At 45.9% G+C, this 60,948-nt stretch overlaps 2 protein-coding genes and 1 long non-coding RNA gene across 4 annotated transcripts; 2 read left to right on the forward strand and 1 right to left on the reverse strand.

The window, feature by feature from the left end:
• The first annotated feature begins 30,417 nt into the window (after positions 1-30,417).
• Positions 30,418-43,329, forward strand: DHPS (deoxyhypusine synthase). 2 transcript variants are annotated; one of them, XM_061558166.1, is made up of 10 exons: positions 30,418-30,545; positions 34,447-34,673; positions 37,272-37,457; positions 37,688-37,809; positions 38,713-38,809; positions 39,004-39,090; positions 39,510-39,615; positions 39,899-40,002; positions 40,392-40,517; positions 41,055-43,329. In XM_061558166.1, the coding sequence occupies exons 1-10, from the start codon at positions 30,515-30,517 to the stop codon at positions 41,151-41,153; spliced, it is 1,185 nt and encodes a 394-aa protein (XP_061414150.1). In that variant the 5' UTR covers positions 30,418-30,514; the 3' UTR covers positions 41,154-43,329. The 2 variants fall into 2 exon arrangements, with proteins under 2 accessions (XP_061414150.1, XP_061414151.1); XM_061558167.1 differs by having other exon boundaries at positions 30,533-30,608.
• Positions 43,330-46,752: 3,423 nt separating this feature from the next.
• On the forward strand, positions 46,753-54,005 carry LOC133346340 (uncharacterized protein KIAA2026-like). Its single transcript, XM_061557835.1, has 7 exons — positions 46,753-47,663; positions 49,790-49,996; positions 50,925-51,205; positions 51,673-51,926; positions 52,395-52,559; positions 52,813-53,485; positions 53,716-54,005. Exons 1-7 carry the CDS (start codon positions 47,134-47,136, stop codon positions 54,003-54,005), a joined length of 2,400 nt encoding a protein of 799 aa, XP_061413819.1. The 5' UTR covers positions 46,753-47,133.
• A 183-nt stretch (positions 54,006-54,188) lies between these two features.
• Positions 54,189-58,687, reverse strand: LOC133346550 (uncharacterized). Its single transcript, XR_009755572.1, has 3 exons — positions 58,497-58,687; positions 56,010-56,123; positions 54,189-55,356 (listed from the first exon to the last, which is right to left on the reverse strand). It is a non-coding gene; the product is annotated as an uncharacterized LOC133346550 (long non-coding RNA).
• Between the last annotated feature and the right edge of the window lie 2,261 nt (positions 58,688-60,948).

The raw sequence follows: 60,948 nt of genomic DNA on the forward strand, positions 1-60,948 counted from the left end.
ACGTTGCTTAATGGTGTCTATGTACAGAGGTGGTCATTAACGCTCTTCGTTTGTCTCCTTGGGCCCCCAGGTGTACCACGTGACGGGTCCCGATGCCTCGCACGATATCAAGAATGCAGTGTCTCGTGTTCCAAGAGCCCTGGAGAAGTGGGGGGAGGGGGGCAATGAGGAGCCGCCCCCTCCTCCTCCTCCTCCCACATACACACCTAGAGTCAATCCTGGCAAAAAGCAAAGTGTACCCATGTGTCAAAATGAACAGTGTACCAAGTGTGGAAAAAATGCAATTGTACCTTCGTGTCAAAATTAAACGTGCATCAATGTGTCAAAAAGCAAAGTGTACCCATGTGTTTAAATTGCACCGATGTGCTTATTGTGGAAACAAAACAAGTGTCCCCTTTACGTGAAAATTTAACGTGTGGCTGTGTGTCAAATTTAAATTCTATTTCAAAAGGCAACGTGCATCTATGTGACAAGATTCAATGTGTACCACCTGTATTCTGTGACGTCGAAGTGAAGTATGTACACGCGTGTCATAAATAAAATGTACCATATTTAAATATCGCACCTATGAGATAAAAATAAAAAGTGTATCCTTTTTTGCAAATGCAAGTGCACATTGGGCATACATCAGTTTCATTTAAAAAAGTGTACTCATCTGTCTTGAGGCAAAGTGTGCCCTACGTGCCAAAAGTCAGTGTACAATTTGTCAAAATTCAATATTCTTCCGTTTTGAGAACAATGAAAAAAGTTATCTAAAAAATGACGCAATGCATCTTACGCCCAAGTGTCAATAGTTAAAGTGCGATCATTAATTTACTGCCCACATAAGTTATTTGCCTCAGTAAATTCGCGGATTATAGGCATAAACATTTTCTATGTTCCAAATACAGCTACATTTACATGTGGGTCTTTGTTCATTTTTTGCTTGATTACATTTAAATGTCTGCAATTTACCTAAGCGTGTCTCTGCAGCTCCGCTTGTCCTTTTGCATATTGCGTTTGTCCATCTACAGCATTCAAAACTGGGCTTGGGCAGGACACGCCGTGGCGATGATGGTCGGTGGTTGGGAATAACCGCGGAGTGGCAGCCAATGGAGGGATCGCCCCGAAGAACATCTCCACCAAGATGGAGCAATGAAATCAGCTCGTCCACCTGAGCCAGACCAGTGGTTCTTAATCTTGACTGAAGCCTTGCACTCCTTTGGTTCTCAATCGTAAAATATATATATTTCTCAAACCAATAAATACATGGGTTTGATTAAACAAAGTAGTTGCACTTACTTAATTTGTGTTTCGATTATTTACCTTCAAAAAAAATCTGGCATGTCTCGCACCGCCAAAAAGGGCATATCGCACCCCACAGAGGGTGCGTGCACCCCAGATGTAGAACCACTGAGTTAGACGGACTGGGTTACATCATCGGATCGGAAGGGGTGGCCGACGGCTGTCGGATCCTTCATGCAGCAGTGGATAGACCACGGCTGATGATGATGATGATGAATCGAGCATGCATTATTGACACTCATGAACGAGCTTTGATTGACGCGTCTCTTAGCAAAACACGCCATCAGCGCAGGTGAATTGGCAGGGTGGCTGCTCCGGTACCTGATACTGCACCGCTGTTTGAGTTGATTTGTCATTAGCTTAGTCTCCAGATTATAAGACGCACAAGCCAACACCCCCCCCCCCCCCCCCCTTCATTCTAGATTTGAAGCTTTCGTGACTGCATGGATTCATACTCTAGGTTTTTTCGGTAAAGTCACGTAGGTAAAAATAAGTAATAAAAATAAATAATAGAAAAATGTATAGAAATAAAATAAAAAATCACGACGTTTCGGAGGCAACACAAGCTTCCGTCTTCAGGTGAAACCGTCACAGCAAAATTGCTGTTTGATTTTGTCATTGCCGTATTCCCCAGATTATAAGACGCACAAGCCAACACCCACCCCCCTCCTTTATTTGAAAGCATAAGCTGGGTTGTGTCTTATAAACAGGCACGTGTTGTGTGTGACCAGATGTGGGGTGTGTCTTGGTGACCCACCCCGACTGGACATCTGTAAAAAAAGAGCTTTATAGCTCATCGGATTCCTCCTCCAGTCTCAATCAAGATTCTGATTCTGATCCTTTCAGGAGCGTCCCTATAATCTGGAGAACACGGCAGGGTTTGTTGGTACTCTATACGTTTATTTAGATTATTTTGCTGAGGCAAGTGCTGTTAGCCCCCGGTGGCGAGATGGTATCTGCCTCGCCTGGTATGCAGGAGGTCCTGAGTTCATTCGCGACCCTGACGCCTGTTGCTGTATATTTGGAGTTGGGGGTGTTTCTCTCCCCGTGGTCGCGTCGATTTTTCTTTTGGTCCTCCGGTTTTTACCTCCACATTTAGAAACGTACGTTTTGAGTATTTGGCTGCTATGAATTACCACATGATGCACTACTTTGTTGAGCTATAATTTGTGGCCAGGTCGTTTCTGAATATTACGTTAATACCACAGTGGGCTTTTTTTGACAAGGTAAAAAAACATCGTTAATTTGTATCTGTATATTTTCCTATACTTTGCCCTCATATCGTGTTTTTTACATTGTTTGTCGTTCTAAACCCGCCCCTTACTGGAGATCCGGGAAACTACTGAACATCTGTGAAAAAAGAGCTTCATGGCTCATCGAATTCCTCCAGCAAAATAAACATTCTCATTCTAAGAAAAAATACGTGATCCTAAAACCAGGTAACCTAAAAGCCAGGTGTTGTAAATGGAAGGACGAGGGTCAACTCCGTCACGAGGAGAAGACCTAAAGCCAGACGGTGGCGTTGGTTGTGGTGATGATGGCGAGACTGCAAGTGCGGACGCGTCGACTGCGTAAACAATGAAAAGAAGACCTAAAGCAGCCAGATAACACTGCGAGGGTGGTCATTGAAGGATGTTTCACCCGCTAAACGGCTGTGGGATCTCAGAATCAGAATATGTATGGACACTGGAGGAATCCGATCAGCTATAAAGCTCTTTTTCACAGATGTCCATTCGGCGGGTATGAATGTTACAATAACAAACAATAATAAGACATGATTGTAGTGCAAAGTACTGGATAAAAGCGAACCAACTGAAGTATTAACTTAATTTTCAGAAGCTCAAAAAATTGACCCATCATTTGGACATTTATAGCAGCACAATAATCGAAGTCATCTCAATGCATGTTTTGTAAACATCTGGCAGAGGAAGGAACGAAGGAAGCGATGAATTTCACACGTGTAATCTTCTGTTTCCCCCAGCGTTTTTCTCGAAGAAATCTATGCAGTTTGAAGACCGCAGCATTCATTTAGGAGATGTCAGCGACCAACTAGGGCTCAGCGAGCCTTCAGAATCACCTACAGGTAAGATGTCACGTTCGAACATTCTTGTCGCGGCCAACGCGGTTGTGACCACCACACCTCGTGCTTGCCTTGGGTGGTTCAGAATGGCTGCGTTAGAGGCGCAGAGTCAGCAAAGCGGAGCATCAAGCCTCAGGTCGGAGTGTCTATCTCAGCATTGTCGTCAGTAATTATCTATTCACTGCTGGATAGTCTTCCGTAAGCCATTGCCATTTATCATGATATTGCAATACAACAAAGATCCACCATATAGCCATTAACAGACTTAAAAGAGGTTGTTTGGGGTTAGATCGCGTAAATATGTAAAAGTGTCATTAAAACCCGCCACTACCCGAAACAGCCAACGAGTAAGGGTTGTCACGTGAACAGAACATGCCAATTCGTTACTTGTACAGCACACCGGTGTGTTTGAGAGCCAAGCCACAACATTTAAAAACTGAGTACGATGTTTCGGCAGTAATTACAACTAGCTTCATCAGGCGAAAGCCTACGTGTTAAACTCATTAACAGACTGTTGGGGAAAATTATGTTTGCGAGCACCTATGCAGGCCAGCACGGCATACACAGGGGTGGGTGGCCAGCACCACGCCCGGCCGCCTTTGCCTTCCCAGTGACGATGTTTACACATCACACCGGATAATCATATGAGACCGAGTCGACTTAGAACATATGTAGTGACATCGCGGATGTCACTGCGTGGTGCCGGCCCGAGAGAGGCACGGCGTGCGATGTACTTACATCGAGGATATCACGTATGTAGCGACATCGTGGATGTCACTGGGTAATGCCGGCTCTAGCGAGGCACGGCGTGCGATGTACTTACATCGCGGACACCCCGTACATGTGGGTGTAGTACCAGCCCTAGAGGGGCTCGATGAGCGCTGATTCATGGCGCTGAGTGGCACCACACGTGGCGTGCAGTGCCGACAACGACAGGATGGGCTGTGAGAGTGTCAGCCATGGAATGGGGTTACTACAGGCCATGGCACTCTGGTTGACCCTGGAAGGCACGTGACAGGTAAGATCTGCACAGGGACCCCAAGTGGGGGCTAGCGGTGGTCACGTGTTGGGGTGAGACGCTACGAGAGGATTCGAGAAGGTGGTCGTGGCCAAAGGCGGGGCCAGCCACGACCAGTGCTGATATTAACCGGGGTTCAGCGTTGCTGTTGTTATCCTGAAGATCTACGTTCTACGTTCTATGTCCGAGAAGAGTCACCAACACGTGGACTGGAACCCAAGCCGGTGTCCGGTCCGTTGTCGCTACTCCCAGTGTAATTAGTTTAGTTAGCCTGGTGGTCCACCACCAAAGGTTGTTATCTGGTAAAGTGGAAGTTACCCTTTGTGTTGGTATCAATAAATGTGTTGCCTGCAAAGAGTACGTCTGCAACTCAGTTGAATTCACAACATATGCATACAAAATAATTGTAGTGACCTCTCGGGCACGTACCCTCCTTTCGCTGCGATTCTGTTATTAATCTCGACCATCCGGGCATCGTCCCTTCTAGTGACATGGTCCTACGCAAAGTCCACGTACTTGTTCCCAACAGCTGATGTGACTTCTCCTCTTGCGTATGAATGTCCCACCCACCCGTGTGTTCCTCCGCCTGTATCCCGGGTGGAATTCCAATCGTGCCACACCTCTCCATGCTTCTTTGCGCAATGTTCACCCTTTTGTTCAAATTTTCATTGTCAATGTCCGTGTTTGTGATCCGTGCTTCAGAACATTGCATTATAATTATTATCGCATGCACACATTAATTCATTTATCACTAATTTGCAACGGGCACTAATTTAACTTGTAAAAAAAAGGTTCTTCGGGGGGCACGGGACGGGTAAATTAAAGAGACATTCTGACGAAAGGCCGAGACCGAGGCCGATGTGCGGCGCCGTCGATGCGAGAGAGAGAACCCAGCGGAGGGATTCCAGACGGCTTGAGCCGCGACGAAGCAAGAGATGAGTTTTACAGACGGCAGGAGGTCCACTGGAGGCAGACCGCACAGCAAGTCATACCACTGCATTGCGACGCGCTCGCTACGCTGCTTAACCTGATCTGGTGTCGGTTTTTTTGTTTTGACAATGAAAAGAACTAAAAAATAACAACATTAAATTTTATGACTTGTTATTCAGCCCTGTCGTTTTAGCCCTTCGGCTAGAGCACCCCCCCCCCCCCCCCCACATACAGGCTCCTCTTTTTTCTGACCGCTTTTGACGAAGATGCGAGGCGTTGTTTTGACCACCACAGACCCCCGCCTCACCATCCACTCCACCTCTTACCCGCCTCAAACCTCCCCCGATCCTACCACAGTCACAGTCATGGTTTTATTTAAGAGCCACTTTTTGTCAGTCCACGGCTATGGATAAAGCCCTGCTCACTCCGCTCCTCACTCGGTAAAAGACGCCGCTATTGATTTGTTGAAACGTGTCCACTGTCACTCTGCACACAAGCCGAGCATTAGAGGTGGCACTGGGGAGATCGATGCAGCACGACAAATCGGCGCGGAAATTGTCCTTTAGGAAGGCGTGATCTTACCTGGAGAGCGGCCAGAACCTTAACGGAGTGGTCGATGGTTTCTGATTGCTCGCTCGAAACACCTCCTTACAGATGACTGAGTTCCACTATTTTTCACGCCATTATATCAATATGGATGTACTTCCACTGAAAGATGTTTGGTTTGCCAATTATTGGGCTTTTAACCGGAGAACCAAGAGTATGAATGAGCGTAAGCGCAACGGCGCCGCTGAAACTTATTAACGGCCATGATCTATTTACTGCTCGATTGAAGGCTTCCCTAAGTCGTTTCCATCTCTCTCGGTCTTGTGACGCAGAAATCCATCTAGCCACTGCACACCAGCTGATTTCATTGCTCCATCTCTACAGCGAACACACAAGAAAGGCCTCGTTGAGTCCCAATACATTTTTTTAAAACACAGTCCTGCATTGGGATGTTTGGCAAATTACATTAATAACTGGCTTCACATGGGAGCAAACTGGGAAAAAAAATCTGCCACACAAACAAGCGGATGACACGCAAAGCTTCGCACACTTATAGTCAAAAATCCATAGCTGTGTAATGGGTTCCGGAGACACTTGTAGAGGTAACTCTTTATTACAATACAACACTCCAACAGTCCTGATACTCTGTTACAGCCTAGGGACACAGCCTAGGGACACAGCCTCCTCCTAGCGTACCTGACTTTAGTTACGCTCTGGGGTCCTCCGGCTAAAATTACCCTAAGGGAGGCTACCTGACCCGACCCAGCCAAAGGTGCGGGCCTAGACTCTGGCTTCCTCGGAACTCGCCCTTAAAAGGGCGTAGAGCCGAGAGTCCCAGAGTCCCACCACTGGCCCGCACAGCGTCCCGGCCCTTACAAGGACAAGCGGGACAAGGGGGTCCAGGGTCCTAAGCTGGCTGGTCTTGGGTCTTGAGCTGCAACTGGCCCCGATCGGCCAGGGAGCGGCCCTTTTATCCCTCTTGCCCATCGAGGGGTGGGGTTGTGTGGGCTCCCAGATACCCCGCAGCCCCTCGTTGGTGGCGCCAAGGGACTTAGCTGTCTGGGTTGTCTGGGATCCTAGAGCCCGGCGCCGAGGGCTTAGCTGCCTATAGGATCCTAGAGCTCCCAGCAGCCCCTCCCCTCTTGGGCTGGCAGAGTGGCCCCTCCCTTGGGGGTCCGAGGTACCTGCAGATGGGCCCTGTCCACCACTGCCGGTAAGTGTGGCACATCTATGGCACTACAGCTGTATCGGCATCTCCTGTTTAGGCTACAGATTTGACACATGCGTCTCAGTCACGACTGTTACTGCTAGGATGCCTTTAAAGTTATAGAAGTGACTAAGCACATTGAATTAATAAACACCGTGTCGCCCGACTTGAAAACATTCCCCTCCAGTGCTTGATTAGTATCGGCTAAGATGTTCGGGTGATGTCGAATGGTGTTCGCGGGACGTTTCAATACTGGTAGAGCTCATGTGGATGCTGGCCGTATGATATGATGTCGCAGGCCGGATTAGGTCCATGGCCCATAAGTTCTCCACCCCTTGTAATCTCATTTCCTCGACTAAAAGTCTCCGTGTCCAAACTTCCTGCGCTTCACACAGTTTGCCTCCTGGAGAAATGTTTGACGAACCTGGAGTTGTGCATTGGACTGAGGAACCAAGGTCTGCAACAACAGCATCAGCGTGAGTTTGTTTGATAATATTGTACATTTGCGGGTTTCATCTTGTACTCTTAGTTCTTTCGGTAAAGTCACGTAGGTAAAAAATGAAATCTTGACCAGAGCTCATCAGAAGTATACAGGTTCATCGCTATCCAACTGCTCATCATCAACAGCAGAAATACCACGGTCAATCGACCGTGCGCCACCCCAATGCTCGTTTGAGCAGAGCTCAATATAAATGTGCAATACATAATGGTGTTGAAGTGCGTTAAACTAAATAAAACAAGTATTGGAGAAGGCACAACTCGAAAACACAAGCATGGGTATAACTAGGGCAGTTGTGGAATGCGAGATTGAATCAAAACGATGAAAGGAAGAGGTACGTGAGAGCAGGTTGGCGTTCTTTTGAGAAGCCGACATTGGTACTGTAATTTAAACAATATCATCATGTATTATGTGCGTATATAGTTGTCCATCTAGCAATTTATAAGCATTGGTTCAAGCAAGTGTTATTGGATCTGTGGCCACGTCTGTGAAGATATCTGGGGGTTAGATACGGTACTTTGTGTGGGATTGGATGGGGCGAGCCGGTGTGTTGGGTGTGTTGGGTGTGTTGGGTGTGTTGGGTGTGTTGGGTGTGTTGTGTGTTGGGTGTGTGTGTTGGGTGTGTGTGTTGGGTGTGTGTGTGTTGGGTGTGTGTGTGTTGGGTGTGTGTGTGTTGGGTGTGTGTGTGTTGGGTGTGTGTGTGTGTTGGGTGTGTGTGTGTTGGGTGTGTGTGTGTTGGGTGTTTGTGTGTTGGGTGTGTGTGTGTGTTGGGTGTGTGTGTGTGTTGGGTGTGTGTGTGTTGGGTGTGTGTGTGTGTTGGGTGTGTGTGTGTGTTGGGTGTGTGTGTGTGTTGGGTGTGTGTGTGTGTTGGGTGTGTGTGTGTGTTGGGTGTGTGTGTGTGTTGGGTGTGTGTGTGTGTTGGGTGTGTGTGTGTGTTGGGTGTGTGTGTGTGTTGGGTGTGTGTGTGTGTTGGGTGTGTACGTGTGTTGGGTGTGTGTGTGTGTTGGGTGTGTGTGTGTGTTGGGTGTGTGTGTGTGTTGGGTGTGTACACGTGTTGGGTGTGTGTGTGTGTTGGGTGTGTGTGTGTGTTGGGTGTGTGTGTGTGTTGGGTGTGTGTGTGTGTTGGGTGTGTGTGTGTGTTGGGTGTGTGTGTGTGTTGGGTGTGTGTGTGTGTTGGGTGTGTGTGTGTGTTGGGTGTGTGTGTGTGTTGGGTGTGTGTGTGTGTTGGGTGTGTGTGTGTGTTGGGTGTGTGTGTGTGTTGGGTGTGTGTGTGTGTTGGGTGTGTGTGTGTGTTGGGTGTGTGTGTGTGTTGGGTGTGTGTGTGTGTTGGGTGTGTGTGTGTGTTGGGTGTGTGTGTGTGTTGGGTGTGTGTGTGTGTTGGGTGTGTGTGTGTGTTGGGTGTGTGTGTGTGTTGGGTGTGTGTGTGTGTTGGGTGTGTGTGTGTGTTGGGTGTGTGTGTGTGTTGGGTGTTGTGTGTTGGGTGCTGTGTGTGTTGGGTGTGTTGTGTGTTGGGTGTGTGTGTGTGTTGGGTGTGTGTGTGTGTTGGGTGTGTGTGTGTGTTGGGTGTGTGTGTGTGTTGGGTGTGTGTGTGTGTTGGGTGTGTTGGGTGTGTGTGTGTTGGGTGTGTGTGTGTGTTGGGTGTGTGTGTGTGTTGGGTGTGTGTGTGTGTGTGTTGGGTGTGTGTGTGTGTTTGGGTGTGTGTGTGTGTTGGGTGTGTGTGTGTGTTGGGTGTGTGTGTGTGTTGGGTGTGTGTGTGTGTTGGGTGTGTGTGTGTGTTGGGTGTGTGTGTGTGTGTTGGGTGTGTGTGTGTGTTGGGTGTGTGTGTGTGTTGGTGTGTGTGTGTGTTGGGTGTGTGTGTGTGTTGGGTGTGTGTGTGTGTTGGGTGTGTGTGTGTGTTGGGTGTGTGTGTGTGTTGGGTGTGTGTGTGTGTTGGGTGTGTGTGTGTGTTGGGTGTGTGTGTGTGTTGGGTGTGTGTGTGTGTTTGGGTGTGTGTGTGTGTTGGGTGTGTGTGTGTGTTGGGTGTGTGTGTGTGTTGGGTGTGTGTGTGTGTTGGGTGTGTGTGTGTGTTGGGTGTGTGTGTGTGTTGGGTGTGTGTGTGTGTTGGGTGTGTGTGTGTGTTGGGTGTGTGTGTGTGTTGGGTGTGTGTGTGTTGGGTGTGTGTGTGTTGGGTGTGTGTGTGTTGGGTGTGTGTGTTGGGTGTGTGTGTTGGGTGTGTGTGTTGGGTGTGTGTGTTGGGTGTGTGTGTTGGGTGTGTGTGTTGGGTGTGTGTGTTGGGTGTGTGTGTGGGTGTGTGTGTTGGGTGTGTGTGTTGGGTGTGTGTGTTGGGTGTGTGTGTTGGGTGTGTGTGTTGGGTGTGTGTGTGGGTGTGTGTTGGGTGTGTGTTGGGTGTGTGTTGGGTGTGTGTTGGGTGTGTGTTGGGTGTGTGTTGGGTGTGTGTTGGGTGTGTGTTGGGTGTGTGTTGGGTGTGTGTTGGGTGTGTGTTGGGTGTGTGTTGGGTGTGTGTTGGGTGTGTGTTGGGTGTGTGTTGGGTGTGTGTTGGGTGTGTGTTGGGTGTGTGTTGGGTGTGTGTTGGGTGTGTGTTGGGTGTGTGTTGGGTGTGTGTTGGGTGTGTGTTGGGTGTGTGTTGGGTGTGTGTTGGGTGTGTTGGGTGTGTTGGGTGTGTTGGGTGTGTTGGGTGTGTTGGGTGTGTTGGGGGTGTTGGGTGTGTTGGGTGTGTTGGGTGTGTTGGGTGTGTGTTGGGTGTGTTGGGTGTGTTGGGGGTGTTGGGTGTGTTGGGTGTGTTGGGTGTGTTGGGTGTGTTGGGTGTGGACACTCCCCCAGGGAAGGGGTCGGCATCCAAAAAATGAACAAGAGACATTTTTGTCGAATTCGGTACAAACCTAGGTTTTTTACCCTTTTTTCTGGCAACAAAGCTGACTCAATATTTCAAGAGCATCAATGCACGTGAACACATACATACGTAGCCGCATGCGGCTCCGGAGCCGAAGGTTGCTTGAACCCTGCCCCAGGGAATGAGGCAATTGGGGATTTAATAAAGAAATGCTTAGTTAAAGGAGAGATCTCCGCCTGTGGGATAAATGGGATTTGCTGAGCCAGCAATAAGAAGGATCTTGGGGGAGGGGTGAGCTGGTGTTTTGGGTGCGGCTGGGTAACTTTCTGCTATACTTTAAGCAGTTTTCAAAATAACTTTTACAATATTTTAAATAAAAAAAAACACCAAATCGATGCCGAGCCTGTTGTTGTGGCCGCTCCAATCAACTCTTGAGTCTCAACATCTGATGATGAGACACTGAATTTCAAAATAGGCATTCAACCTTTGCTTGTGTTGAACCAACGCTACTGGAATTATACACTACCAGAAGTCCGCGCGTGGCCGATGGGATGGGTTAAACATACTTTAGTTTTTACGTGGAGGAACCGATATGTGAAAGAGGCATTTTGTATGCATTTTTTACATTTTTAACACAACGGTAATACTGTATACCAATACGGTTTGCCTAAATGTGCCACATGCCAAACCTGGTCCAGACTACATCATCCATGGCTTTGTTTTGGGCAGATTTATAAACCACGTCGTCACAATCAATAGCTAATCAATGTTTAGAACGTGGAAGTGACATGTCGGTGTAGAGTAGTGAATCATCTCAGCGACCTATATCTAAATTTAGATTTAAAGCTTTCGTGACTGCAGGGATTCATATTCTTGGTTCTTTCGGAAAAGTCACGTAGAAGGGAAATAATAAAATAATATGAATGTATTATCCCTTCTACGTGCCTTTACCGAAAGAACCAAGAATATGACCTATATCTATTCATGTCTCGGGTGAGCCTATCCCTCAGGGGATCATAGATTTACGAGCAACTCAAACGCTGCATTCTCGAGTCCACATCTGTCCCGCGGGCTACAATTTGAAGAATTCCGAAACACGTTGCCTACGTGTGTCTATGTACAGAGGTGGTTATTAACGCTCTTCATTTGTCTCCTTGGGCCCCCAGGTGTACCACGTGACGGGCCCCGATGCCTCGCACGATATCAAGAATGCAGTGTCTCGTGTTCCAAGAGCCCTGGAGAAGTGGGGGGAGGGGGGCAATGAGGAGCCGCCCCCTCCTCCTCCTCCTCCCACATACACACCTAGAGTCAATCCTGGCAAAAAGCAAAGTGTACCCATGTGTCAAAATGAACAGTGTACCAAGTGTGGAAAAAATGCAATTGTACCTTCGTGTCAAAATTAAACGTGCATCAATGTGTCAAAAAACAAAGTGTACCCATGTGTTTAAATTGCACCGATGAACTTATTGTGGAAAAAAACAAGTGTCCCCTTTACGTGAAAATTAAACGTGTGGCTGTGTGTCAAAGTTAAACTCTATTTCAAAAGGCAACGTGCATCTATGTGACAAGAGTCAATGTGTACCAATTTGTTAAAATTAAATGTTTACTCACGTGTCAAAAGGCAGAGTCACCTGTATTCTGTGACCTCGACGTGTCGAAGTGAAGTATGTACACGCGTGTCATAAATAAAACGTACCATATTTAAATAGCGCATCTATGAGATAAAAAGCAAAAGTGTACCCATGTGTCCAAATGCAAGTGCACATTGAGGATACATCAGTTTCATTTACAAAAAAAGTGTTCTCATCTGTCTTTAGGCAAAGTGTGACCTACGTGCCCAAAGTCAGAGTGCAATTTGTCCAAATTTTTCCGTTTTGAGAACAATGAAAAAGTTATCTCAAATATGACGCAATGCATCTTACACCCAAGTGTCAATAGTGAAAGTGCGATCATGAATTTACCGCCCACAGAAGTTCTTTGCCTCAGTAAATTCGCGGATTATAGGCATAAACACTTTCTATGTTCCAAATACAGCTACATTTACATGTGGGTCTCTGTTCATTTTTTGCTTGATTACATTTAAATGTCTGCAATTTACCTAAGCGTGTCTCTGCAGCTCCGCTTGTCTTTTTGCATATTGCGTTTGTCCATCTACAGCATTCAAAACTGGGCTTGGGCAGGACACGCCGTGGCGATGATGGTCGGTGGTTGGGAATAACCGCGGAGTGGCAGCCAATGGAGGGATCGCCCCGAAGAACATCTCCACCAAGATGCAGCAATGAAATCAGCTCGTCCACCTGAGCTAGACCAGTGGTTCTTAATCTTGACTGAAGCCTTGCACTCCTTTGGTTCTCAATCGTAAAATATATATTTCTAAAACCAATAAATACATGGGTTTGACTAAACAAAGTAGTTGCACTTATTTAATTTGTGTTTCGATTATTTACCTTCCAAAAAAAATCTGGCATGTCTCGCACCGCCAGAAAGGACATCTCGCACCCCACAGAGGATGCGTGCACCCCAGATGTAGAACCACTGAGCTAGACGGACTGGGTTACATCATAGGATCGGAAGGGGTGGCCGACGGCTGTCGGATCCTTCATGTAGCAGTGGATAGTGTTGTATATGTTGGTTATCAAAATTTGTTATGTTGTATGCGTGCGTGGGTGAAATTATTATGTTGTATATGTGGGTTATGAATATTCAGTGAAAATAATAATAATTAAATGAAATTTGGCCAAATGTGTAATTATCCGGAAATATGTTAATTTATGTAATTATGCACATTTTAATTATGCCAATTCGAGAGGTAATCGTATTAATTATGCGAGTGGGTGTAATTATGATAATGCAAGTCGTTATGATAACCAGACCCCGCCTCGGTGACGAGGGTGGGTTATCGATCGGAATAAGGCAATTAATCGTATGCAGTTATGCAGGTGTGGTGTAATTATGCAAGATTAACTTAGATTAACTCGGCATCGTTGTCTAGGTTCGTCTCATTCTCGCTTTAACATTCCCAGAGTGTGTATTCGTGGTTATATTTTAGGTCGACGGTTCACCCCGTTATCGCTTTAACATTTACTGAGTATGTATTAGTGTGTTTATTAAGGTCACCAAGTTCAGATCTCGACGCAGAAGCAGATCTTATGCATAGATTTCAGGAAAGAATCACACAACCACTTCTGTATTGATCAATTTATTACTAATTCAACCTTAACTATGATATAGTATGCGAACTCTCAATCCCGGAACGTCAACACGGCATCAATACAGTATCATCAACGATTGTCTGATTTCACTTTGACAACGGCACATGGATCCCGCATAACGCGATGGTTGTTAGTGAGAGAGAGGGTCGTTAAAATATGCAAATACTATGCTAAGAAAACCTTAACGTTAATGAATGATTATACTCAATTTTGTTCACGCAGTACCGCACTCCTTATTGATCATACGCAACCCTTATCACGTTGTTAGCACCTTGGGTCACGGGACAGTTGAATATTCTGTAGAGGATGCGAATACGTGCGGCGATTATGACTGAAAGATACTTGAAAGATTATACGGCGATAAAAAAAAAACACAATCAAAAACAGTTATTATTCTTAAAGGCACCAATCTCAACAGATACATCGGCAGGTTATCTGACAACAGAACGGCTCGGAGTAAGGGCCTGCGACGGTGCTCCTTTTCCGAAGATCGTTATCTTATACCAAGTTTACTAATTGGGGACCAGATCACCTGATAAGGATCCGGTGGGCCACCACTCCCCACGTGAGCGTGGCTCGGCGGAAGGAGGTGCCAAGAATCAGTTCGTATTGATGGATCTGTTGGGAATTTATGCGATTAAGAGTACAGCCCACTAAATATTAAAGATAAAAATTACGAATACTTTATAAACGACGGATGGCCATCACTCGGTCTCGTTGTGATGCCTTCCCAGCCACAGATGGCTTATGGGTTCGAGTGTGTTTGAGTGGTAAGAGTTGTCTTGAATAGTCAGTGTTCGGAGTCGATTCTTTATGTCAAACAGACGCCTGGTGGTCGTGTGGTGAGGGGGCGGTGCGCGTCATACGTATCAGTCGCTCCCCTGTCACCGTGGTGAACTGGTTCGGATGCCCGTTGATACGCTGTCGCAGTTCGGAACCCGGTCGGTAGGTGGCGCCCACAACTCGCTCGCAGCGTGCAGTGTTGTCGTCGACCAGGGTGTGCACGGAGCCTCGTCGCCAAACCGCGACCCTCACCACTCCGGCGGCAGCAGAGACCTCCGACTCGGCAGAGGTTGACCCACGCAGGCCGAGTTGAGCTGTCAAGCGGGTCTTGCCCGCCTGCAGAGGAGATGGGGAGCCGCTTGAGTCGAGCCCCGAGAGCCGGCTTTGGTAAGCCGATCGAACTCGGCTGAGTCCCAGACGAGCTGAAGATGAGTCGAGCCGACCCGCTGGTCGCAGCTCGCTCCTGAGCCGACCCTCCCGGTCGAGCTCGCTCCTGAGTCGACCCGCTGGTCGCACTCGCTCCTGAGCCGACCCTCCCGTCGCACTCGCTCCTGAGCCGACCCGCTGGTCGCACTCGCTCCTGAGCCGACCCTCCCGGTCGAGCTCGCTCCTGAGCCGACCCGCTGGTCGCACTAGTTTCCAATGCTCAGGATCCTTTCCTTTATGCCGAAAAATCCCCCTGGATCCCGCCCACAAGGCGGGGCTTCTTTCGATTTTTGCTGTGTCAGGATCTGTCCGTAGGCAGGTGTGTCCATGTGTGTGTCCGTACGTCCGTATGTCCTTGTGTGCATCACTCACGGTATATTCCGTTGTCACACTCCCTCCATAAAACCCACGAGCAAACAATCAGATGTTACAAATTGCCTCGAAGTCGTCTCTCTGTCTGGGTGCAATATTATCTCTTGTCTGGCCTTCTTCATGAACCCAAAACACAGACGTTACAAATCGTCTCATAGGCGTCTTTGTTCGTGTTGCACAACCTGGAGGGAGGGGCAACACTCTCTCCGACCCGGCGCACAAAGAAATGGTTAAAAAGTTTTAAGTTAACATTTGTCCCTTACTATTTCACAGTTATGATTCTGTATGTAACCTAAGGTCTGTCGTTTCCCATCGTGGTGCTTGACTCAAGTGGAGGTGTTTCCCCGAGCGTATACACACTCCTATCCCGCGCTGCGGGGATACAAAGATGGCCGGGATCTCCCTTTCTCTCCGACCCTGGGTTTAACATCGTTTTTATTATGTATTTATATTCGACCTGGTGGTGATTCATCCCGTTATCCTGGCTTTTCCATAAGTTTTACTTTTGTCTTTTCATGCATATGCTTATTATTATTAATTTATTTCCGATATCTTAGGTTAAGGGTAAGTTTCTTGATCCTAGGAATTCGTATTCCTTGGTGTCTGCATGGTTATATAAGCGGAATATAGTTTACGGTGAATAGCGTTAACATTGATGTTATGTACGATATTATGTATTGTGATGTCTTTAACTTAACTTGTTTGTCAGGGCTTTACTGACACGAAGTTGCATTCCATAGCCCCGCAGTCTTTGCCCCACCCTATCTCTGCTCGCCGTTGTTATTGCCGTCCAGCTGACGCCGTTAACTCAAGGCCTCATTAATTTCCGTCACTCCTTGTAGGTGAGGGCGGTTGAACCTTGGAGTCAGTTCTGGTTTTTGTCTGCCTGCTTCTTCTTGTGTCCCCTGACCCCGGGAGTTATTATTTCTACTTTTATGGCCTGTCGAAGCCCGACTCGCTGTTGCTGGGCTGGTGTCGTTCCCGGCTTTTTGCTTACGTTTGCAGTTCGCCGTGCTCTTAATTTCCTTCCCTCTTCAACCTTATATCGACTATTCGCTCCTGTCTGGGTGCGATTCAATTTTGACTTAGGAAGGTTCTGATTGTCATATGCTTCGGGTCGAGTTGTATAGAAAGTATTAAAGTATGGAAATAACATTTCATATTGACTTAATGATGGTGATGGTTCAGTAGGCGTAACTTGTGGCCTGGTTTAATTGGAGTGGGTGTGAATATCAATAACTTTAGCCTACCCTGTTGTTAAATTCCGACTTTAACGTTACTTTAATAGCAATACAGAATAATTGAGCTTTTTGTCTTAACTAGGCGAACGCGAACTTCTGGTGACCCCCGCAGCCTTGTTGTTCAGCTGGGTCTGCCTCCTTGAGAGATATACACCACTCTTATTCTCGTCTCATTGTGGCCATCCAACCTTCTGCTCTGGGAGTGTTATTCTTAATTTCAGGTCAAAGGCCCCCTCACGTTCAGACGTGCAGGGTTGTTTAAATCAGCTCCCTCCCCTGTGCACGTGTTCCAACTAGCTCGGAATCCCTAAACACACAATCAGTGATGATTCCTGGCTTTCTGTGGTTGTGATTTAGACAAAGGCGCCTCTGCTTTCTTCCATTGCCTTTGAGTCGACACTGCCCTATTATTTGCCCATGTGCTGAGGTCATAGAATTCGTTTTGACTTCAGTAATATTAACATTCAGTATTGGATTAGCAAATGGGCAATGGTTCATTGATGTAGCTCGCAGCCTGGTCTCCAATTTGAGCGAGCGCGAGGATCGATACTTTAGCCTACTCTGTTGTTGAATTTCGAATTTTGACGTTACTTTAAAACCATGCAGGATGGTTGGGCTTTTTGCCTTAACTATGTCTGGCTGACACTCCCACTGTCTCTGCCGCCTGCACGGGTGACATGTGCCCGTTCATCAGGCCTTATCTTTCCTTGAAGCAAGGTTGCAAATTCTGCCATCCTAGCCCTCCTCCAGTTCATTACTTAACAACACCTGGTGTTTTGCAGTTTGCTGCGCTTTGGTGTGTTTCCTTCATTAAAAAAAACAAGTAAAAAGATAATATATAAAAATATCATCAAATATTATTAATCTCAATTTTGGAAGAAGGGTTAGTATACAACATTCCGCCCTTTTAAAAATGACCAGTGGTCAAATGGCCACGGGTTATTTTTTAAAAAATATGTATACCCTTCTTCCATCATGAACCATCGATTGTCCTCAAGTTTTGCTGCTATTCCTTACAACGCGCGCGTACGTGTCACAACTTAACATGGTTATGTGTGACAAGAGAGAGGAAAAAAGAAAAAGAAAAAAATTCTAAAGGAAGGTATAACGATAAGGGAGGGAAAAATTATTCTATTGACTACGTGTTATAGGAGATATCGTTAAAAATATAGTTTCTACGGTTATTCTTGGGTGGCATCATCAGGCCTTGGCTCTATGCCTGTTCCTGGGCTTGAATGGTAGGTGGCTTGTGCCTGCGATTAGTCTTTTAAGTTCGGCATTCATTTTGGCCACATGGTATGTTAAGGTTAGAATAGCCAGGACTAGTATGATCATCCCTGTTGCCCCTCTGATTCCCATCCCCATCTGTTGATTTCGCTGATATCCAGCCTCTTCGGTCGCCCAAGTAAGATCTGTTATGTTAATCTCTGATTCGCTGAGGGATAATTTCACCATATGGAATTCTTTACTGTTCAACAAGTTGGACAGAGTGCTGCTTATCTCAAACTTGTGGCCTCGGAATGTGTCTACTATTTCTACCTCCGCTTGGTGTAGGCTTTTGTCTAGGTTATATAATACCTTGTCCCCTATGCGTACGAATGTTCCTCTTGGTATTGTGACCAGTGCGACGTGGCTTGGAATCGGAACTTCCATGGTTATGGAGTGTTGATCGGTTGACAGGTCCTATCCAGTCGATTTGTAGGTTGGACCAAGGATAATCTGTTCCCCTCCTCTGTAGGGGTGCCCTATGCTGTGAGGTCGTTGGCTGGTACTTACAACACACGAGACAGTTGGACACATGTTTGTGTATGTCTTCCCCCATTTTTGGCCAGTAGGCCACCTGTCGCAGCATCTGTCCCGTATTCACCTCGCATCGGTGGCCGCTGCACGGTTCATTGTGGGCGTGTTGTAACATTATTTCTCGATATTGAGAGGGGACTACCCATCTAGGTCGACCGTCTTTTTCGTTTGTGTATACCAGTAGCCCTTTTCGCATTGAGAACCTTTTGATTTGGCTATGCATGATCTCGAGCTCTTTGTTGTCATTCAAGTTGTCAGTAGTGATTGGTTTTCCTGCTGAATCTTGGATATGATCGGCGAGTGTCTTTAGTGTTTCGTCCTCTTGTTGCATTCTGATCAGGTCTTCGGAAGGCTGGGCACTGTTCAATTGGGCTCTGGTTCCAGCTTCTGCCGGGTTCTTCCCACTTCTTGTGACCAGTCTTATCACGGCGATGTCTTGGTTCGTCGACTCTTGTTGTCCGTCTCTGTCGGTTTGGTCTTCTAGCTTCCACGGGGTGCCTTCCAGGCTTCCCACTTTTGCTATGGCATCTGCTTGGTCGTTCCCAGTTTTCTCTTGACCAGGTATCTTGGAGTGCCCTTTGACTTTCTTCCAAAATATCTTCATATCCTTGTTCTGAACCATCTTATCTATGGCCTCGAATAGTTCTCGATGGTGAATTGGTTTATCCCTATGGTTCTTCATCTCGTTTTTTTTCCATATGGGTAGGTGGTGCAGGAAGCTGTGCTGTACGTAGTTGGAATCAGTGCACACCACCATGGTCCGTATTTGGTTATCGGATGCCATTTGGACAGCGATGTGTACCCCGACCAACTCTGCATACTGGTTTGACTTTGGTCCCAGCTGAAATCCCTCTTGAATCCCTGTGAGTGGGCCAGTTTCCCAAATGACTCCTGACCCAGCGTGAAGCTTGTTCTCCTTCATCTTGGAGCATCCATCGATGTATACCACTGGTAGGTCGGCACATGTCTCCTTCCTGAAGGGCAGGTACCTGTTGTCCTCCGGAGGTATCTTTCCGTCCTCTGCTTCTATGCTGTCAAGGGTACAATCATGTAAATCGGCAAGACCTTGGGCCATTGGACTTTTCTTGTTTTTTGCGTATTTCACTGTGATTGGTAGGCCTTGGAGTGTCAGTGCCCAGCTGGCTATTCGGCTGCTGGTTACGCGGCCCTCTCGAATCTTCTTACTGTTGAGGTATGCCAAGGATTCATGATTCGTTTCCAGGATGATCCTCTCTCCGTTCAACAAGTTCCGAAAATGTTGTATGGCCCAGATGTTTCCAAATATCGCCTTCTCACACTCGGAGAACTTCATCTCCACTCCCCGGAGGGCTTTGCTGGCATAGGCAATAACTCGTTTCTCTGCTTCCTGTCTCTGGTACAGTACCGAGCTGATACTATGATCTGAGTATGCGGTCTCCAGGTAGTATTCTTTCCCTTTCTCTGGGTATGCTAGGCAGGATGCCTCTGTGATCTGTCGTTTTAATTCTTTTTCTGCGGCTTCCTGTTCCTGTCCCCACTCCCATGGTTCGTCTTTTTGCAGTAGTTTGACTAAGGGTCGAACGATTCCTGCGTAGTCGTCCACGAACTGTCGAAGGTAGTTGCAAATCCCTAAGAAGCTCCGAAGGGTCGTGACTGTGGTGGGCAATTTGAGTGCGAGGAGGGCTTCAAGTCTTTTGGTTTGGGGTAACATTCCCTCAGTGCCGACCTGGAGCCCGAGGTAGTCCACCCTTTTGCGTGCCCACTGTCCTTTTTGTATTGAAATCTTTGCGCCTGCTTCCTTTAACTGCTCGAGGGTATGCTGGAGGCTCTCGAGGTGTTCTTCCCATGAGGAGTCCTTGACCAGTATATCGTCGACATAGACGATGGTACCTCGCTCTTTTACGTCGTCCATTGCCTTGTGTAGGAATATGTTAAAGTCCGCAGGTGAATTTGAGTATCCAAATGGACATCGGTTCCAAGTATACTGTATTCCATTGAATGTAAATGCCAACTTGTATTGATCCGCTTCTTTCACGGGCATGGTCCAGAAGCCATTTGATAGATCCATGGTGGTGAGAATTTTTGCGCCTTTTATTTGGTTGAGATTCTGGTCGATTTCTGCCATTGGCCATCGAGATAGGGGAACCGTTTTGTTGAGTTGCCTATAGTCGATGGTGAGTCGCCACTTGCCTGTGGGTTTCAATACAGGCCAAATCGGTGAGTTGTAGGTTGAGTTGCATTCTCGAATTATATTCTTCTTGAGTAGGTTCTCCAAGGTTTCTTGGATTGATTCGTAGGCAGCCAGTGGAATCTTGTATTGTTTCACATATACCGCTGGCGCTCCTTCCAGTGTGGGAATAGATACCACGTGTAGGCCGGTTTTGCCGCAATCATAGGGGTCTTCTGAGAACAGGAAGTGGTATTTGTGGAGCAGTTGACGAAGCTCATTTCGTTGAGTGTCGTTCTCGAGGGCGTCTGCTGCTTCAATTTGTTGTTCGATTTGTTCTTCTATTATGGAGACTCCTTGTCCTGGGTCTGGGTCCAAGGCCTTCGTGGTTTCGGGCGGCTCGGTTGAAAGTTCCTTTTGCGTTACTATCGGTTGAGTTGCCTTGGCTTCATCCGAGGGTAATACGCTCTTGCCCTTGTGTTCTCCTTCATCAGTTTGCAGTTCGTCGGTTTGGCCTCCAGGGGGCGGTATATACTCCATGAGGGGACGGTCATTTGGTGATACTGACTCTAAGTCGGCTTCCTTTCGGTCTTCTCTCAGTCTGTTAGTCATTAGCTGAGTGATTCGAATTCCTGCTGGGAGCTCGTCTTCGTTCCTGATTGTCGTTGATAGGTCGTCGAGCTCTTGTGTTATCACTTGGATTCCCGTGGAGTCTCTCATAACGTCTTCATCTTCTGAGTCCCTTTGTTGCTCCGGCATTGACTGTGCCCAAATTTGTCGGGATTCAAGGTTCATAATGGGTTTCAGGCGATTCAGTAGTTCTATCCCAATGATCAGCTCTTTTCCGGGGTTCCGTACGACATATAGGGGATGGTTCATGTTGATTTTGTTGAACGTCAACTTCGTCATAACTTTGCCCAATGGTCGCATGTGGGTCCCTTCACATCCTGAGTAGGTAAGTTTACTTGGCATCATTTGTAGTGTTTCATTCTTCCTCTGGAGGGCAGTCTGGAGTTCGTCAAATAATTCTCTGGATATCATGGATATTTCTGCTCCAGTATCACAAAGGCCCTGGCTGGTCAGGGTGTCTTGCAGTATTACTTCCACGTGGACTCGTCCGACTGGTCCTACGGGAATCAATTCCCCCAGATGGTACCCTTTTCCCTCTGGTACCACTTCGGTGATTGCTTCGAGGCTTCTTGTCTTCCCTACGTTCACTTGGGCTACCTTTGCTCTGGGTGTGTCCTCCTCCTGTGTGGGTATAGTTGGTATTCTTCCCTTCGCTACTTGCATGGGAGTCTTCATACTCCCTAGGAGCTCTTTTTCCATCCTAATGTGGTGAGCATATCGATTCCTGTTAGCTAACGGTGGTCTATGCTCTATTGCTAGTGGAGGCGGCAGTGGGGGACGATATGGTAACTGGTTTGGTGGGCGTCGGCCTCCGCGGGGTAGGTATGGCCCGTCACTCGCTCTTCCTCCTCCATAATTCCAGCCTCCGCCCTCTTCTGCATTCCATGGTGGTGGCGGCTGTGGGTGCCAGGTTCCTCTGGCCTCGTTCCTCCCCCCACGTGGAACGTTATTCAGCGTGTTGTGGACGGGTGTTGATTCTATTGGGTTAGGCGCCCTCTCCTGGGGGAATTCATGTCCACCCCGTGTGGCGCTAATATTATTCCTTGGAGATTCGCTTCCCTCCAGATCGAGGCATTCTTTATCTCTGGTGACGATGTGGGTTTTGGCTATGCCAGTGGTTTTCCGTCCGTTCACCCAGGCCGTGTGGGCCTTGCTTTCAATCTGGCGTAGGGAGGCAGTCTCGGGGTCCAACATCATTCCTACTATTCTCACTATTTCAGGTCTCAATGATTGGAAGAACATCACTTTTAAGACTGTCTTATCTCCCTGGGCATTGTCCACGTCCCCTGCGTAATATGCTTTCTTAAGGCGTAGGAGATAATCTCGTGGGTCTTCGTCTACACGCTGGGTCATCAACTTTGCCGCGTTCAATCCTTCGGATAGTGTGGAGTATTCCCCAAATCTCTTAACTACTGCTCGGCTCAATTGTTTAAAGTCACTCTTCACCCTATTTGGCAGGGAGGCTACCCATGGTCTGGCGGGTTCATGTAGGCTCCTTGATAATAAACATGCCTTTTCTGCTGGTTTACCCAGACCCCGGATCTTAGCCTCCTGTTCTACTGTAGCTATGTGAGTGTGTATATCCCTGTTCTTGTTATGTGGATCGAAATAGGGAATTCTCACGAGTGCTTTGTCCATTAGTTTTAGTGTCTTACTGTTAAAAGTGTGTTGTTCGTCATCAGTGGTGTCGGTTCCTGAGGAGTGCTCCCTTGAGCTACCCTTGTCTCCACTATCACTGTTGTCATGTGTCCCGTGTCTGTGTCGTGATCTCCCCCTGTCCGAGGATTCGTATCTGTCCCGTTGCTTGTGTCTCTTGTTTTCCTTATGTGGGTCTTGTGATTCGTGCTTGTGGGTTGGTGTGCGTGATCTCCTTGAGCGGTGTCTATGTGGTGAGTGTTTTTGTCCTTGACCTTCATGCTGCCTACTACGTGTGTGGTGCCTGCTAGGTGAGGTGTTGTATTTATGTTTGTCTCGTGCTTCATGGTTATCGGGATTCCTGTCTCTGTCATCTGTGGTGCGGGTGGTTTTGCGTGGGTGATTTTTACATGTCATGCGTCCCTCTGGTGAGCTCTCTCTGTTACCCATGTCGTGTTGGTCATCGTCAGAGGAGTCAGTGTCAGATGAGCCGTCACCATCACGGTGGCTCTGCTTAACATAACTTTTGTAGTGCCTTTTGCACCTGTTACGTGGGTCAACTTGGCTCGGTGATTTCTGCTTATCCCATGGCTCATGCTTGTGTGATGTGCGTCTCTCTGGTGAGCTCCTGTTACCCGTGTCGTGTTGGTCGTGTTTGTGCGAGGTGCGTTTCTCTGGTGAGCTGTCTTTGTCATCTGCATCATGTCGGCCATACTTGCGTAGCGTGCGTCTGCCTGGTGTACTGTTTATGTCATGTTTCCCGTCTTGCACCAGCTCCGCCCTTTTCCGCTCTATCATTACAGTGTATCCTGATGACTTAGGGTTAATTATTTGTCTCTCTCTAACGTTGGGGTGGTCGGTCTCATGTTTTCCCGTTTGTATTATTATTTCCTCTTCTCTCTCCTCGATTTGCGAGGGTGTTACTTTATCAAAATTGCTTTGCATAGTAGCCATACTCATTGTGAGATCTGGCCGTGGGCTATGTCCACGTGGCTCGGAGTGTGGTAAATTGTTACTCCCGTATGTGTTCTGTGTATCAACGTCTGGGTGTTTCACTGGTGCATTTAGTGCGGATTCTTTCTCTCTCACGAGGGCGTGCAGACGCTCTACCTGCACCATTAAGGACAGTTTCTCTTGTCTCTCCCTTTCAAATTTTTCCTCATTCCATAATCTTTCTCTGTCTGTCTGTGCGAGGAGATACGAGTCTACCCTCGCTATTTCTGCAATTTTTACGTCACGTTTGGCTTTGCCACATTTCATCACGTCCTTAAGTAGTTTCCTTCTATGGGCCTTAACATCTTCTGTATGGCTCCCCTCCCATATATCTCTCTGCTCCGTCTGCTGGCTAGCAGTCCGTCCAGTACGTTTTAACACAAATTCCCGATATTGTTTTTCCATAGATTCTATCTCCTCCTCAGAGGTCCACTCTGTATCAGTGTTATGCGTTGGTGTGTCAAACTCAGAATGTTGTGGATCCTGTGCCATCTCTATTATGTAGTGTGGTTAATAGACTTAAGAGTGTATCTTAATTCTAACATCTCATGTGCGTCGTGAGTTACTCTAGAATTCCCCTTCAGAGCACATATAAACAATTGTATCACAGGATGCGTCAGTTCAACTCGAGCAAATAATCTCAGCCCAGCTGTCTTTGTTATACTCTGCTACTCTGGTATTTCCCTTCAGAGCGCGTTTTGTTTGTATACCCCCGTTTACAATCACAAGGCAACGTTAGTTCACAACACTTTGATTAACACAACAGTGATTCGTTCCTGAATTCATGCATAAACTGTCAAAGAGAGATCCCGGACGAGCCCCCATTATGTTGTATATGTTGGTTATCAAAATTTGTTATGTTGTATGCGTGCGTGGGTGAAATTATTATGTTGTATATGTGGGTTATGAATATTCAGTGAAAATAATAATAATTAAATGAAATTTGGCCAAATGTGTAATTATCCGGAAATATGTAAATTTATGTAATTATGCACATTTTAATTATGCCAATTCGAGAGGTAATCGTATTAATTATGCGAGTGGGTGTAATTATGATAATGCAAGTCGTTATGATAACCAGACCCCGCCTCAGTGACGAGGGTGGGTTATCGATCGGAATAAGGCAATTAATCGTATGCAGTTATGCAGGTGTGGTGTAATTATGCAAGATTAACTTAGATTAACTCGGCATCGTTGTCTAGGTTCGTCTCATTCTCGCTTTAACATTCCCAGAGTGTGTATTCGTGGTTATATTTTAGGTCCCCGGTTCACCCCGTTATCGCTTTAACATTTACTGAGTATGTATTAGTGTGTTTATTAAGGTCACCAAGTTCAGATCTCGACGCAGAAGCAGATCTTATGCATAGATTTCAGGAAAGAATCACACAACCACTTCTGTATTGATCAATTTATTACTAATTCAACCTTAACTATGATATAGTATGCGAACTCTCAATCCCGGAACGTCAACACGGCATCAATACAGTATCATCAACGATTGTCTGATTTCACTTTGACAACGGCACATGGATCCCGCATAACGCGATGGTTGTTAGTGAGAGAGAGGGTCGTTAAAATATGCAAATACTATGCTAAGAAAACCTTAACGTTAATGAATGATTATACTCAATTTTGTTCACGCAGTACCGCACTCCTTATTGATCATACGCAACCCTTATCACGTTGTTAGCACCTTGGGTCACGGGACAGTTGAATATTCTGTAGAGGATGCGAATACGTGCGGCGATTATGACTGAAAGATACTTGAAAGATTATACGGCGATAAAAAAAAAACACAATCAAAAACAGTTATTATTCTTAAAGGCACCAATCTCAACAGATACATCGGCAGGTTATCTGACAACAGAACGGCTCGGAGTAAGGGCCTGCGACGGTGCTCCTTTTCCGAAGATCGTTATCTTATACCAAGTTTACTAATTGGGGACTAGATCACCTGATAAGGATCCGGTGGGCCACCACTCCCCACGTGAGCGTGGCTCGGCGGAAGGAGGTGCCAAGAATCAGTTCGTATTGATGGATCTGTTGGGAATTTATGCGATTAAGAGTACAGCCCACTAAATATTAAAGATAAAAATTACGAATACTTTATAAACGACGGATGGCCATCACTCGGTCTCGTTGTGATGCCTTCCCAGCCACAGATGGCTTATGGGTTCGAGTGTGTTTGAGTGGTAAGAGTTGTCTTGAATAGTCAGTGTTCGGAGTCGATTCTTTATGTCAAACAGACGCCTGGTGGTCGTGTGGTGAGGGGGCGGTGCGCGTCATACGTATCAGTCGCTCCCCTGTCACCGTGGTGAACTGGTTCGGATGCCCGTTGATACGCTGTCGCAGTTCGGAACCCGGTCGGTAGGTGGCGCCCACAACTCGCTCGCAGCGTGCAGTGTTGTCGTCGACCAGGGTGTGCACGGAGCCTCGTCGCCAAACCGCGACCCTCACCACTCCGGCGGCAGCAGAGACCTCCGACTCGGCAGAGGTTGACCCACGCAGGCCGAGTTGAGCTGTCAAGCGGGTCTTGCCCGCCTGCAGAGGAGATGGGGAGCCGCTTGAGTCGAGCCCCGAGAGCCGGCTTTGGTAAGCCGATCGAACTCGGCTGAGTCCCAGACGAGCTGAAGATGAGTCGAGCCGACCCGCTGGTCGCAGCTCGCTCCTGAGCCGACCCTCCCGGTCGAGCTCGCTCCTGAGTCGACCCGCTGGTCGCACTCGCTCCTGAGCCGACCCTCCCGTCGCACTCGCTCCTGAGCCGACCCGCTGGTCGCACTCGCTCCTGAGCCGACCCTCCCGGTCGAGCTCGCTCCTGAGCCGACCCGCTGGTCGCACTAGTTTCCAATGCTCAGGATCCTTTCCTTTATGCCGAAAAATCCCCCTGGATCCCGCCCACAAGGCGGGGCTTCTTTCGATTTTTGCTGTGTCAGGATCTGTCCGTAGGCAGGTGTGTCCATGTGTGTGTCCGTACGTCCGTATGTCCTTGTGTGCATCACTCACGGTATATTCCGTTGTCACACTCCCTCCATAAAACCCACGAGCAAACAATCAGATGTTACAAATTGCCTCGAAGTCGTCTCTCTGTCTGGGTGCAATATTATCTCTTGTCTGGCCTTCTTCATGAACCCAAAACACAGACGTTACAAATCGTCTCATAGGCGTCTTTGTTCGTGTTGCACAACCTGGAGGGAGGGGCAACACTCTCTCCGACCCGGCGCACAAAGAAATGGTTAAAAAGTTTTAAGTTAACATTTGTCCCTTACTATTTCACAGTTATGATTCTGTATGTAACCTAAGGTCTGTCGTTTCCCATCGTGGTGCTTGACTCAAGTGGAGGTGTTTCCCCGAGCGTATACACACTCCTATCCCGCGCTGCGGGGATACAAAGACGGCCGGGATCTCCCTTTCTCTCCGACCCTGGGTTTAACATCGTTTTTTTTTTTATTATGTATTTATATTCGACCTGGTGGTGATTCATCCCGTTATCCTGGCTTTTCCATAAGTTTTACTTTTGTCTTTTCATGCATATGCTTATTATTATTAATTTATTTCCGATATCTTAGGTTAAGGGTAAGTTTCTTGATCCTAGGAATTCGTATTCCTTGGTGTCTGCATGGTTATATAAGCGGAATATAGTTTACGGTGAATAGCGTTAACATTGATGTTATGTACGATATTATGTATTGTGATGTCTTTAACTTAACTTGTTTGTCAGGGCTTTACTGACACGAAGTTGCATTCCATAGCCCCGCAGTCTTTGCCCCACCCTATCTCTGCTCGCCGTTGTTATTGCCGTCCAGCTGACGCCGTTAACTCAAGGCCTCATTAATTTCCGTCACTCCTTGTAGGTGAGGGCGGTTGAACCTTGGAGTCAGTTCTGGTTTTTGTCTGCCTGCTTCTTCTTGTGTCCCCTGACCCCGGGAGTTATTATTTCTACTTGTATGGCCTGTCGAAGCCCGACTCGCTGTTGCTGGGCTGGTGTCGTTCCCGGCTTTTTGCTTACGTTTGCAGTTCGCCGTGCTCTTAATTTCCTTCCCTCTTCAACCTTATATCGACTATTCGCTCCTGTCTGGGTGCGATTCAATTTTGACTTAGGAAGGTTCTGATTGTCATATGCTTCGGGTCGAGTTGTATAGAAAGTATTAAAGTATGGAAATAACATTTCATATTGACTTAATGATGGTGATGGTTCAGTAAGCGTAACTTGTGGCCTGGTTTAATTGGAGTGGGTGTGAATATCAATAACTTTAGCCTACCCTGTTGTTAAATTCCGACTTTAACGTTACTTTAATAGCAATACAGAATAATTGAGCTTTTTGTCTTAACTAGGCGAACGCGAACTTCTGGTGACCCCCGCAGCCTTGTTGTTCAGCTGGGTCTGCCTCCTTGAGAGATATACACCACTCTTATTCTCGTCTCATTGTGGCCATCCAACCTTCTGCTCTGGGAGTGTTATTCTTAATTTCAGGTCAAAGGCCCCCTCACGTTCAGACGTGCAGGGTTGTTTAAATCAGCTCCCTCCCCTGTGCACGTGTTCCAACTAGCTCGGAATCCCTAAACACACAATCAGTGATGATTCCTGGCTTTCTGTGGTTGTGATTTAGACAAAGGCGCCTCTGCTTTCTTCCATTGCCTTTGAGTCGACACTGCCCTATTATTTGCCCATGTGCTGAGGTCATAGAATTCGTTTTGACTTCAGTAATATTAACATTCAGTATTGGATTAGCAAATGGGCAATGGTTCATTGATGTAGCTCGCAGCCTGGTCTCCAATTTGAGCGAGCGCGAGGATCGATACTTTAGCCTACTCTGTTGTTGAATTTCGAATTTTGACGTTACTTTAAAACCATGCAGGATGGTTGGGCTTTTTGCCTTAACTATGTCTGGCTGACACTCCCACTGTCTCTGCCGCCTGCACAGGTGACATGTGCCCGTTCATCAGGCCTTATCTTTCCTTGAAGCAAGGTTGCAAATTCTGCCATCCTAGCCCTCCTCCAGTTCGTTACTTAACAACACCTGGTGTTTTGCAGTTTGCTGCGCTTTGGTGTGTTTCCTTCATTAAAAAAAACAAGTAAAAAGATAATATATAAAAATATCATCAAATATTATTAATCTCAATTTTGGAAGAAGGGTTAGTATATAACAATAGACCACGGCTGATGCTAATGATGATGAATCGAGCATGCATTATTGACACTCATGAACTAGCTTTGATTGACGCGTCTCTTAACAAAACACGCCATCAGCGCAGGTGAATTGGCAGGGTGGCTGCTCCGGTACCTGATACTGCACCGCTGTTTGAGTTGATTTGTCATTGCCGTATTCTCCAGATTATAAGACGCACAAGCCAACACCCCCCCCCCCCTCCTTTATTTTAAAGCATAAGCTGGGTTGTGTCTTATAAACAGGCACGTGTTGTGTGTGACCAGATGTTAAGAACTTCATTCCGGGCACAAATGTGGGGTGGGTCAGCAAGACCCAACTGGACATCTGTGAAAAAGAGCTTTATAGCTCATCGGATTCCTCCTCCAGTCTCAATCAAGATTCTGAATCTGATCCTTTCAGGAGCGTCCCTATAATCTGGAGAACACGGCAGGGTTTGTTGGTACTCTATACGTTTATTTAGATTATTTTGCCGAGGCAAGTGCTGTTAGCCCCCGGTGGCGAGATGTTATCTGCCTCGCCTGGTATGTAGGAGGTCGTGAGTTAATTCGCGACAATGACGCCTGTTGTTGTATATTTGGAGTTGGGGGTGTTTTTTTCCCCGTGGTCGCGTCGATTTTCTCGGGGTCCTCCGGTTTTTACCTCCATATTTAGAAATGTACGTTTTGAGTATTTGGCTGCTATGAATTACCACATGATAAACTACTTTGTTGAGCTATAATTTGCGGCCAGGTCGCTTCTGAATATTACGTTAATACCACAGTGGACTTTACCTGGTGAGATAAAAAAAACATAGTTAATTTGTATTTGTATATTTTCCTATACTTTACCCTCATATCGCGTATTTTTTTTACATTGTTTATTGTTGTAACGTTCTGACCCGCCCCTTACTGGAGATCCGTGAACAAAAAGCTTCATAGCTCGTCGGATTCCTCCAGCCATAAATAAACATACTGAAAATAGGGTTTTCCCCTTTTTTCTGGCAACAAAACAGGTGTTAAGATGTCAAAAAACACCAAACTGAAACCTTTTACAAGGAATCATGTCCGCATTAACCACAATGCTTGTGGTCAAAATGCAAACAAAAACAACTCTGATAATATATTGGCATTGTCCTTGAAATTGATTGGTCCACACCAGACAGCTTTCTTTTTTGGTTCTTTCGGTAAAGTCACGTAGATAGAAAAATAACAACAAAATAATAAAAATCACGACCTTTCGACCGCAACACAAGCAATCGTCTTCAGGTGAAAAATCATACAGCAGGCGAAACTGCTGAGTCAGGAGAAATAAATAAACAAATATCCCAATATTCTTGGTTCTTTCGGTAAAGTCACGTAGAAGGGAAATAATAAAATAATAAAAATATAAAACACTAAAATTTTCACGATATTTTTATTATTGTATTATTTCCCCTCTACGTGACTTCACCGAAAGAACCAAGAATACGAATCCCTGCAGTCACGAAAGCTTTCAATCAAATGATTCCCATCCCAAAAACGCAAGCGCTCGCGATTGCTTCGACGCCCGATTACGCCGTCGCATGACGTCACCCGTCATTGCAACCCCGCGAGCGCAGTCGTTTGACGTCATCGCGCACCAAACGCATCCGGGCACCGCGGCATTCCGCGTGACGTAGCAAAGAAAAAGAGCAACATTGTCAAGCCCCTTCGATGACGTCATCGCGCACGCATAAAGCTCTCGACGGCGGAGCGCGATGGACCTTTCGCGGCAGCTGCTCGTGGCGGGTGAGTGTCGAACACACTCGCCGTGGTCACGAGAGACTCGTTTATCGTGTTCGCTCTGATTCTGTGAGTAGTATGAGCTCTGTGATTTGTATTTGTAACAGTCGACTCGTGCATAGGCATTTCCCTCGTGGCGTTGGACTTGACTCCCATCAACCCATTCATTCCACGTGATGGTTGGTGGTTGTGGTTGTTGTTGCTGCAGGGTGTTTTAATCGCGGTTATTATTGGTATGAATGAGTGCTATGTTGAGGGCGTTTATCGCTCGCACACGCTGATCTTGTTACACACGTGCGCACTCACTTCAGACTGTTGGGGCAAGTGCTGTGAGCGAGCACACGTGGAGGCACATCACGGGCCACTGTGTGTGGGTGGTTGGGTGTGTGGTTAGGTGTGTGTGTGGTTGGGTGGGTGGTTGTGTGTGTGTGAGGGTGGTTGTGTGTGTGTGGGTGGTTGTGTGTGTGTGGGTGGTTGTGTGTGTGTGGGTGGTTGGGTGTGAGGGTGGTTGGGTGTGTGTGTGTGGGTGGTTGTGTGTGTGTGAGGGTGGTTGGGTGTGTGGTTAGGTGTGTGTGGTTGGGTGGGTGGTTGTGTGTGTGGGTGGGTGGTTGGGTGGGTGGTTGTGTGTGTGTGGGTGGTTGTGTGTGTGGGACCTCAGGGAGGCCCCAGGGGTTCAGATCATTGAGAGCGGGAATCGAACTCTGATCGCCGAACCGTTACACTCCCGCTCCCACACCACTACGTTCACACCCACACGACATTAACACGCCACACATTACACTATATACTGTACAGCACTTTGCACACTATACTGTGTTACACCACAGACTGAAATATGTATCTTCTGTGAGCTTTACACCACGCACTACACCGTACCCATCTACATCCCACTGTACATTACAGTAGTGTATAGGGTGGTCCAGATGTCTTGTGACCCCCCATTTCATTCTCGAGCCCTTAATATATAATAGGGTTTTCCCCTTTTTTCTGGCAACAAAACAGATGTTAAGATATTATTGGTTCTTTCGGTAAAGTCACGTAGAAGGGAAATAATAAAAATAAAACAATTAAATTCTCACGACGTTTCGATTGCAATACAAGCAGTCATCATCAGGTGTGTGAAAACCACAGCAAGAAAATTAAAAAAGATGTTTTCAAAAACTTTCTTGCTGTGGTTTTCACACCTGGTGACGATTGCTTGTATTGCAATGGAAACGTCGTGAGAAATTATTGTTTAAATTTTTATTATTTTATTATTTCCCTTCTACGTGACTTTACCGAAAGAACTAAGAATATGAATCCCTGCAGTCACGAAAGCTCTAAATCGAAATTTAGGTGTTAAGATGTTAAAACACCAAACTGAAACCTTTTTAAAGGAATCATGTCCCCAATTATATTCCTTAAATAATCATCAACTAGAGCAAGTCAAATTCTATAAGTATCTTGGAGTTATCATTGATTCAAAACTGATTTTTCAAGATCGCATTGATTATATTGGTAAATAGACAAAATTTTAATTTGGGTTTCTGTATCGATACAAGCACTGCTTCCCCCCTATGTCCCGCTTGTAATTGATAAAAGCTACCATACTGCCTCTAATTGATTACTGACATCGTATATAGATCAGCCCCCAATACTGTACTGAAGAAACTTGACTTATTAATCACTCGGCCTTAACATTTGCATTGAACTGCCCATATAGGGCCCACCACTGCGATCTCTAAATTGGGTCAAACTTAACTTATCTTAATGATCGACGGCTTGTGCATCAGATCTTATTTATTCACGATATACTTACAAAAAAATCCGCAGACTATCTGCTGGATCTCCTTACTGTTTCGAAGAACAAATGTGACCTAAGGTCTTTGCTCATTTACCAGCTTCACATTCCTTATTGACATACAAATACTGGAGGAAGGGCCTTTTCTATTGATGCCCCCAGGGTCTGGAATGCTATCGCCAATAAACTGCAACTTTGATCACTACCTGTGAGATCTTCACTTAAAACTGCTCTAGAGGAGTTGTACACCCCTAGCTGCCACTGCTATTCAGAATGGCCTGAAATCAAATGTATCATTCCTGATGACCACTGCAAAGTATGATCTCGAGTTTTGATTATAGTGTTCTGATCTTTAAAGGTGTATTGAAAAATGTTGATACTGCTACTGATACTCCTGCTGTTATGGAGTGACTCATGCAGCCAGCTATGCAGTCCCTCCAGAAAAACGCGGAGTTTTTTGGTGATTGTTGCGGGCAAAAATCGTTGATTATGCGGCACGTTTTCTTAAAAAATGCGATGGAATATGCGGGATATTTATGCAATTTTATGCGATTAAATTGCGGGAACTTGCAAAAACTTGCGGTTTGATGAAAAAGAGAAAAACAAAGTGATTCCCCCAACACCCTATTCACTAGGCTACTACTTTAATGTAAAGAGTCATTTCTTATTACTTCCTATGATAAGCAAGCATACTACATCACAGAAAGTGCTGGGAACATTTAAGTTCTCATCTTGTTTTATTTCAGACCTTAACAAACAGATGGCTCAAACTTACAAAACATTGAGTCGAACAAGTTCTGTAGCTTTACAAAATGAATATGATACAACTTCTGTAAAAATGAATAAATAAAATATTTAAAAATAAAATGTATGCTTCCTGTTTTACAGAGGTAGCTATACAAAACAGACATCTTCTGTTAAAATAAGTGTTTTCAGTGCACAGTAACGTAAGCAATACAGTAACAGTACAGTCTTACAGTAATGTAAATTTACATACTACTAACAAAAAAGTGCAATCTTACAACTGTAAAGTTGCATAAACTCCTGAATAAAACTAACTACGTAGCCTCTAACACTTCATAACGTTCCCATGGCAACAGGGGAAATGGCTGCGCTTGTGTGAAGTAAACGCAACATTTTTCAACTTTCTGCTAAGATATATGTGACTTTTTGCAACGAAAATGCGGGGATTATGAAATCATGCAAGCCCGCATATTTTGCGCGCGGAAATCTGCAATTTATGCTGCTAAAGTGCGGCGTATTTGAAAAAACGCGCCCCCCGCATAAATATGCGGACTTTGGCTGATTTTGCGTGGAATCTTGCGATCGCATAATCGCGTTTTTCTGGAGGGACTGGCTATGGCTGCAAAGTTTGGTCGTACATGTTATGTGTATCGTTTATTGTTAAATTTGAATCACAGTTCCTATGATCACTGTTACATTGTCTTTATAGATTTATTTTGGTGATTTTGAAAACTTTTGGTTTCGCCATGTTTGTTTGATGTAGTACAGAGTTAGCCTGATAACTTTAATCAAAATTGTCTTATGGTTATTGTTTGACTTGCATCCGACTGGGATTTTTGCACAGCGTCGAAATGCGGTGTTTTTTCTGTAAGACTTTGCTGTTTTTTCCTGGATTTTTCTGTTGCGTGTAGTCACTTGAAGATGTTTCTTGTTTGTTGTGGTTGCACCCGAGTCAAGAGCCGCATGGCTCACAGGGTTATATATATAAAAGGGAAATTTGTGAATGTGTCTGTTCAAAATGTTTAGCATACTTTCCGACATGCAACAATCTTGAAATTTGCTATGTGGGTACTTTCCAAACTCTACACCATGCAAAAATTATAAAAATAGACATTTGTATTTTGGGGGGGGGGGGCGCAATAATGCATATATTTTGCACGGCAAGTGAGCTGTGACGTCACATCTGTCATGTGACCCGTATGCAGAAGCGTAACGCAGTGTGCCTGCTCATGTCACGCATCCTCCCCACCAACCCTCCGCGGGTAAAGTGAAATACAAATGTGTTGCAGGTCTAGCCTGCCAAAATGAAATACACAGCTCAAGGGAACCTACTTGCATGTCTTTGGCTCGTGGCTGAGAACTCCCTGCGCTCTTCCCTCTCAGGTGACGAGACCTTCCCCGAGGACGACGACATAATGGCCACCACCATTCCTCACATGGCCCATGAGGCGCTGTTTGTGCGCAGCACGGATCTTCCCACGCACACCCCCCGCGTGCGAGGATACGATTTCAGCGGCGGCGTTGATCACCACGCACTGCTCGGCAGCCTCCTGACCACGGGCTTCCAGGCCACCGCGTTTGGGCAGGCGGTGCTGGAAGTCAACCGCATGGTTTGATAATAGGCGATGCACACTTAACCACCACACCTAACCACAGCTCGTGTTGTGCAGAATTTCATAACCATCTGACTGGATGAAACTGCACTCAAAATGCAGTTTACCAATTACCAACCGCATGGTTGATGACAAGTCACTCATGGGCAATACATACTCAACCACCAAACTTAACTACAACTCATGTTGAACAGAATAATGCAGCATTTGTAGCTCTCGTGCTTTTTTGGGGTTGTACCTTGTTGTTTGGCATGATGTCTGACGTTTCGCTTCAGGAACTGAAAATGCTGCCAGCATGTGGAGGGAAATCTCGGACATCATGCCAAACAACCCGAAAAAAGCACATCTAAGAGCTGTGCACCGCCACTGAAATAAATCACACTCCATTTTAAACTAACCACTGTTATCAAGAACTTAACAGCGTTGAGCATGATTAGCTTAATCACCCCGAATGAGCCTGATGTCATTGGATCTCAGAAGCTGAGGAGGTTGAGGCTGGATAGTGCTTTGACGGCTGACCGCAACTAGATCATCGTAGGCTGCTATGGGGCTATATGGCGGGCAAATAAACCCCTCGACCCACATAGTGTGTGTGGGGAGATTAATCTAGTGGTTGATTGGCAAAAGGGACACGTAAATGTACGTATAACCATGATAAAGTACAGTTGACTATCACGAAATACATTTGACCACAAATGAACCCACACACCAGTTTTTATTTGCTCATATAAATCTTGGCACCAACTTTGAATCCATCTTTATTAAGTTATATCCTCGTCATTAATTCCTAATGGTTATAATGAGTTAAATATGGCAGTAACCTCAATACTGTATATGAAAAGAAATCTCAGGGTATGTCTGTAAAATCGATTTTTACGCTCGTGATAGGTGTGTAGAGGTGATAGCTACTCGTCCGTGATTCAAGACATGACAGGTGCATAAAATCATGAATGCGAGAATGGATTCCACTATGTAACACAATTTTTGTTCCTGGGTAGTAAGTGTTATTTCCTAAGTGCTTATGCCTAAAAAGTATAGAAAACGGCTATTATTCCCCCACAAACTTTGCTTTTGTGACCAGGACGGTGATATTTCGAAATGTACCTATTTTCAATGAGAAAAGGGGCAAATTTGTGTCTTTTCGTTGACATAAAGTCAGAAAAAAACTACATATGAATCAAAATTAACATGTATTTATGCTAAAGTAATAAAAAAATACTACAAAATATTTAGAAGTGAGTAGTTTTTATAGATTTACGATTATACTGTAAATCATTTTCACGAATCAGCCCCCAAATGTCTCCCATCATGTCCATGGTAGCGGCGTTCAACGTCCAGTATATCCTGGTGGAAGCGCTCGCCTTGCTCCTCCGAGTACGCTCCCATGTTCTCCTTGAATTGATCAAGATGAGCATCAAGGATATGGACTTTGAGGGTAGCCTAGTTCTTCACCAGTGTCTCAACCAGCTCCACATAGTTTTCGACCTTGTGATTGCCCAGGAAGCCACGAACCACTGCAACAAAGCTGTTCCAAGCCGCTTTCTCCTTACTGGTTAGCTTCTTGCGGAATTCATTGCACTCCAGGATCTTTTTTATCTGTAGTCCGACGAAGACACTGGCTTTGACCTTTGCCTCAGCTTAGGGAAGAAGTCTTGAAGGTACTTGAAGCCTTATCTACAGCTCTGACAAATTGTTTCATAAGACCCAATTTGATGTGCAGTGGTGGCATCAACTCGGTCCGCTGTGGCCAGTCCCGCCTGTGGTAGTGCACCTTGATGTCCCTGCTGTCCCAAAGGCAAAGGTAGCAGGGAAACTTGGTAAAACCGCCTTGGAGACCCATCAGGAATGCCACCATTTTTAAGTCTCCGATGACCCAGACATACTCATCATACTTAAAGGCATCCAGCAAGGTCTTGATGCTGTTCTAATCCTCTGAGGTACACCGAGTGAGCCAGGGGTACTTGTTACCATTATGGAGCAGCACGGATTTGAGGCTCCTGGATGAGCTGTCAATGAAGAGGCGCCACTCATTCTGGTTACAGGCGATTCCGATTTCCTCGAACAGACTGGTCACATTGTGGCAGAAGCAGAGCCCATCTTGACGGGTGAAGAAGCTGCCAAAAGGTTGGTGACGCTTCCTCTGGTCTGCGACCTGCACACTTTCATCCAACAAGTTCCACTGCTTGAGTCTAGACGTCAAGAGCTCGGCATTGGACTTGGTGAGACCAAGATCTCTGATCAAGTCGTTGAGGTCTTTTTGGTTGGGGTAGTATGGGTTTCTCTCCTCAGCTCCACCTCCGAAATTGTCATCTGGATCTACAACATCTTCCTCGCTCTCTTCTAAAGACGGCTGCTGTCTCTCCGGAGGAGTGGGTACGGGGAGCTCATGGCAGTGTGGCACCGGGGCGATGGATGAAGGAAGGTCTGAATCTATCTGGAATGTTCTGTAAAATAGGTAAATTTCAAAATATCACTGTCCTGGTCACAAAAGCAAAGTTTGTGGGGAATAATAGCAAAAAATACTTTTGTTACACAGTGTTATTTATTATTCTTTTAATCAATGCACGTCTTGTTTACATACATGTATTGTCTCAGATCGCCAAACGCAAAGAGCCTATCCCTGTGGATCAAGATAGTGATGGCGATGGGTTGGTGGTGAAGGCCTCGGAATCATCTGATGAGAAACCTCTCAAAAATTGCACCATCTTCCTCGGATACACTTCCAACATGATCTCATGTGGAGTGCGGGAGTCCCTGAAATTCTTGGTGCAGCACAGCATGGTGAGTGGTGGTAGAGGTGATGTTGGTGTTTATTATAGTAGTGATAGTTGTGACAGTGGCAATGGTGGTTGTGGTGATGGAGTAGGTGATGATGCTGTTGGTAATAAGGATGAGTGATATGGTGGTGGAAGATATGCTGTTGGTGATGACGTTGATGATTAATAATGGTGGTTGTGTTGGAGTTGGTGATGGTACTATTGGTGGCAATCACGAGGATGTTTATGATGTAGGTGGACGTGATTGTGACGACGGCGGGTGGAGTAGAGGAGGACCTCATTAAGTGCATGGCTCACACCTTCGTGGGGGACTTCGCACTCAAGGGCAAGGACCTTCGTCTAAAGGGGATCAACAGGTGAGAGATAATGGGGTCAGTAGATACATATTTAACCTTGCAGAATGTACATGCATATACGCTACATGTGATTGTCTTTGTGTGGTAGGCAGGAGTAGTGCTGGCACAGTATTGGTTACCGCATTGCGCTATGAACCCGGTAGCCTGAGTTATTCCCGGCCATGGCTCACATCAGTGGCGAGTGACAATAGAATCAGTCCTGTTCTTCCTCAAGTACCGAGTGTGTGCAAACATTGTCACTGAGTACACAAAGGTGGTGGTCTCAACCACATCATCTCCTTATGTGCCATTCTTGCCTTAATCGGTGCGCGCTAACTGCTCTTGCCTCAGGGAATGTATTTTGTGTTGTGTGTAGTCTGCATGTAATGATTCCTCTAACCTCCACTGATTTCAGTCACTGTGTTGTCGAGATCATTTGTACCATCTCGTTGGCATTGTTGCTCATTTTATCCATCTCATTTGTTCAGCTTGGTTCACTCAATAGCCTAAATGTAATCACGCATAATATTCGGAAATATTACATTATCGAATCTCACGAGCACAATTTGATGCATGTGTCATGAGCATAAGAACAAATTTTAATCCTGGAAGGAATTCATCATTACATGCCTTCTCTTAATTTTTTATTTAAAGAAAATTTGCATCACCACTCCATCCTGTTTTGTATTGTGGACTTGCAGTTTTTTCACTTACTATAAGCTTGTTCATGCTAATGCATTTTTGCAACCTTTACATGTTTATGTATGCATACCGTGTAAATGTGTACGTGCTTATATCTTATTATTAAGTCTCATGACTCAGTGGAGGGTCTTGCCAAGATTTAGAAGCAGGAGGTTGATTGCTATGCATATTCAAATTGAGTAATTTCCTAATATGTATGAATTTTGGATGCTGTGTCACCAGAACTGGCAATCTCCTTGTACCCAACAATAACTACTGTCTGTTCGAGGACTGGGTGATGCCCATATTGGATCAAATGTTGTTGGAGCAAACGACTCAGGTAGGACTTGTGATGGCTCATCAGCATCGACAGCAGCAGTAACATCAGCAACAGTCATTCTTATCATCAGCTGCAGCAGATGCATCATATTATCAGCAGCGGCTCCGTCATCATCATTACCAAAATGATTACAACGAAAATGAGTGAAGGCATTAATCAATGAGACTTAATGAAGGTCAACTTTCCACCCTCAGAACATGAAGTGGACTCCATCTAAGATGATCGCTCGTCTGGGGAAGGAGATTGACAACCCGGATTCTGTGTGCTATTGGGCTTACAAGGTGGACAACACAATCTTTAACCAGTTTTGCTTGTCTTCTTGCACACCCACACTCACCCATTCGCACACCCACTCACTCGCCACTCAACAACTCAATTACACAATCCTGTCCACTTGCAGACTCTCTCACTTGCTAATCCACATTGACCGACACCGACTCACCTACCTACTTACCCACTTATTTATTCACTCTGAGCTATGAACATGGTGACGTGGGTTCGATTCCCAGTAATGGATAAAATCACTGCCATGCAACATCATCATTTCATCTTACATTATCGATTATCACAAGTACAATTCCATGCATGCATTGTAATCATATGAAATTTTTGTTATTGAATTCATAATTAATTACATCCCGTTATTGTTAATACGCCTTATAAGTCTATATGGGGATCTTTGTTTTGTTGTTGTTTATAGAACAACATCCAAATCTTTAGCCCAGCAATTACAGACGGCTCCTTGGGAGACATGCTCTACTTCCACTCATACCGCAACCCAGGCCTAATTTTGGACGTCATTGAAGGTAAGCACCACACCCAGGCCACAAACCCAGGCGTAGTGTTTCTAATGGCCAATTTTTACTCTCTGAAAGACAGCTCATATCTTGTGACTTACCACCACCACTCTTTAGCAAATGACAGCTGCTGCTAATGATGCTTGTGATTATGATAATCATGATTATGCTATTGCTGCTGCTGATATTACTGCCCTTTCTGATAATTATCATGCTCCACCTGCTTTGTTGATGATGCTGAAAAAATTATGATACAGCTACTGATGATGTGCTGATACTGCTGTTGTTGCAGACATCAGATTGATGAACAACCATGCTGTGCATGCGAAGAACACAGGGATGATTATTCTCGGAGGTGGTGTAATCAAACACCATATTTGCAATGCAAATCTTATGGTGAGAATCCACAATGTTGCTCGTAAATGAAGATACAGAATAAAAAACAAACTGCTCTTTTCCACTAGCTATGTCTATGCTGAGTGATCGATGCTGTTCCACATGAGTGTGAAGCTTCACAGTTAAACAAATTTCTCGTTTGTAACCCTAATTGATTTGCTGATCTCACCGACTGCTTCATATCCTGTGTTGCTGAATCTATTGACATCTTGGATTTATCAATTGACCACTACGATTCGTCAATTTCTTGATCACCTCTTCCCCCGGTTGCTTGATTTCTTTGATCGCCAACTCTGTTGATTCCTTGATCACCTGACAGATTACCGCCATGATTTCCATCAGTTTTGACGTGTCTCTGATCCCCATGACACTGGTTCCCACCATCACAGAGGAACGGTGCCAACTTCTCAGTGAACATCAACACCGCCCAGGAGTTTGACGGCTCCGACTCGGGGGCCAGACCCGATGAAGCTGTATCCTGGGGCAAGATCAGCATCACTGCCAAGCCCGTCAAGGTGCTCGCAGAGCCACACTAAGACTGCCCTAGGGGTCGGTGTTAAATTACTGCCCCAGTGGTCAGTGGTAATGATTGTAGCTCTATGATACATATGGCCAAACTAAGGCTCCCTGGGGGGGGGGGGGGTGTTAATAACTTAGGCTCATAGAGCCAAACTAAGGCTCCTCTATGCCTAAGTGTTAGTGCTTGAGGCTTTGAGAGTACAACCAAGATTCCCTTATAATTGATAGAGCCAGACTCAAGTTTCCTTAGCGTTCATAGTCAGAATATCACTCCCCTAGGATTCAGTGTTCATGCCTAAGCTTCATGGAGCAAACTGGGACTGTGTGTAAGTACATAATTATGTATATGTAGCAGCATTTAGATGCTCTACAAATTCATACTAATTGTAATCCTGCATCTTTGTTTACTTGAATTTAACATCACCCTGTCCTGTGCTATGCCGACATTATCTGGTGCTTGCTCACAGCACTTGTATGATTGTGTGTAAATATATCTTCGTGTGTTTCTGTTTGTGTTGTATGTGTGTGTGTAGGTTTATGCGGATGCTTCCCTCGTGTTCCCTCTCCTTGTGGCCGAGACGTTCGCCCGTGAACATTTTTCTTTAGAATCTTCCAAGAAGCCTGGTGAATAGCCTGGACAGAGGGGGCTGGGGAAGGCGGGAGGGAGTGGGAGGGACAGAGGAGGAGACGGGAGAAAGGCAGAGTAGGGATAGATGACAGTTTAACACGTATGCTTTCGCAATCAATATTATCCATAATAATGTGGGTTTAATCTCCAATTAATGAGCATGTTTTTTTATGGGACAAACCTTACTAATTGGCTGTCGGGTTTAATGGAATTCATATTTATGCAATCTAACCCAAAATCATTTTTATGGATAGATAAGAGAGGGGAGAGGAGAGCGAATTTGGGAAGAGTAAATGTTCGTTGGTTTGTATTTTGGTTGTTAACTTTAAACTTTGTAAATATGTTTTAAAAAAATATTTCAGCATGTAGTTTAACTGCTGATGTTTTATTGGAGTTGCTTTCCATGAGAGTTATGTTTATGCTGCTTCAGTGACACGAGCACGGGTATGGCCAGCACCACTGCCTGGCCACCTTTGTTAAGTGTTGATGTTTACCCATTGCACACAGTACTCAATTTAAGGGCGAGTGGACCTTCAATCAATCGGTTTGTTTATCACATGGAAGGTCTTATTTAGCCAGTTACCCAGATAGTTTGCAAGGCAGATATGTGGTGCATCAGCACAGAACATGAAAAACAACAAAGCTAAACTTAGAGGAATATGTCACGGCAGAAGAGCTAGGGGCAAAAATCGTGCCCAAAGAACAATTATGTTAAAATAAACAGGCATATTGCACAGAAAATAGAAGCATTGCACCAAAAACAAGGATGATATAATAAATTATTTGAAAGGAAATATCAGCGAGGTGAAACAAAATCGATTGAGCAAATAAAACAACACATGTGAAACGTAACAGCGAACGGGTTAGGTACAGGTACAGTCTAACTGCAATCTGAGCTGTAAGTAATTTTAAATTATGAGAGAGATCCGGGATCTAGGACTATTAATGCAGTATGTTAAAGACTAAACTATAAACTATTGTTATTTTACCAGGTAAGACCCACTGAGCTATATAGCTTTTTTTCAGAAGCGACCTGCCCAAAAATGATAGCTCAATGAGAAGTGAATTCCGTTCAAATTTATAACAGCCAAAAACTCAAAACATATGTTTGAAAATGTGGAGGGAAAAACCGGAGGACCCGGAGAAAAATCCACCTCCAATATACAGGCGTCAGGATCGAGCCGACGACCTCCTATATACCAGGAGAGGTAGTTAATATCTCACCACTAAACTCGTATAAACACACAAATCTAGTCCGAAGACTCAGCAATTCCTGAAGAAGGCCAGTCATCCAAAACAATCAGTCTTTGTCCTCTGACAGTACAAATATCCTGTTCTATTTTTCTTCATCATAGCACTCGTATTTGTCACTGATTTGCAGTGTATGAAAAACACTAAGCAAGTAATGCCACGGTTATTTCACTCGTTTCGCATTGCTATGTTGACTAACGTATTGTTTAATGACTATCTCTACAAAGCTTCCCCCGTGTGTGACAGTCTGAGACACAGTGTGGGTGTGAGGCTACTTGAGAAGAAATTTGTTTGGGTTGTGTCTCTACAGTGGTCATTTATATTCTAATTTACCTCATGCTCTAAAGACTGTCCGCAAAGTCACAATAGTCACAATATACTTTACAATATCTGCCTACATTAATGCTTTTCAACAATGGTTACCAATTTTTTGGGAAGCTCATTCTAACCATATAAGCTGGCAACACCACCCACTTTAACATCGCCACTACTTCGGTGACCCCATCCCTTTGCCTGTATCTTCATAGTTATGCATGAAGCCTTGAACTTTTTAAAAGTTGGGACAAAATCCCGATTTTGATCAACGTTTTAGAAAACCACCTTTCTGAAACCACCGGGTGTGTCGCGGCCGAACGAGTTCATTTGGTAGCCTAATTTTTGCTTCTAAAGTAAAGATTGTTGCACAAAATGAGTTGGCAATCAAGGTGTAGGATTCAGTTGTGCTGTGACAATGACCGATTACACGAAGATATCCTCGAAATGAGGCACTGGACGGGTACAATTTCGTGGACAGTTTGTCAAAAGTGGGCAGTAATGTATTTGTTGCAGTAATTTGCACATGCTGTCAACGCTGCCTTTCCTGTATGAAACTGTGGGAATTCATATTTTGCCGTTAACACAATAAAACAAAATTGTGACAGGCGTCCTTTATATAACCGTGTGGAGCCCATTGATATATTTTTATTTTATTTAACCTGGTCAGGGATCATTGATATTATCTTGTGATCGATGTCCTTTAACTGAGGACCCATTGAGAATATATTTGCCTTAACATCCGTTATATCACAAAGTTGAGGGCCTATCAACCTGATTTATTGTGAAAAAGCAATACTCGTCAGATATTTGAGGCAATGGCACTTGTTATATTACATGAATATGACACCTTTAAATCTGCAAAGTTTAAAGAGACGTGGGAACGTATGACAATATTTGACTGCTGCACTGCCCTCTGCTGACCACAACATGGAAATTTCTGTTTAAAAAATACGTTAAAAAAAAAACTTCATATCAATTAATTAACATAAATATATAATTGGCGACGTTTCGGGCAATGAGCCTTTCAAATCACATGGATAGCGCTGGAGACTAGGGGGGGAGGCTAATGAGCATTACATTTAAAAATTGTTTCCTGATCAGATAAAGATTTTTATTTGGCTACAGTTATGTAACAGTGCGTAACAAACCTTTCGACAGTCAAACGGTATCGATAAATCCACATGCATTTTAAGTAATACACGAACGTACTGGTCAGTCCCTTAGTGCCTACCTTATTACAGAGCAATTCAAACCTCATTGGTCACCCTGTGCCCTTTTACATCTTAGCGTTCATCCTACAAAATCTCAACATGGGAGAAACAAAGTTAAAAAAAAAAATGCCCGTATTTATTAAACCGCTGTATGCCTCGTGAACCTGAAAACTCAATTCCCCTGTACAAGAATACGGGTAAACCACGTGGGTTGACACGGTTGTGACCATTGGAACCTCATTTGCCAGTAGCAAAATATGCTAATTGTTTTTCTACCCTTTTATCTGGCAACAAAACTGACACCTTTTTTTTACAAGAGTCATGTTTGCATTGACCACAATACCTGCAGTCGGAATGCAAACAAAAAACATAACTCTGATAATGTATGCACTGTCCTTGAAATTGATTGGTCCACATCCGAGACCGCTTTCTTTAGAGCCTAGTTTTACATGGTGTTGGACCAGATGACGCCAGAATAAAGGCTAAAAAACCAATTATCACGGTTGTGACCGTGTATGCCTTTAGATTAATAGGGCACTCTCCCATACACGTTGCTACATCTCTAAGGTGACGAGCGTTGCCCTGATGCTAGAGGGCCCTTGTTGGCAAGGGGGCTTCTGAACCCAGAGGCAACAACATGGCAAGTTCGTCAATGACATGGCATTCAAAAGGAAACGTGGGGGGGGGGGCAACTGCCTATTTTCATAGCCACACTGTTCACAGAAGCTGACGTTACTGACAAAATGCGTCTAAACCATTTACGTAAAAGTGTGATTTCAACCGCACGCCGATTTCGCTGCTGCAACAACAACGGCGGCGTCTTGGTGGTGGCCCCTCGCCCAACGTGGCGGGCAGAATTAACAACGCGATGACGTCATCCGATCCTCCTCCCCACCGGACGTCACCCGCAGGAGAATGACGTCACCCGCAGGAGAATGACGTCACCGGCGGCGGCTCAGTGGCGGGCCGAATTAACAACGCGATGACGTCATCCGATCCTCCTCCCCACCGGACGTCACCCGCAGGAGAATGACGTCACCAGCGGCGGCTCAGTGGCGGGCCGAATTAACAACGCGAAGACGTCACCCGTTCCCCCACCACTTCCAAAAGGCGTGCATCATCACACGACCATCTGTCGGATGGGGGGAGTTTTGACTTAAAACTTTCGTGACTGCAGGAATTCATATTCTTTGGTTCTTTCGGTAAATAAAATAATCAGGTAAATAAAATAATAATAAACGAAAAACTTACGTAGACTGTAGCCCGGTTCCCAATCTGAGTGAGTGTACTGGCAGTCTACAATGTAGACTGTAGCAATGGTTACTAAGCTGAGTGAGTGTACTGGCAGTCTACAATGTAGTCTGTTGCAATGGTTACTAATGAGTGAGTGTACGGGTAGTCTACAATGTAGACTGTAGCAATGGTTACTAAGCTGAGTGAGTGTACTGGCAGTCTACAATGTAGACTGTAGCAATGGTTACTAAGCTGAGTGAGTGTACTGGCAGTCTACAATGTAGACTGTAGCCTGGTTACCAAGTTTGGTGAGTGTACTGGCAGTCTATAATGTAGACTGCAGCCTGGTTACCAAGTTTGGTGAGTGTACTGGCAGTCTATAATGTAGACTGCAGCCTGGTTACCAAGTTTGGTGAGTGTACTGTCAGTCTATAATGTAGACTGCAGCCTGGTTACCAAGTTTGGTGAGTGTACTGTCAGTCTACAATGTAGACTGCAGCCTGGTTACTAAGCTTGGTGAGTGTACTGTCAGTCTACAATGTAGACTGTAGCCTGGTTCTTAACTTCGGTGAGTGTACTGGCAGTCTATAATGTTGACAAGATTCCTGACATGCAATACCCCGGCGTCTACAAACTAAGCTGTATCTGCGGCAGCAGTTACATTGGGGAAACTAAGCGACATGTCGAGACATGAGCATAAGGCAGATTTGAAACACGGTAGGACCAATACTTCTGCCGTGGCTGATTATTATTTTAATGCGGCTGGTTCACACGAAATGTATTTCTCTAAGAGTCTAAGACGATGGTACTTTGCAAGCCTACTGGCTATCAACAAAGATTCGTTCATGAAGCCATCCATATATACAGACACAATTTCAACCTAGAGGATGGTTGTAAACTCAGCAATCATTGGAAAGATGTCATCAACCACTTTGGGTCATGATTTGATTTGTGTTTTCTTGTCAACCTCCACCGTCAGCAGTGTAGGTGTGTGAAACAAGGTGCAATGATTGCCTGGCGGCCCTTTGATTGGTGTAGTTGCTTGTCTTTCTCCTACATTAACATTAGTTGCTTGTCTTTCTCACCCAGCTTAGTAACGATTGCTACAGTCTACATTAAAGACTGCCAGTACACTCACCAAACTTGGTAACCATTGCTACAGTCTACATTGTAGACTGCCAGTACACTCACCCAGCTTAGTAACCATTGCTACAGTCTACATTATATACTGCCAGTACACTCACCCAGCTTAGTAACCATTACTACAGTCTACATTATAGACTGCCAGTACACTCACCAAACTTGGTAACCATTGCTACAGTCGACATTGTAGACTGCCAGTACACTCACTCCGATTGGGAACCGGGCTACAGTCTACATTAGTGTTTTTTTTTGTATTACTTTTATTTTATTTGTATTATTTTTATTAACTTTATTATTTTTCTATCGACGCGATTTTAACCGAAAGAACCAAAGAATACGGAAGGGGGGGGGGGTCAACGTTGAAAGTTGCGTGACGTCACAGTCAAAGTCACCCACACGGGAGGGGGGGAGGGGGCGGGGGGGTTAACGGACTCACCCCGTAGCAAAATGGCCGCCTGAAACGCACGCACATCGCCCCCCACCCTCGCTTGACGTGCTTGGTGCGAGTTAAAGCAACAAAAATGTATTTAAAACATTAAACGCAAATACGTGACGAAAAAAATCAGAGGCGGACGAATTACAATGCGCATTTAAAATGCAATCGCGGTCTGTTTAATTATCTCCGAGTTGGCAATGGGGTCTGTGCCAGAGCTGAGTTCCCCCCTTTGAAACCTTTCGCAAAACAACACCGGCGGCTGCAACTTCTCCCGCGGAAACTTCACTGCATTTCGCCTCAACTACAGCCCGAATTACATCCAAAACCTCAGCAAACCAACAAGGATCCGCGCGACAACCATTCATGCGAACAATATACTGCAATTTCCGAACAAAATGAGCGAAAATCCCGCCTCGCCGGATCCCGTCGCCGAGGGGGCCGATCCGGCCTGGTCGCGCCGCCTGGATAGGTCGCCCTCCCCACGGCAGGCGATCCAGGCGAGCACGAGGCTTTGCAGACCGGGTAGGCCTCGTCTTCGGTCCTTCGACAACAGCGGCGCCAACAAATCATCAACAACCTCCCCAACCAAAGCGGACACGCAGATCCAGGGTCTCAGCCACGAGCTGCAGCTGGGCTACCGCTTGCTGCAGGACTTCACCACGGAGCGGTACAAGGCGGTGGGATCGCACTTCTTGGGGCCGGAGTACGCGGCGGGGAAACAGGCCGCTGCGGGCCCCCCCGTTTGCCTGGGCGCCATGCGGGAGAGGTTCACGCGGGGCCGGTACGCGACCCTGGCCGAGGTGGTGTCGGACCTGCGTCTCGTGGTGGAGACTTGTTACCGCGCACGCGGCGTGGACCACTGGCTCAGTAAACGCGCTCAGCGCATGGAGCTCATCCTGGAGCAGAAGCTCGCGTTGCTCTCCAGGTCAGTGGTGATGATGATGATGATGTTGTTGTTGTGTGTTAGTGGCCACGGGTGAGTGGATGGACTGGGACCTGTCATGCAAATATGGAGGTTTAATCTGGGAAATGACATTGTGTGTGTGATAAGTTGCGAGTGAGGGTTGGTGTGTACGTGCGAAATAATTGTGGGATATTGTTTAAGATGAACGTATATCCTGTGACGTGTGTGAGCGGCCTGCGACCCGTCATGGGAATGTGGAATTGCCGTCACGGGAACTTACAACTTTGTGTGAGATGTGTGTATGGGTTTGAGAGCGATGCGTGTATGTATGACCTATAGACCCTGTGTTGTGTCGTGGGAATGTGGAGGAGTACTGCAGATTTGTATTGCTGTGTTCACTGAATGTGTACGAATCGTTTTTCATCTTGACTTAAAGCTTTCGTGACTGCAAGAATTCATACTCTTTGGGTCTTTCGGTAAAGTCAAAGAGTAATCGTTCTTCATATTGGAAGCATCGTTACATCACTTATTATGCCGTGTAACGTCATCGGAACATTGTGGCGATGGCGATTTGGTAAACGTTTGTGTCGTTACGTTTCTGTATATTATGGGTGCATCGATTTCAAATGTAGAACTGTAATGATGAATGAAGATCGTTATGAATGCATAAAATACCATGCTATATTCGATGGTTATCGATGCATGCCTGTAATCGGCGAATAATATGCTCTTACTTTTATAAAGGTGAATTAAGCACCTAGCCTGGTACAAGCGCTGCGACGACGTCACGTCGGTTGCTACAATTCGGATTAACCCTTTCCCATTCCGATGATACTTATATTTGATATTTTTTTAAGGCTCGTTCGTATTGCTGTCTCATTGATATTCAATGTTTCCTTTTTTCCACCATTAACCGACGCCTATTTAATATATTTCCGAATATTTTGATCACCCTAACATCAAATTATCGCATTCACTATTCGATGTATTTATCCTGCACGTAATCTATATATATGAATCGTTACACTCTTTTAGTGTAGTAAGTGTGATTACGTTACGTTGTGGATATGTGTGTGCGATTTAATTATAGACGACACATTTCGAATGACCCTCTTAACAATTTATTGATTAATGAAAAATCCACAGCTCCATATCTTGCAGAGGAGGCTTTACATAATACATTTACAGGTATTGAGATTGGTGAGAGACATGCAAAGACTTTGTAATAAAATGTTTTCTCGATAATTTCTCCCCTATTATTTTAGTGTGGCTTCCATGAATGGATCGCCCTGTTTAATGAGGGTGATTATATGTACAGTATACAAGAGTATATATCCAGTACATGTCAATCATATAAAACAAAATACATTGACAACAACAATCACTTTTTTAAGCTAATGGATTTCTAAATTGGTTTGTAATTTATCATGAAAGCAAGGCAGTGTAAGGGAAGTGCCCAGGCTCATCTCACATTTTATTTTGCTCATGAATGCATGTTAATGCTCATGAATGCATGTTAAGTAAAAATATGTTAAGTCAATTTATCAATCACTGCATGTAGCAAGCACAAACCCAATGCATTTCTATTGTGACTGGTCACTGGAAACTTGTTTTTATTTTTGCTAGCAGCAGAGGGCAGTGCAGCATAATATATCGTGAATCCATACTAATCAATATGAAGTATGATGAAACCTCAACCCACATGGTATGGAGAAGTCCTCATTAATCTGTGGATTGACAACAGCGGTGTACATGTGGATTTTCCAAAGTTTCCCACCTCACCTCTCTCAAATTCATCCACTGCCCTTCATGTGCAGTCTGCTCCAGCAACCAAAGCTTTTATTAAAGCTCCCAGTTAACCTTTGCTCAGTGGAAGGTCTCTCCAGCTTCTCTGTTGCCTCTGTGATCTGACATACAGGAATGCCTCACTTGAGTTTCATAACTTTTTCAGAAGGTTATCTGACTGGTCAATGCATATTGGTGAAGGTGAGGCCTCTTAGATAAGATATCACTCGCCACTGACATTCGCCATGGCCGGGAATCAAACTCAGGACGCCGGGTTCATAGCGTAGTTTTGCGATAATCATTGTGCCGCTGCGCCCCCCTTTATTATTAACATGCATTTACTTGTATTTTCCCCCCTCCAGGCCCCTCCGAGAACAGACCTCGCTGTACGCCACCACACACGGTCGCTATGGCAATGACGATGACCGCTCGCCGGGCCTGGTATCGTCGCGCCGGCGAGCCACAGCGCGCTCTGCCTACTCTTCGTCTCCCACCGCCTCTGCAGGAGAGTCAGCCATGTTGACGGCAATCAGAGCCGAGGAGCAGCAGAAGGCACGGGACGAGAGACGGTGACCATCTCACCAAGATAGCAAACACAAAGCGGAAACTGAAAATGTTATTTTTTAAGTCATTTCCTCGCCCCCATTATATTCCACTTGCCTTTAACCAAATGACCCAAAATGCATCTCATCTCAGATCTCAGGAGTTAAGCAGATTTGAATCTGGATGGTGCTTGGATTGGTGGCCACCATGCATATAACAGGTTTCATACGCTGTCACCGAGCTACATGGTGGTCAGTAGATGGCAGTTATGATGTATTGTTGAGCTCACCATACTTGACAGCATTGTAAAGTTTGGTCAGATAACCCCCAGGACCCACACGGTGTGGGGAGGCCCTCATATATTGTTCAAAGGGCTGCACATTGACACACTCCCCTTGCGCTGATGGTCATGTCATCGTGTTGTCCTGACACGATTACACCTCAATTTGGCATTCACAATGAGCAGCGTGACATCGTTCCGAAGAACTGCCCTGAAAGATGTCACACTCTGAGCACAACTTATGATTGCTTTTCATATGTGGCAACCGCATGCCAGTGAAATGCAGTTAATTCCCAGCTGTCGAATTAGCCAGATTAACTTAAATGTTTTTGTATAATTGTGTTTTTTTTAAACCCAAATTGAGACCATCAACTTACAATATAAATAAAAAAATATAAATTAATAATCTTAAATAATTTATTTTCCAGTACGATTGCAATTACTGTAGGATTTTAAATAGTATTCTTACAAGAACTATGTATTATAAAGTAATTCTTCAGGAAAAATAATCCCTTTCTCCCCCCTTGCAGCTTGCGTGAGTAGGAGCATCATAAGTTGAAGGAAGAGAACCTCCACTACTCTTATCCCACAGTAACTACAATCATTATAAAGTAATCCTACAGAACTAACTTGATTATAATGAGTCATCTCTCCTTCCCTTCTTGCTTGTGCAGTGTGCGTGATCAGGAGCGTCGTGAGGCGGAGGAGGCCAGCCTCCGCCACGCCGAGGAGTGGGAGCACGCCCTCTTCTCCACGGCCGCCCCCCTCGTTCCTGAGGAATTGTGGGAGCTGCCGGCTGTGGGCCATTTCCTTTGCCTGGCACAGTCAGCGCTTGGGCTCCCGGAGTTGGCATTCTACGAGCTCGAGCGCTGCCTGCTCATGCCCCGTGCCAGCTCCTTCCTCGCACGCATCATGACGGCGCTGCTGCTTCCGCCGCACAGAAGGCACAGACACGGTGAGCGAGGTGGGGGATGGTCGCGTAGGTATTGGACGTGCAGGTGGTACAGCTGCACTGAGGGGGCCCACTGACCGGAGGAGCCCAGGCACCAGGCTATGAAGTGGGGGGGAAATTGAATAGAGGTGCGGATCCAATGTCATTCCTTGCACCATAGCTCATACCAACCACACTACACCACTGTGTGGTGGTGAGTGATGGTGGTTTTCGAGTTTTATGTTGGTGAGTGCTTTGAGTGACAGTGGTGAGTGTTATGACATGTCTTCCATGTGCTTCCCATACGCATCTCTCATGTTTCAACTATGCTTCCCTTGGCTTTTTCTCATTGTTTTACCCTTGCTTTCAACCATGTACTATCATACCTCCCCAACACTTATAATCTCTTCCACTTTGCCTCTTTTTCAACATTGTCGTCTCCTACCCTCCCTTTTCCCCCATGCATCCCTGCTCACCCCTACCGTGCACAGCTCCAGGAGGAGGAAACAGCACGGGCAGCGGTGCTGGCGTTGGGCGCAGCATGAGCTACGCGGTGTGGGAGCGGCGTCTGCGCGAGCGTGTACGCGCGTGGTACGCCGACGTCGGCGCCGCCCCCTGCGCCGCTCTGCGCGCACGGGCGCTGGGGCTGCCCCCGCAGCTCTTCGCGGTGCTCGGGGAGTCGAGCCCGCTTGAGAGCCGGTCCTTCCACCAGCTGCCGCTTGCCCAGCGTGTCTGGCTGCTCAAGGTGCGTGGCAGGGAGAGAGAGCGCACGCACGGCCTGGCCATGTACAGCGAGGCCTATGGCTACTTTGGCCCAAACACGGCCTGTTGCATATGGCCCACAGGCACGTGAAGCCTACTGCTTTGAAATGAGCCACAGGTGTTGTTTACACATCACTCCAGGCATCTTCGCCCCACTAATCGGGTATTGGAGGGGAATATTTTTGACCTGGCAACGTTGTGTTATTTTATTGCGGTTAATCACTTATGGTACTGTGAGCGCCTCTTTCAGTGACAAAATTGACTGATTTGTGTGTTCATGTGTGGTCTGGCAAAGGTATTTGACAAGCCTATTCCTCTTCCCACCCCTCTACTCATTTTCCTCCACTATCTTGCTATTCCATCCTTCTTTCACCTCCATTTATCTCCCCACTCTCCTCCCCTCTCGTCGCTCCATTTCTCCCTCTGCCCACCCCTCCTCCCCCCCCCATAGGGCCTGTGCGAGCACGTGTTTGAAACTGAGCGCTCGGTGCAGGCGGCTGTGCTAGCTCAACCCATCCATGAGTGCCGCGAGGTGGTCTTGGGATACGACGCCCATGACTTCTGCTACATCCACTTCCCACAGTTCTGCGGCCTCGACTTCCGTGTCTACAAACAGGTGACCTTTCACCCCAATGGATCAAGGGTCATGAGTGACAATAGTAAGAATGTCAAGAATGCAACAGTAGAAGTAGCATAAGAAGTTGTATTATCATTATGATCATCAGCAGCACCAATAGTAAAAATATAACCATAATCATCATAACTAACATCCTAATTGGCATCATTAATATCATCAGCAACAGCATCATCATCATTACACACACTTGATCCCATCTTATAAAGCAACCTACTTGTACTGCCTCCCACAGGCTCCCCTGGGTCCGCCCGCCTACCCACCTCCTGCCATCCACGTGCGACGCCATTCAGCCACATCCGGCTTCGGCTCAGCCAAAGCAGATGCATTCTCTACCAGCCCAGGGGCGGCATTGTCAGCTAATGCAGCTGTGTCGGCCGATGCATCTCCGGGTGTGAAGGCTGGCGTCAAGAAAGAGTGGTGTCTGGAGAAGGGTGGTGGTGATTGTGGCCGCACTCCTTGTAGTGGTGGTAGTGGAGTTGCTGATAGAGGTAGTAATGCCACTGAAGGAGTTGGTCGTGGCTGTGGTGATTGTGGTAGTGAAGTTAGTGGTGGTGGTAACATTGACGTAGTTGGTATTTGTGGTGGTGTCGTTCATAGTGGAGTTGGTGGTTGTCATCTTGATGGTCGGCTAAGTGGCGGAGGCGATTGGGGAAGCAGTGGTGATATTGATGGACTTGAAGATGGAGTTTCTAGTGGTGGAGTTGAAGGTCCCTGTGCCTCGTTAAGTTCCCACCTCATCAATGGCCTCCGTTTCACCACCCCTGCCACTACCTCCATCTCCTCCTCCACCTCCTCCAACACGATGAAGATGATGAAGAAGATAATAAAGACATCGTCTTCACAGCAAAAGGGTCACGGCAAGAAGAGGAAGAAGCGGAGGAAGAGGAAGATGGCGCAGATGAAAGGTGAGCCACCTCTACAACTTATCTCAATGCCTGCGATCCAGCGCACTGCTACTACTGCTGATGTGACTGGTGCTGCCTTTGCTGCTACTGATGAAATTGCTGTTGCTGCTGTTAATGAAAATGCTTTTGCTTCTGCGTGTTTCCACTGCTGTAATTTTAGTTTCTCCTTCCTGCTACTTCTGCTGCTGTTGCTGATTTTTTTCTACTTTCTCTTTCTACTACTGCTGCAGAATCACGTCAAGATGATGTGGAAATGTGGTTTGGAGGAGGAGGTGAGGGTGGTGGTGGTGATGGTACTGATAGAGGTGATGGCAATGACGCTGGCACAGAAAATGTTGCGGTCGCAGTCAAAAAACGGAAAATGTCAACCAAAAAGAAGGAGAAAACCCGCAAAGGTGAGAAGAGAGAGACAAAGCTGGGAGTGGTGGCAGTGCAAGCTGGTGATCCAGTACTACCGTGGAAGCCAGGGTTGGTGGATCTCGTAGAGATTTGTGAAACTCCCAAACTCATTGGGTTGTGACTTGGCCAAGAAATGGCAGTAGAGCAGGCGTATTATTTGGGTCTTTCGGTAAAGTCACGTAGATAGGTTCAAAGAAAATAAGCAAAAACTACGACGTTTCGATCGCAACATAAGCGGTCATCATCATCCTGCTGAACCTATCTACGTGACTTTACCGAAAGACCTAAAGAATATGAATTCCTGCAGTTACGAAAGCTTTAAGTCAAGATTTAGAGCAGGCGTGTTTGTGAATCCATCTTTGTGGACCTTTGGGTGTTATCCCCTAGTATGGACGGTTGGTTTTCTCCGTGTACTTTAGTTTCGTCCCACATAAACTAAAACCCTCCTGAATGAATGGACCTACTTGTCTGTGTATGTCTTGTGCATTATTGTGTGTGTGTGTTTTTAGTAGTGGTTATCGCACTGCACTATCACCTTGGTGACCTCTGTTCGATTCCCAGCTGCAAATAGCCTCAGTGGCAAGTGGCATCTAAACCTCTCTTGGGTCTACCCGAGGTCAACTCAGCCTTAAATGAGTACCTGGTGTGGTGTGTGTACATCAGCACTGGGGAAACAAAGATAGCCACACATGATTCTGGCATCATCACCCCCTTGTGCAACGTACCAGCCTGTTAAAGGCTATACAGGGGATCTTTGTTTTTTTAGCAGTGTATGTGTGTCTGTAGTGTGGGTAATTAATTTAACATATATGTTTTGAGTCTTGAAGACCCATTTTTAATTGAAACTAACAGGGATATTTTACTTTGTTTAGGAAAACGTCCAGCCAGCGCAAACCTAGTGAAGAAACTGAAAGAGGGAAATTTGTCTCCTACGTCAGAACCACAGTTTAAGGTGAGTGATGGTGATAATGTTGATAACCAGGCCGATAGTGATGGATGCACAGGGACGTGACTTTACCGAAAGAACCAGTCACGAAAGCTTTAAATCGAAAAAGATTAAAGTCTTCATTGAGGCTCAAATCTAGGAGACTCGGTTTCTGGATCTTGAGACTCAAGAGAGACCAAATTCAGGATCAGAGACTTTATTAACACTTTACTGAAAGAGGCCAGATCTCGGGATCTTAGAGACTCCAGAGAGATCAGAACTCAAGTAGACCAAGTCTCAGGATCTTGAGACTCATCTGTGTCTCAATATATTTTGAGTCTCGGTTCCAGGACACCATGTTTCAGGCTCATGAGACTCGGGGAGACTGAGTCTCAAGCTCTGGAGTCTCATTTGGTTCTCAGGATCTTGGTAGTCAGGATATTGAGGCTCCTGTGTCGGTCGTGAGTGGAGGTGAGGTTCTTCTGCCCCGTTTCCCTGCCCTCGCTGCTGTCAGCTCGTGTGCAGAAACCTGCAGGACCTGAGGGATCTCATCGCAGAGGTGGAGAAGCAGAGGATGGAGGTGGAAAGTGGCGTTCGAAGAAAAACGGTCGGGTTGACTAATGAACCACCGATCAATACGCCATACCAAACACCAAGCCATGTACCACACACAGTTTTTCTTTGGAAAGACTTGCCCCTGTCAGAGGAATGTGGAATTGTACCACTTGCTCAGGACTGGAAACAGGAAATGAACACAGTCCCAGCCTCATTGGAGGGGGGAGACACTTTTGAGTGTGTCTTTGTCTGCATACACATATGTGTCTATGTGTGTCTATATATTTGCATGTATACACATATGCAAGTTTGTGTACATATTTACACTTTCTAAATCTTTGTTATTGCTATCATTAACATAACCAACACCAGCATAAACACCACTATGTCCATAATCATCACAACCACCATAACTACCACCATTATTATGACCACCACCATCATAACCACTACACCTAACATCACTTCCATAACCACCGCAATCATTGTCACAAACCATCATCATCTCCAAAATAACCATCGCCACCTCAAAAACCCAACACTACCATTATCCACGAGCACTACAATTACCACCGTCATAACTCCCAAATCGAACGTCGTTACCTCTGTAACCACCATCCCAACCACCCGCGACCTCTAACCCACCTCCCGTGTGTGTCTTCGCTACAGGAAAAGAAGTCATTCAGGCGAAGGAGGGTGAAGGACCTGCACGAGACTCTGCTGCGGCTCCTGAACGAGCTGGTACCCTGGGAGCAGAAGCTGCACAAGGCAGCGCACAGGATGAGGTGAAAGAGAGAATCGCTCAGACCCAGGGCTCAAACCCTGAACCCTGAACCCAGGGCCTCAGGAGCATGGCCAGATTCAGCAGTGTGGAAGGGGCAAACAAACGGGACATTTGTCATAGGGGCACACACAAAATTAATAGATTTACTAGCGAGAAGTACCCGGTGTTGCCCGGGCGAAAAAGACAGACACACATTGACCTACACATACTGACAGACATTGACCCACACACACAAAGACATCGACTTGCACACACACACATGAGCTCACACACAGACATCGACTTTAGATACACACACATGGAGTTACACACACACTTGATCCTCACACACACACATCGACACACACACACACACATCGACTGACACACAGACACACAAAGAAATGGACTAAGACGCTCACATGGAGCTACACAGACACATCGACTCACACACACAGACACATAGACTCACATGCACACATGTACTTAGACGGACATAAATATTAAGAAATGTACTATTTTAATTGTAAAATCTTAGTTGTCTACGCACACACAAAACACGCATACACATTGACTAACACACACACATTGACTGACACACACAGACACGTCGACTCACACACACACACATATCGACGCAGACACACATAATTAGTTAAAATTGAAGTAACCTAATTGTTAAATATTAGTTGTGTACACACACCACGCACACACATTGACTAACACACACACAGCGACTGACACACAGAGATATCAACTCATGCACACACACATCGATTCACACACACATCAACTGATACACACACGGACATAGACACACAAATGGTGGCAGACACGCACATGGACTCACACGCACACAATTACTTAGACACAATAAAAAATATATTAATGTTGACCAAGTACATTTTTAAATCTTAGTTGTCAGCACACAAACATTATGAATGTAATATTTGCAAAGTGATTCTTTAAAATTCATGTTTCTGTCAACGTTAGTTAATAAGAATATTATTAATGACCAAGGTATTGAAAGAATATTAGTTGTGAGCACACAAAAATCTGTTTTTATATTTTGAAGGAAATTATTAAAATAACAGGATTATATGTACGTGAGTTTAATGAAAGATGCAAGGAAGATAAATATTAGTTGTTCACAAACAATATTAATGTAATATTATCAAGGTGGTTATAGAAACAAAATTTTCTATAAAGGTGAGTTGACAAATAATAAATATAATAATGACAAAGTGATTGTTAAAATATTTGTTGTGAGCAGGCAAACAAAAATAGTAGTCTGCACACAAACATAGTTAATGTAATATTAGCAAGGTGATTCTTAAAAAACTGGGTTTCTATCAAGTTGAGGTTAGGGAAAGAAGCAAGGAAATGGTACTTAACATTGCCGTGGTGAGGCCTAGTCCCGTGCAGAGCCCCCGTCCTCGCCTAGAGTGCGCAGCCGGCCGAGGTGTCACCTTGGCAGGCTAGGGGCTCGGCCGCTCCCCCCGGCCGTGCTACAATAATACTATCTAAGCGCTATAATAATATCTAGGGGCTTTATAGTAGTAACAGGACGCGGTGGGGAGAAGAGGACATCACACTGTGAATAAATAACCTCAGCGTTTTGTGTGCTTTAGTTGCATGTTTAACGCGAATGAAAATTTGTGCCGATCGTGTGTGCGTTGCTAGGGGCAACCCCTGTCAGCAGTGCAAAGTGTAGTTTTATAAATGCTTATAATACTAATGTGTACGACTTACCTCATAGTGCAGGCAAATAAAAAAGGCCGCACACCTCCAGCAATGGCGCGTGTGGGTTGCTAGGGTCTAACCGTGATGAGCGTTGTGCGCATGCTGCGTTGTCCCACCCCGAGCGGTGAAGGGAAATAAATAATTAATGGTGGAAATATTTTAATATAGAGAAATCGCAAAAAACGCTATTTAAACTAATTTAAAGGTGACGGATGGGAAAAGGAAATAGCGCTTGCCCACCGTGGGGCTTACGGCGTGGTACCTGGCTAATTTTATTTTACGTACACCCCATCGTTTGAGAGCCAAATCCCTCGCAAGCGCGCGTGCGCAGACAGACAGACAAAAAAATATTTTTATGGTAAGATTTGTAATAATAGAAGCGCGACAGTTTATTCATACTGAGGGAATTCTTGTTAAACTCAAAGGTGGCCAGATTTTGTGTTGGCCACGCAACCCTTCTTCGTGTGCTATGCTGACCTTCATATATGCTTGCTAACAGCACCTTCCCCAACAGTCTATTAAGGCTATATGAGAGATCTTTGTCATTGTACGGGAAGGGGAGAGGATAGTGGGGAAGAGGGTCTTGTCTGCTCTGGTTCCTCAGGTCAAAGATACCTCACGTTTACCTTGCCTCAGAGGTGCTGTAGTTTCCGACATGGCCATTAGAAACCAATCAGGCCATTATGAACATCCGTGTGCGGTCTTCGCAGGTCGAAGATGAAGAAGGAGTTTGATGATTTTTCGGCACGGGTGGAAAGGGGTGACGAGGTGGACGAGGAGGAGGAGGGAGAGTGGCTGAGCGAGGACGACCTGGGGAGACGTGTGAAGGAGGAGAACGAGGAGGAAGGGGAGGTGCAGGGACCGCAGACTGGTGAGACAGGACTTGGCATTATAATCATCATCATCATTAATATCATCACCATTGAGAACATCGTTAATAGTAGGAGGATGTCCTAGATTATTATTTTTGTCACCACCACCATCATTTCACAACGACAAAGATTAATTGTGTAGCTAAAGTGCTGGGCAAGTGCTGCTCGAGAGATTCAGTGAAGGCCAGCACAGCCTATCCCAGTGCTGATGTTTAAATACTGAAACAGGTACTCACATAAGGCTGAAATGACCTGGGTGGTGCCCATCACTAGTCCAGACACCACTTTCCATTCATTTAGGCCGTGCCCAGGGTCATTCTTAGCACAATGCATTAACCACCATACCACCTCTACTACCACCACCATGATTACTATTATCACCACCAGCCCCATCATTTTCACCATCACCAGCACAACAGTGGCCACACCATCTCCACCATTTTTGTCATCTGCACCATCATCGTCAACACATCCATGCCCACGGTCATCAACATATTCATTGCCACTCTCTCCACCACCATCAATCACCACCATTACCAACAACACCTCCACCTTTGGCATTTACATCCTCACCACAACCACTACCATGAACATTTTCATTGCCACCACCAGCACTTACACCATCACTATCGCTGCCACCAGCAGCAATACAGCACATCTCACTGTGTCCCCTCCGCCCAGGTAAGTTGCCGTGCCTCATCCCCGATGGAACCTCCTTCGACGATGGCTCAAACGACTCCTTCTCAGCTCCAGCTTCCGACCCGGAAATGGTCGCCCTGCACAACGTGCGCCTGGCATCTCGGCGCAAGCGCGGCCGCACTCTCTCCACGACAACCACTGCCACAGCTTCAACAATCACCGACATCATTGCCACTCCCTTAACACTACCACCCTCGCCCAAACGAGCACGCACAACCACCGCCAACGGCAACCACTCGGACACCAGTGACTTTGACGAGGATGAGGATGATGATGAGGACGAGGAGGAGGAGGGTGGAGAGGAGGATGGAAGAAAATGGATGACATCGCGCGCCGACTCCCCCACGGAAGTTTGGACGCCACCCAAGTCCTCCCATCGCCGTCACAGCAGTGGAAAAGTCAAGGATCGGTCAAAGACGAAGAGTAAAGCGAAGAAAAAGGGGAAAGGTCTGACTGGACAGCTCGCTCGGGACACTCCTGCAAGTAAATCTGAAAACAAATGTGAAGCAGAAGCTGGATTCAGAGCAGCGGCTGGAACAAGCGCAGGAAAAACAACAATTGCTGGAACAGGCGCAGACGCCGTAGCTGTAGCCATATTGAGCCCAGCTTCAGTGAAAGATACAGGAAACATGACTGGAACGGGAGCCGGAACTCAAGGTGGGGCCATAGCCAGAACCACAGCCGGAACAGGAGTTTCATCTGGAACGGGAGCTGGGTCCGTTGCGGAGAGGCCGATGCGACTGATGTACCGGACGGCAGACGGGCGCCTGCTGCCGATCGACCTGAGCGGGGGCCAGGTGAGGGTTGTGTCGCAGTCGACGACCGACCCACGGACAGGCCAAGCAGTCGTGCAGCAGGTGCTGCTGCTGCCACGCAGTTTCCTGGCACAGTGCCAGCAGCAGCAGCAGCCAAAGCAGCAGCTGCAACAACAGCAGCAGGAGGAGAAGGCAAAGCCAGGGGTGGCAGGCCAGGTGGTGAAAGCATTGGTAAAGACAATGACAATTGGACAGACGCAGAGTCAGATACCAGGGCAGGTTAAAATCCAGACACAGTTACAGACTCAGACAGTGGGACAGACTCAGACCCTGGGTCAGATTCAGACAACAGGGCAGGTTCATACTGTGGCACAGACTGAAAGCCAGACATTAGGACAAGTTACGATCCAGACACCGGGGCACACTCAGTTAATTGGACAGATTCAGACACTTGAACAGACCCAGCCGCCTGTACAGATGAATGTCCAGATACCAGGACAAGCTCAGACATTGGGACAGACTCTTCCAATAGGACAGATTCAAATGCTAGAACAGACACAAACAACAGGACATATCAGGATCCAGACAATGGGACAGACTCAGGCATCAGGGCAGACTCGGATGATAAATCAGATGGGTCACACTCAGAGTCACACCCCGGAACAGATTCAGACACAGACACAAGGACAAACTCAGACTTTGACGCAGATACGGACCCAAGCACTGGGACAAACACAGACACCAGGACAGAT

The sequence above is a fragment of the Lethenteron reissneri genome, chromosome 24 (assembly GCF_015708825.2).
Source record: "Lethenteron reissneri isolate LAM-NWPU_2019-01 chromosome 24, ASM1570882v1, whole genome shotgun sequence".
NCBI lineage: Eukaryota > Metazoa > Chordata > Hyperoartia > Petromyzontiformes > Petromyzontidae > Lethenteron > Lethenteron reissneri.

Excerpts from the sequence above, each read along its gene's own strand:
- DHPS (XM_061558166.1), top strand. The coding sequence starts at position 30,515 with ATGGACCTTTCGCGGCAGCTGCTCGTGGCGG. Across the intron at positions 30,546-34,446 it reads GCGGCAGCTGCTCGTGGCGG|GTGACGAGACCTTCCCCGAG; the intron begins GTGAGTGTCGAA and ends CTTCCCTCTCAG. Across the intron at positions 40,518-41,054 it reads TCACTGCCAAGCCCGTCAAG|GTTTATGCGGATGCTTCCCT; the intron begins GTGCTCGCAGAG and ends GTGTGTGTGTAG.
- LOC133346340 (XM_061557835.1), top strand. The coding sequence starts at position 47,134 with ATGAGCGAAAATCCCGCCTCGCCGGATCCCGTCGCCGAGGGGGCCGAT. Across the intron at positions 49,997-50,924 it reads AAGGCACGGGACGAGAGACG|TGTGCGTGATCAGGAGCGTC; the intron begins GTGACCATCTCA and ends TTGCTTGTGCAG. Across the intron at positions 53,486-53,715 it reads GAAGATGGCGCAGATGAAAG|AATCACGTCAAGATGATGTG; the intron begins GTGAGCCACCTC and ends CTACTGCTGCAG.